At 40.7% G+C, this 72,089-nt stretch overlaps 2 protein-coding genes across 8 annotated transcripts in view; one reads left to right on the top strand and one right to left on the bottom strand.

Moving 5' to 3' along the window:
- The first annotated feature begins 16,401 nt into the window (after window positions 1-16,401).
- Window positions 16,402-48,685, top strand: LOC143281308 (uncharacterized). Of its 2 annotated transcripts, XM_076586491.1 has the most exons (11): window positions 16,402-16,523; window positions 22,330-23,620; window positions 25,251-25,395; window positions 25,853-25,965; window positions 31,718-31,865; window positions 35,178-35,467; window positions 36,030-36,140; window positions 36,569-36,695; window positions 38,890-39,165; window positions 43,710-43,790; window positions 44,393-48,685. In XM_076586491.1, exons 2-11 carry the CDS (start codon window positions 22,424-22,426, stop codon window positions 44,548-44,550), a joined length of 2,646 nt encoding a protein of 881 aa, XP_076442606.1. In that variant the 5' UTR covers window positions 16,402-16,523; window positions 22,330-22,423; the 3' UTR covers window positions 44,551-48,685. The 2 variants fall into 2 exon arrangements, with proteins under 2 accessions (XP_076442606.1, XP_076442607.1); XM_076586492.1 differs by lacking the exon at window positions 16,402-16,523 and having other exon boundaries at window positions 22,140-23,620.
- Window positions 48,686-69,549: 20,864 nt separating this feature from the next.
- The window catches only part of LOC143281307 (lysosomal-trafficking regulator-like), a 190,077-nt gene continuing 187,537 nt past the window's right edge, over window positions 69,550-72,089 (bottom strand). For 4 of the 6 annotated variants that reach the window (XM_076586488.1, XM_076586489.1, XM_076586487.1 and 1 more), the window contains exon 56: window positions 69,550-71,493. In XM_076586488.1, the coding sequence (XP_076442603.1) occupies window positions 71,355-71,493 (139 nt within the window). In that variant the 3' untranslated portion in view covers window positions 69,550-71,354. The remainder of the gene's footprint in view (window positions 71,494-72,089) is intronic. The other 2 variants (XR_013055116.1, XR_013055117.1) reach the window with 2 other exon arrangements.

The raw sequence follows: 72,089 nt of genomic DNA, 5'->3' as shown, positions 1-72,089 counted from the left end.
AAAATGAATGACGTGGACAGGGACCCCTCTCCCCCTTCCCCACCCCCTGACACGCCTGGCACTCAGTGTCACAGTCAGGGCAGCAGTGCAGGTGGACGCGGGGGCTTCCCCCGTTACGGCGGTGTGCACGAACGACGCGGGGCAACGAGAGGCAGCGGGGATTCCCCGGGTCATGACGCGGCGGGTCATCCTTCCAGTGACACACATGCAGCACGTGGCAGGCAGACGGGGATGCACGCCTACCTTGGGAACCAGTCAAGGAGATCTTCGACAGGTCCAGTTCGTGGCGGAGGGAGAGGGGGTGGCAGTGTCAGCGACAGGCACCTTCGTTCAAAGCGGCTCTAAAAAGCCATAGGACAGGCCCGGCCATCCAATTCAATGGACATTTTAAAATTATAATGTAGAAAATTTGTACGGCAAATTAAAGGATCTATCTTTCGTGAATTATGTAAATAAATTTGACTTTGTTTGTTTAACTGAAACTTTTCTTGATTCATCGTTTGAGTGTAGTATTTTCACAGATTATATAAAGTTTCATGCACCGGCTAAGAAAATATCTTTGCATGGTAGAAATTCAGGAGGTGTGCTGCTGTTAGTAAGAAAGAGTATCGAAAATAGTGTTAAAGAAATAAAGTTGTGTTGTAATAATACTGTTGCTATAAGGATAGACAAAAAGGTGTTTGACTTGAAAAAAGATGTTGTGTTAGCGGCCTGTCATGTTGTCCAAGAAGGAGGACCTATGTACAGAGATCAGGTTATCAAAAATGGTATTTTGATTTTGGAAGAATCCTTATTGCAAAAATTTGAAAAAGATGAAGTGTACATTATGATAACAGGAGATTTCAATGCTAGAACAGGACACCAGCAAGCTGAAACTGAAGTGATGACTAATTGCTTTGGTGATATAGAATATGATAACAATTATGGAGAAAGTTGTTCACGTTGTTCTAAAGATAATACTACTAACAATTTTGGTAAATCATTACTGGAGTTATGTTTTTTGTTGGATATGATTATTTTAAATGGCTTTTGTTGTGGCGGTAAAGAAGGTGGATATACTTTTGTATCATCAAACGGATGTAGTTTAATTCACTATTTTTTGGTTTCTTATGATTTACAATTGAACTTTGATTTGTGTGTCGGTGAGTGTGTTGATTCGTGGCATTTACCAGTTGAGGTTACATGGAACAAAAACTATAATTATTCAGGGAATAGAAACCTTAGACAGCAAGGTGAAGAAAAAATTATGTGGTCAGACGAAAATGCTTTTGTATATAAAAATGAGCTGGAGAGTCTGGAATTTCAAGGTAGTTTACAGAAAGGAGTTATTAGATGTGAATGTGAATGAAAGTTTAGACTTGTTTGTTAGCGCTTTATATGGAGCTGCTGCGTGTATGGTGAGAGGAGTAGGAAAAGGAAGAAAGAAGTGTAACGATTGGTTTGATGATGAGTGTGAATTAAAGAAACAAGAAGTTAAAAGGTTACTCAAGAGGTTCCAGAGATGTAAAACAGAAAAAGATAAACAAGAAAAAACAGAAGCGTGTGCTTTGTCTCGAAAAGAATGTGTTAAATTAAGAAAAAGAAAGGAACAAGAGTTTGTAGAAGCCAGATTAAGAAAACTTAGAGAATCGGTTTGTGCCTCTAAGACATTCTGGGCAATAATAAGATCAGTGAATAGAAAAGATTTTGTATATAATGAAATATCCATAGATCAATGAATCAGTACATAATGCAGAACAAGAAGAACACATGCAGTTAGAGGACGAAGATAATTTTGAACCATTGTTTAATGATCCAATATCTAATGAAGAGGTTATTGCCGGCATTAGAAATTTGAAAACAGGAAAGAATGCAGGGCCAGATAAAATTGTTGCAGAGATGTTAAAAAATGCAAATACAGACATAAGCTTTCTTGTTCAAGTATTCAACCAACTATTTGAAAGTGGTACTTTTCCTTCGGAATGGTCAAAATCCATACTTATCCCAATTCACAAAAAGAGAGATGTCAACAATCCCGACAATTGTCGTGGAGTAGCGCTTACCAGTATTTTAAGTAAAGGGTACACTTACATATTGAACAAGAGATTAACCAAATGATCTGAAAAAGAAGAGAGAAAAAAAAGAACAGCAAGCAGCATTTAGAAGTAACTACAGTACAACAGATCACATATTTACATTGTACATACTTGTCCAAAAATACTTATTTAATAACACAAAACTTTATGTTACTTTCATTGATTTCAGGAAGGCCTTCGATTCCGTGAATCGTAATGTATTGTGGCATGTTTTGTGTGAAAGTGGTGTGAATGGCAAATTATATAAGGATCTTAGAGGTGTTTATAAGTCAGTGCTTGCATGCGTACGTGAGAAAGGTATGTATTCAGAATATTTTGATTGCCCAAATGGGGTAAAACAAGGTTGTCTTTTGAGCCCACAAATGTTCTCCTTTTTTAATTAACGAATTAGCAACAGAATTGTCAAGAAAAGGAAGACATGGAATTCAATTAATTCCGGGAGCAATCGAGATATTTTTATTGTTATTTGCAGATGACGTTGTTCTTTTGTCTGGAACTGTTAGGGGTTTGCAAAACCAATTAAATGCATTGAAAGAAGAAGCAGACTATTTGGGTTTAACAGTTAACATGGATAAAACTAACATCATTGTATTTAGAATGGGTGGACATCTGTCAGTGCACGAAAAATGGCTTTATGGAAATGAGGATGTTAAAGTTATAGATTCATATAAAATTTTGGGAATGATATTCTCAACAAAATTATACCTGGAGACAGCTGGAGAGAATAGCCCAGGACAGAGGACTCTGGCGGACTGTTGTCGGCGGCCTATGCTCCAGGGGGAGTGATGGGCCTAAGTAAGTATATAATTGATATATTGAACTATATCATTGCCAGAATGGATGGTCGAGTTTGTTTGATTAGTTTCTTTGTGTGTGTGTGTTTGTGTGTGTGTGTGTGTTCCGCTTGTTTAATGTATTGTGAGAGAGTGATGTTAAGAGATTTTTTGTTTGTTTGTTGATGAAACGCTGTTAAGCAGAATGTTGCTTTGGACTTAAAGCCTGAACCGGACTATAAATGGCGGGCGATTTGAATCAAGCCAGTTTCTCACCAGAGTCTGACACTGTGACGTCGGTGAAGATTTATTCAAAATAAAAGCCTAATAAAGCTACGGTTTGGCTTCATTTATGGCAGAGAGCGAGATTTGCCTAGCAGCTTCCAATCTAGACCAGAATTGACTTTGGAAAGTACAAAATGTGTCAGCTACACGTAATACAAAATTTGAATGCAGAGAAAAGGGGCGGAGCTAGAGCCGTTTGTGTTTGCGCTAGACGTGTCTGTCAGATAAAAATAGCACCAGCACGTGGTACTGTCCGGTGAGAATTGGAAAGCATGCAGACAGCCCCTCAACGTTGGCAACCGTAAACGACCACATTGTTTGTAAAACATGCAAACGGAGAGAAATATGACGATCTACTAACCTTTCTTGGACTGGAATGATCACATAAACAGCCGGCGAGTGACCTCCACAAAAACTGTGATTGACGCTCGTAACCCCCGGCGCCAGTCTGAAGTGAGAGTGCTGGAGAGGAAGCAGTTTCGGTTTTGGGAGCAGGTGTGGCAGGAGTACACGGATATCTTTCTCCGCTAACAGTGAGTCGGTCTTTGTTTTGCTTTCACCTCCCGCATGTTTACATTTCTACCGGACACGTGCTCGCGCTTTTTATAGATAAACTCCGCCCCTTTCCTTTTTATGGATAGGCTCTAGTGCGCCATGCGCAACCGAAACCTTGCTCTCGGGAGTTAAGAATTAACCCTTGTCACCCCCTTGTCAATAGACCCTTGCAGGTAATGACAATAAAATGTCAAAGCGTCTCTCTCTCTCTCTCTCTGTGTCTCTTTCTCTGTCAACACACACACACACACACACACACACACACACACAGACTGCGTATTAGCGACAAGCTGTTAACTTCACAACGGACTGGCTTCCCTCTGTCTCGATCCTCTTCTAAGTCTTGTGACGCAACAACAGCTCACTGTTCTGTCCAGTGCAGGCTTGCAGCATAGCGAGCTTCACGTGCAAGCCAGCCATTTCCCTCCCTCGACCTCAGCGGGACTGACACCGGGTCGCGGGCTATTTTCATCTGCAATGCCGTGACAAAACACACTCACAAACATCTGCCATGTGAGGGTTTCACGTTTCAGGGTCCACGTTTCTGAACCCAAGAAAACGGAGTTGCGGACGTCGCAAGTAGGCTACCTGGTGTTAATCAAGCGGTGACGTTTTTCATGCGGCAAGTCAATCGACGGTTGAAAGTATCATCTGACTTCAACCGTCGATAGCGGTTTTGGCTTGGTCATGAGGATTAAGTTAAGCGTAAATGGAATCTGAGAGCCTTCCGGTCTGACGTAAAGCCGTGTTCGCTCTGTGTGAGTGTGTGTGTTGGGCAGGGATGTATACCTACATCGGCGTGGGACATCGGAGACAGAAGTGTTGAGAATGTTGTCTTAACCAGCGGCAACACGAATCGCCCATCACTTAGGAATTCCTTGACGACTCTTTCTGTTGCTGTGGGGATAATCGAGCGGTCTAGTTTGGTGATGTCTGCTTTTTTCTTTTTTTTTTTTGGTGATGATGTTTTGATTGCAAATCTCCTTGTTGAAAGATCTCCTTATAAAAGCACTGGATAACACTCAAGACTGCTAGCTGGTTGAAATTGAAACAAAAAAGTTTGAACAAATTTCATTTATTCATAAGACGTTGCTTGTTGTAGCTCCTTAAGATCTATCTGAAATAAATCAATCAAAGACGTCGATTAGCTTTCATGTGGGAGGCATCCGCATGTGAAATCCACTCTGCCATCGATACTTGTGTCGATGTTTTTATTACTTGCTGTCGATACTGCAGTTCTTCGTCTTTGATCGTAATATCGCAACACACACACACACACACACACACACACACACACCAAAATAATAACAAAATACAACAACGTGCTTTAATTATTTCAGAGAAAGGATATCTAAAATAGTAAAGGCACGGATTTTTGTTGTTTGTTTGTATTGGTGTGTGTGTGTGTGTGTGTCACATGAATGAAAAGACGTGGACTTTACTGTCTTTGGAAAAAGAAATATCTACACCAACTATCACAGAAAAAAAATATATATACGAAACAAAAAAGGCAGGGGAGGCAACAAACGATGCCCAGCGATTGTCTGTCTAGCATGTCTACTTGAGAGTGTGACAAGAAGTAGGTATAAATGGAGCCCGGTAGCAGTTCTTGGTCAATTGAAAGAAACTGATCGTGTATTTTGTTTCTCGCTTTGTGCCTGCTTCCAGGCCAGAATACTATGCCTTGTTGCTTGATGACCAAACTCTCGCGTATCTGTTGTCATGCGGGAAACTGACCATAATAGTAATACAGGTGCTGGAGCAACTTGATTGAGCGTGGGGGCTGTTTTCGCTTCTGTCTGCTGTTAATCAAGCTTACTATTGATTGACCCTAGTTGCGGCTTCTCTTTTGTCAGAGACTGGCTCGGTGTTAATCAACAGTATTATTGACTGGCTCTGGTCAGTCTCTTGTTTGTCCAAGTTTGTGAGTGTGGCTTGGGTTTTCAGCGAATGATTAGTTTATTAGCCTATATCCTCTATGACGTCAAGCATCCGATGTTAGATTGATTTGTTTCGCGGCTTTGGTCAGCTACGGCATCATGATTATGTTACTTGGGTTCCCATTGTGCTAGGCTTTAGGTTTCCTTGACCATCAAATTAGCCTTGAGCATGCATGCTGGCACACAGACACAGATACACAAGTAGATAGATGAACACGACTCTGAGAGAGAGAGAGAGAGTAGTTTTGCAAGCACGACCTGATAAAAATCGACACCGAATCACACCAGCGACAAAATTTTTAATGAATACTATTCTTCAAATAAAATAAAACACGATGTCACGTAACCCAAATGTCCGCGCTAGGAAAGCCGTTGGGTTGGTAAATGCGACCTGACCAAAGAACGGCTCTAGACAGCGTCAAATTTGTGAAAAGTAAAAGCAGGTCGATTGAGGACGGGGAAGGTTTGGGTTTCTTTTTCAGTCACCGAGAACATCTGACCATGTGATTTGTTCTCTCTGTTTTTCTTTCTTTTCTTTTTTTCTTCTTTTTTTTCTCTCCGTGTGTCACAAGCTGACGCTGAGCAGGAAACTTTTTTTTTTTTTTTTTTTTTTTTTTAATCGCCGCCTGGCATTTGTGACACCACCGCCACCGGGTGATAGACAACTTCTCCACTCACACACGGATTCGGTGAAAGAAGGCAGGAACCGGGTGTCTTAATTGTCCTCTGAGGTTTTCACGAACTGAATTCAGTAGGCTGATTTATCGGACTCACTTGACAACTCCGAGTTGTTTGTTGCTGTTTGAAATGCGGACGGTGTCACCTTGCCCCGAAAGCAGTGCCCAGGGAGATAACTCACACAACCTGTGAGAGAGCACAAGACAACCAGAGTTGCGGTTCAGCAGACGACGGTGTTGTGAAAAACTCTGCTGCTGACAACTTCAGTGACGAAAGGTGGTTTCCGTGTCAAATACCAAACCTTCAGACAAATATTCAGCAAATGCCGTGCCATCGTTCCAGAACTGACTGACGGGAAGAGTTTACTGTCTATCTCTGAAATCATTGCCAAAGAGAACATCATTGTCAAAGAGAACAAAGTCGTAAGTGCGATACGTAAGCTTTTATTATTGTTCTTGTCCGTGCCGACAGGAGAAAATGGCCCAGCAAGCGATGTCACAATAATAATGATAATCATAATAAAATTTTAAAAGTAATGATACTACTACTACTACGACTACTGCTACTACTATTAATAATAATAATGATAATCAGTAGGCCTGATAATATCCACAGTGTTTCCCCCCAAGACGGAATGAGCAGTGTTCACAAGGTGTGAACGTTCACTCGTCAGTCACACAGAGGAGTGGAGGAGAAGAAATGTTGATATTACCGATGATGATGATAGGAAAAACAAATAAAATTGCATGCAGGAAAAAATACAAAAAAATGGGTGGCGCTGTAATATAGCGACGCGCTCTCCCCCCTGGACAGCAGCCCGAATTTTACACAGAGAAATCTGTTGTGATAAAATGAAATACAAATACAAAATAATTTTTATCTCTAATTGCTTTTTTTTCTTTCTTTTTTTGTGAATTGGAAGTCAGCGCAATTTAATTCAACAAAAGTGTAGCCGTGGTTGCATGTGAGAGACTGATTTCAGGATCAGCCGTGTGGCTGAGCTTAGCTTCTCCTTTTCTTTCGTTTTCTTTTTTTTTTAAATGTCTTTATTTATTTTGTTTATAGAGGAACCATGACAAAAGTTGGGACGTCTGTCAGTAAAGAAGTTCAGAAATCATATTTCAAAGGAATGCAATAAATTGACGAGTAGTAGTATTTTGTTGCTTCAGCGTGATCTATTTTCGGATTGAACTGTAATCCGTTCGAGCTTGAAGTCGGCAATTTCACAGTCCATTATCACATAATATTCAACTGAGTTATAAGTCAGTATATCGAATCTTAAGTCTCTGACGTTATTTGGTGTATGAAGTGCAAGGTCTTCTGTACGCGTTTACTGTTGTTGTTTTGTTTCTTTTTTCCTTATCGCTTAATTGTCCTTAGTAGTGTAATGCTGGGCTGAAGTTGTACATTTAAATGTCAGTGCCAAAGGTCGAATTACTCCTGTCACTGGCCAAAGTGTGAAGTTGTCTTGAGTTGGCGACGTTAGCTGTTATATCGACACCATTCACCAAGTATGGAGACGGTAATTGTAGGTAGTGGTTTCGCTTGTCTTGTTTCATCATTTCAAATAAAAACGTTTTTTGTTATTTCTGTTTTATTCGATCATGGTTTTAACTGTCACAACATTATCGCAAGGAATTTATCCTGCTCCTCCATATTTGTCATTTTTATTTTCGCTTGTCGTTTTCTTCGATCACCCGTCCCCTTTTCCCTTTCTCGACCCCTCTCTTTCTACTTTCTCTCTATATTCTCCATCCTCACCTTACTACTGTATATTTCTTTGTCTTCCTTTACTTCATTTGTTCATCAGGGTGCCACACGTTTCACCTGCACGTGCGTTTCATCTTTGCTTTGTTCTCCATACTCCTTCACCCCCGCCCACCCCACCTCCCGCCCCACCTAAAAAAACTGAAATAATAACAAGTGAACTTGACCACCTGCCTTTATCCCTTCTTTCTGAATGCCTTCACGTTCTAATTTCCAATTTCAGTTCTATCAATAATAACTCCCTACTGTCTGGCACCTTTCCACCTATGTTTGAATCTTCCGTTGTCAAATCACTTCTGAAAAAGTCATCTCTTGATCGAGAAAATCTTATAAAGTAAAGACCCGTTTCCAACCCATCTTTTCTGTCCATAATAACCGAAAAGTTCTCTTGCAACTTTGAACACCTCAAAAAGAACAGTCTGTTCTGTTCTTGCAATCAGCTTATCGTGCTGGTCACAGCACTGAAACTGCTTCACTGAAAATTGTACATGACCTCTTCACAGCCCTGGACAAAACGATATTTCTCTTCGTTTTTTTTTCTTTCTGAATCTGTCAGCAGCCTTTGACACCATTGACCATGATACTTTGATAAACCGACTCTCCCATACTTTTGGTGTGTCTGGCACGGCTCTCTTGATTCAGCTCTTACCTCTCCAACTGGAACCAGACTGTTACCGTGAACCGTCTGAACTCAAGACCCTCTCCCTTAGAATTTGATGTTCCCCAGGGATCTGTCCTTGGACCAGTTCTTTTTCTGATTTATATACAGCCTGTTTCAGAAATTGTGTCCCTTCTTTATCTTTCACATCACAGTTTTTCGGATGATAACACAAACTTACAGTTCTGGTTCAGTTTCTCATCTTTCTGCGATTATCATCTCTACTCAACGATGTATAGCTGACATAAAATCATGAATAACAAACAACAAACTACAGCTGAATGATATAAAAACGGAAATGGTCTTTGTTGCTCCTAAACGTTTGCTAAATTCTGTTTCACTTCATAAAGCTGTTCAGTTGAATGGGTGCAATTTTTCAACTTAGAATATAAAAAAAAAATGTTCGCAACCTTGGTGTTTACTTCGACCAGACTCTGTCTTTTGAACGGCAGATTTCCTCCATCCGACAAATATGTTACCTTGAGCTACGCAGAATAGGTACTATTCGGCATTTTCTATCAAAGGATGCAACAAAAACCCTTGTATATTCTTTGGTTCTATCTAGGCTTGGCTACTGTGATTCTTTGCCAAACAACTTGTTATCCAGATTTTAAAGACTCCAAAACCATGCTGCACGGCTTATCTTCCGTTCTCCCACAACTGCCCATGTCACTCGTCTTCTCCATTCCCTCCACTGGTTACCTGTTGAGAAAAGAATAGATTACAAAGTCTCTCCTGCGCTTCAGATTTATTAATGGCATGGCTCCTTCTTACGTCTTTGAGCTTCTGCATTACCAGTCTCCATCTCGCCAGCTCCGATCATCAGGCAATGACCGTCTCTTAAAAAATTCCCTCCTTCAGGACCAGACCGTATGGAAAGCGCACCTTCTCTTTCCAGGCTTCTTCCTTATGGAACGCTCTCCCGTTTCCTGTCCGCCTATGCTGTTTCCTGCCCTTCTTTCAAAACCTCTAACTCATCTATTTCCAGCCATTCTAATAAGTGACTAATTTCTTGTCTATATATATATATATATATATATATAAAATTCATATTATTGTTACTATTTTTTAAGCGTGCACATGTTCATAAAAATTATATACCTTTGCGGCCAAGGTGTGTTTTCGTGTGTGTTTCTACATCTTGGGTGGAGTGAGTGTGGGTTGAGGATGGAGTGGGAGGATTTGTGCATGCAGGTGTATTGCGTGTGTTTTTGTATGCATGTGTCTGTGCATTGTAGACGCTCAGGGCCTTTCTGTCATTGGATTGGGTGTACCAAATGTCTTCTTCTTCTTATTATTATTAGTAGTAGTAGTAGTAGTATATTTTCCGTCATCATGCCAGCAGGGTCGTTTCACCTGCACACTCATTTTCATTTCGCCTACACACCCACGTTGGTTTCGTCAACAGGTGAAGTCATGCTCACATTTTCTAATAGAAACGTTTGTCAACTTCAACTTCTGAAACAGAATCAGGCCATGCATTTTGCACGGATACAATGTACCTTTATTCATCCGACTGAAAATCAATCATTGATTGTTCAAACGAACATACTACGATTATATACACATTAGTGATAAGACAACTAAAATTCAAACTTAATTCTGAACTCTGAAGATGTTGGCCGGTAAACACGAAGTGGTCCGTGGGCAGCCAGTCAGTCACAGATGATATATATATATATATATATATATATATATATATATATATATATATATATATATATATAATTAAACCAAAGTTATTGTTCACAAACTCTTACGTATATAGAAGTAGGGCTGGGGACTGGTGATCGGCAGTGTTAGCGTTACACGGATTAACCTGGTCCTGGTACCATGGAAATAGGGCGGAGCTGTCTCGGTTATCCGTCCCCCCCAAGCCCCCCACGTGCCCCCCCCCCCCCCCCCTCTCTCTCTCTCTCTCTCTCTCTCTCTTAAAATAAAACATATCAGTCCGCTACTTATTGGATTTATTTACAGAAACCCGGCTGAAAGAGTTAATTGGTTTGATGATTTTATTTAAATGATGGATACTGCCATGCTCGGAGATAAAGAAATTATTATGTTTGGTGACTTTAACATTAATCTATTAAAACCTCAGCTGCAATGGAATCAGATATATACAGCATACAGTTTGGAACAACTTATCGATAAACCAACACGAGTAACCCCTAGTTCCAGTACCCTCATTGATCACATTTATGTTTCATGTAAACAAAATATTGTAGAAATATGTTCTCCAGTCACTGGATGTAGCGATCACTCACCTGTTTGCATCACTTGGAAAAGAAAAGGTATTAAAATTCCAAAAGCAAGTCACAAAACCATTGAATATAGATGTTTCAACAACTTTAACACAAATACTTTTTTGCATGATTTACTTTCTTCTCCACTTTCTCATGTCTATCAATACACCGATCCTGAAAAAGCTTTAGATTTTTGGATAAGAACCTTTAGTAATATTTATAGTAAGCACGCACCAATTAGGACTAAACGAGTGAAACACCGTATGTTACCTCCATGGATTTCTAAAGAAATCAAAAATGAAATGCACCTTAGGAATCTTCTAAAACCAGTAAATCAAGAATATGTTTTAAAAAAAGGGGGGGGGGGAGGGGGGGGGAACAAAGTGAATTCAATACAACGAAAAGTTATGCACAAGTATTACCAACAGAAAGTAACTAACAAAAAAGACTCAAGATCTATTTGGGATACCATTAACAGGCTAACCAGCAAGCACTATATAAATCACAAAATAGTACTAACGATATAACCCCAATTACAATTAACAACCATTTTGTAAGTATAGCTGAAAAGTTAATTACTAATGATAGATGGAAATATAATGATTTAGAACTGGTAACTGATTACTGTCAATCCAAAAATATAAATTTTAAAGTTTTCATCCCTTAAAAAAAATTATATCAGTTCCCGAAGTTTTTGCCTCTCTAATGTCCATGAAACAGTCAAATACCAAAGATATACATGAACTGGATAGCAAAATCATGAAGATGTCAGCACCAGTAATAACAGAGTCTCTTACCTACATTTATAATCTCTGCATTGATAAAAACTATTTTCCTGTATGTTTCAAACAGGCTAAAGTTTTTCCACTCTTCAAATCAGGTGATCCTTCTGATCCTTCTAACTACAGGCCTATATCTATACTATCGGTTCTTTCAAAATCACTTGAAAAGCATATCCAAAAACATATACTGTGTCACTTAAACACATATCAATTGATTCACCCAGTACAGTCAGGTTTTAGGGAAAACCATTCTTGTCATACTGCTCTGACACAAATGATAGATAGATGGCTCTTAAATATAAATAATAGTAAATTTACAGGTGTTGTCTTCGTTGATTTTGCTAAAGCCTTTGACGTAATAAATCACTCTCTTCTCCTTAAGAAACTTGCTTGTTATGGCTTAGCTAAGAATACTTTACAATTTCTTTCTTCCTTCTTATCAGATCGACAGCAACTGGTCTGCATTAAGTCTTCCAAATCAACTTTTCAAGAAATAAGGTATGGTGTACCACAATGATCGATTCTTGGCCCCCTTCTTTTCTCCTTGTACATTAATGATTTACCTCTTTATATCAAATCTAATTGTGAATTGTTTGCCGATGACAACTCCATACACTCCGACCATACATGTATTAAAGTTCTGACATCCAATTTACTTGGAAAAACGAGTTTTTGATTACTGGTGCGTGTACTTTGTAATTTTAATTCGTTTATTTTAGTTGTAGTGTGTGTGTGTGTGTGTGTGTGTGTGTGTGTGTGTGTGTGTGTGTGTGTGTTTTCTGAACCTCTGTCTGAAATGTTTTTTGTATTTGACTTTCGACATTATTTTTTTAACTATCATATTTTGTTATCTTGTGTGTCGTTTTCTTTATCATTTCATTATCTTTTTCATTATTTTGATTTACAAAGTGTGCAAACCATCTCAACATGATATCAAACTTCTCCATACACATTTAGTGTGAATCTATGTTAGAAATCAAAAGAAAGGCAAATGAAAAATATAGACAGAGAGAAACAGAGACAGAGAATGAATGAGTTTATTCAGTTTAAGGCCAAAGCCCCATTTGAAGGATGTGAACAAATAAGTAAATTCAACGCTAAAAGCCAAAAGCAACCTCAATCGCAGTGTCTAAGCATCGGTCAGGCATATGCTTCCCTTTTTTTGTTTGTTTCTCAAACAGAAGTTGTCTTGTGCAAAATGATTTAATACGCACGCCTTGAAGCCTCCATGAAACTGAACTGAATTGAAACTGTATTCGTATTTGTATTTCTCTTTATTGTCACAACATATTTCTCCGTGTGAAATTCGGGCTGCTCTCTCCCTGGCGCTCGCTACACTGAGAGCGCCCTCACCCCCCTCCTTTTATCTTTTTTTTTTCTTGCGCGCGCGCGCGCGCGTGTGTGTGTATGTGTTTGTGTGTTCTACATTAATCAAAAAGCACTTCTGGCAAAAAAAAAAAACAACAACCAAAAAAAAAAAAAAAAAAAAAAAAAAAAAAAACGATTCTGTGACAAAAAATAAAAATAAAATAAAAATAAAAAGAAGAAAAAGAAAACAAAACAAAACGAAAAAACAAGAAAACCGAACAAAAGATGATGGCCGTGTTACATTCCTTAACAGAATCTACTATCTTATGCTTAAACAATTTCAAAACAGAACAGTCTTATTGCTTAACCTTCTAGAAATATTTTTTGTCACTGTCACAGCTTGGCATACATTGACAGGATACAAAGAATGTTACCCCAGATCTACTTTCTTAAGCTCCCCAAAGTCTATGTGCCCTTTGCCCTCTCACGCCCTCTCCCCCCCCCCCCCCCCCAACCTCCCCCCCCCCCTCCCAAAAAAAAAAGTAGGCTAGGTCTGCATTCTCCAGTTATGTTCCCATCTTTCCCTATGTCTACGAAGTTCCAGTAAGGTTCTGAAGTTACAGTAAAGTTCTTTTCTGCAGGAAGGCAAAAAAGTCTGGTCAGGAACAGCTGTAACATCCAAAGCATGGAAACGTAGGCTGCTGGATGGTGCCGAAGATTGGGAATGCACAGCTGACCTACCAGAAGGGAAGAAACAGCTGGAAATCATCAGCAAGAGTTGCATGAGAGATGACATAGTTCCCCATTCCAAGGTAACGAAACAAGCGATTCAGATTGAGTTCACTGTCCCTTACGAAAGCAGAATGGAGGGAGCCCACATCTACAAGACCGAGAAGTATGCTAGTCTAGTCAGCAGGCCGAGAGAGTCTGGCTTCCAAGCCAAAGTCCTCGCCATAGAGATTAGTGCAAGAGGGTTTGTAAGCGCATCTGCCTACAGCCTCATGAAACAGCTGTCAATTTCTGGCAGAGGACTGGGGCTCTCAAGGCAATGGCAGAAGCAGCAGAAAAGAGTTCCATCTGGATCTGGTCGAGGAGGATGGCTCAGTAGTCAAAATGTCTACCAGACAGGTGACTCAGTCCTGAAGTGGCGACCACCCTGGAGACGCGGGTTCGAACCTGCTGAGGACCAGGTTGGAAAAAAAGAGAGAGAAAAAGGCGGCAATACAAGGGCATCCATGACCTGGGTGCGGCCCGGCCCCCTTAGTGGCCACGTATTGTCCAGCTCTCCCTAGACTTTCTTATCAATGTTCACCCAAGCTTGTATTTGTTTAACTATAATGCAGCTTTTGGTAGTGGCCAGTAGTGGTCATTGGTCAAAATCAGTGAAAAAGTACAAATGATACACAAATTGCACTCATGTTGCAAAACGATTTTCGCGCAACGCATGCTACACACTTTTGAATTGTGGTCAACATTGGTTAGTGGAAAGTCAAATATGGTCCAGAAGTCTTATTGCGTAAACATCACAACTACATTCTGAAAACATTTCGGCAATAGTCACGTGTTTGGCAGTGGTCAGCAATAGTCAGTGATGGTCAGTCGTAGTTATCTATGGGCCAGACCCTGTCAAGAAATCACAATACTATTTACATAAGCGTCTAAATCAAACAATCTAAACAGTTAGTGGCCACTTGTTGTCAGCTTTAGAAAGCAATCAAAGATCGCAAAAATAGGTCGTGTGTGACTCAACTTCTGGAAGTGATGGGGGACTGTACTAAAGAGATAGATAAGGGAGAAAACATAAATGTGTTATACTTAGACTTCAGAAAAGCATTTGACTCGGTACCACATGAAAGACTACTAAAGAAATTGGAATCTTATGGAATAACAGGAAACACACTTGGTTGGATAAGGGACTTTCTAGCAAACAGAACTCAAAGGGTTAGGATTGGTAGTTCCTTCTCCGGTAAAGCTGATGTTATAAGTGGCATACCACAAGGTATGCGAACTTAAAGAGTACATGTCTTTTTTTTTTTTTTTTTTTTTTTTTGCAGATGACACAAAATTATGCAAATCTCCAAAATTCTATCAGGATTTACAAAAAGATATTGAAACATTAGTAAAATGGTCAGACACATGGAATCTATATTTTAATGCTAAAAAATGTAAAGTACTTCATACTGGAAAACCAAACCTAGAGAAAGAGTACATAATGAAAATCGGAGACAAAGAAGTAAAAGGACCAAATGTGACGAGGAAAAAGACTTAGGTGTAACATTTGAAAAAAATGTATCATTTCACAAACATGTAACAAAATAGTATAAACAAAGTTAACAGAATGATTGGAATAATAAAAAGAGCATTTACATTTATAGGTAAGGTTACTTTTTTACGGTTATATAAAACATCAGTTAGACCTGTCCTAGAATATGGAAACACTGTGTGGTACCCAACTCAAATAAAGCAGTCACAAGCCATAGAACGGCTTCAAAGAAGAGCAACAAAAAAGCTGATCAATAACATAAAAGATTATTCATATCAAGAAAGATTAAAGTACTTACAGCTACCATCACTTAAAGCAAGAAGAGAAAGAGTGGACTTGATACAGACGTACAAAATATTTAATGGATTTGACGATGTAAACAAAGCATGCTTTTTTTGTACTCCAAAGGTAGACACTATATATACAAGAAACAGTACAGACAAAATATTTAAACAATATTCTAGAACAAATTTAAGAAAGTTTACATTTAGTAACAGAGTAACAAATTATTGGAACAAACTAACAAACAATATTAAATCGCACCCATGTAATAGGTTTAAGAACCTTATAGATAAACATGAGTTATTGAAAAAAACAAAATACGACTTCGATGGATAAAATGACTGAGCTCGTCATGCAATAACCTGACCAACAACAAAAAGGAGTAAAATCTGAAGGCCGGGGCATAAAAAGCCAAAAATGGCTACGTTGTATAAAAACAACGACCCAAATCCTGATCCAGATCCTGAAGTCCCCCTGGGGACTTACGGAAGAGGGGACGATTTGGGACGTTACACCGGGGGAAAAAATCAGCAAGTGTATTATAAAACAAACGCCTTCCCTCGGTGTCGCACGCAAACGTACGCCTCTGTTCTGATGACAAATTAAGTATTTCAAGAACATATAGAAAAAGAGAATATATAGGGTGTTTGGAGCGGAGAGAGTGTTCGCTTCGGATCAACATTATTCATCCTTCGTGGATTTTTGAGAACATGCATTGTGATTATTCTAGCTCATGTTGAAAAGTGTGGGATAAATTTTGGTGTTTGTTGTCACACGACACAGTTGGAAGGGAGGTAAGGCATATCGCCAGTGCTGGGTCAAATCTTGTGTGCCATGACCAAGAGGGTTGAGGAAAATGGCAGCTGAAAGCATTTCCACACCTTGTTTTGTGTTACGCCTCGAAGCTGTAAGAGGTAGGAATTGAGCTCAATAGTTTATGCGTGTACGTACGTGCATATATGTTGACAGACCTAACCGCTCCGTTTTGAACAGAACGGGCCCATTGTTATGTTCTTGTTTTTTGCGAACATGTTCTTCCTTGATAAGTAGGGCAGTTACATTGCACTGCAGCATTGCTGAAATAAGGTGTTGAAGCGAACGTTGAAGTAGACGGAGCACAATGTTGGTATTGACAGTTTTGCTGTGTGAATATTGGCGTATGATAACATTAACAATTGTACCAGTTGATTCGATATATAGGTTAGTGTGTCAAATGCACAGACGGGCCGTGCACAAAACTATGGAAGCATCGCATTGATTTGACACTATGACAGCTTGTTCCTGTTTATTATGACTGGTGAGAGTTGAGTTGTCTGAAAATCCAAGGGTCATGGATTGGTGAAAGGTGGATAATTCTCCGACAGATCAATTATTTTGCAGGAGAGAGTAGTGCAGAGGAGAAGGGGTGGGGGTCATTTCCAATCCGGGTTTCAGAGTTGTAGACGATACTTGTGGAAGCGCGTAGCGGCATACACACATACACTGTCACAGTGTTTACGAGTATGAAGAGATACTATTTCGTGTTAATGGTTTGTATGATGAAGGGCTTCTTTGCCATGTCATGCCCCATTGTAAACACACCAAGGGACTGGTTTCTTTTGTATTACTCATTTGTCTCAACAGATAAATTTAGAACTGTGTGTGAAATTTAGGTTGCTCACCCCATTACACTACAGTGAGAACATCGCCCATTTTTTCTTTTCACTGTTTTCATACCTTTTCAGATCAGAATAGGTTCCGGTAAGTTGAGTATTAGTTTCAGTTTCTCAAGGAGGCGTCACCGCATTCTGACAAAAATATGCTACACCATGGCAGATGCCTTCAGTGTATGCATATATATATATTTGTGTACTTATTAGTGTGGAGTTATCCAGAATTTTGCCAGAGGACAAACAGTTTGTTGCCATTGTTTTTTTCCCATTTTGCCAAATGTGTTCTGCACATGGGACCTCGGTTTATCATCTCATCTGAATAAGTAGACTCTCAGTTTGATTGATTTTCCAATTAAACTTTGGAGAAAGGGTGAGACCAGAACTTGAATGCAGACCCTCATGGACACCTAGCTTCCTCCTTGAAGTAAGTTGAGTAACGGTTGTGAAGACAGTTAAGCCAACAAACCAAAACAAGAAATGAAGAATAGAACATTTTTTTGGTTGCACTATCACATAGGCTGCTGTAGCCGTGTGAATGAGAGAACAGAAGAGACAAAAATGGGGGTAAAATCTATGCAATTATCTGCATATGTGCACTGCTGTGAATATTGTAAAAGTGATTCTTCAGACTGTTGCTGTCTCATGTAAACAGTACACATTTGGAAACAAAGTTATGTAACTTGTAAGCCCACTTCTTATAAATGTGTGTGTGTGTGTGTTTCAGATTGATTGCTTAGCAGCCTCAATTTTTATTTTGAGGTTGTTGTTTTTTGTTTTTGTTTTATTGAGTTGCATAATTTTGTGATTATTCCCGATTTAGTGGAGCAAAAATGTTGGATAAAAATTCAGGAGTTTTTAATGCACAGTAGCCCATGTATGTACTAATGTAGTTTAAATGAAGAACCTTTTGCTTTGAGGCAGCATTTTGGTTGTCATTGTGGAGCTGTGGCCCAGTTGTAATGTGTCCATCTAGGAAGCAGTCGAATCTGAGGGCATGGGATCGAATCCCACACTCACAATTTTCCCCCCTCCACTAGAGGGTTGGTTGATTTTTTATATATTGTGTTTTCATATATTTCCTTTCGTTCATTCTTTTTTCCTTCTTTGTTTTTTCAAGCTTGTACCAACTTGTTTTTCATAATTTTACTTCACCCCTCTGTGAGACCATGATTGGTGGTGTGGATGCTGATCATTGGGATGGGACAATAAACTCATGTCCCATTTGCTGCATGCGCTTGCTGCATGTAAAAGAACCCATGGCAACTAAAGGTTTGTCCCTGACAAACTTCTGGATAAAAAACAACACCACTTTTATAGAAAAATACACTTGCTGCCATATAAAAAAAAGGTGGTGCTGCACTGTTACAATGAGCTATCTCCACGGAGAATAGCCCAGAATTCACACACAGAAATCTGTTGTGACAAAAAGGCTACAGTACAGTTCAGTACAATACAATACAATACAATACAATACAATACAATACAATAGTGAGTCTGTGTATTGTAATATTTGTATAGACCATGTTCAAAACTATGACAAAAGACTTAACAGATAAATAAGTAAAGGTTATGAAATTAAAAAGAAAAACGCATGATGGTTGAATGTGGTTTGGAGGGGATAAGGACACTGGTACTGTACAGTGGTACAACACCCTCTACCTGTGGTGAGCTGCTGATTTTTCCATATCACTTTGAAGACCATACACCACAACTTGTTGTTTTTCAACTTTTTTTTTTCTCAAGGCCTGACTAAGCGCATTGGGTTATGCTGCTGGTCAGGCATCTGCTTGGCAGATGTGGTGTAGCGTATATGGATTGGACTGAACGCAGTGATGCCTCCTTGAGCTACTGATACTGATACTGTAAGAAATGTCTTTGTTTATGACTGGTTTGCTTTGTTGACAAGTTGTTAGCCCTGAAATGGCCCTCAGTGATTGGCTGGGCTGTGAGCTAGCATGGTTTGATTTAAATGTGTCTTTGTTCATGTCAGCTATGTGTCTGCAGTTCTGTTACTAGTGTTTCTATAAGAGACATTTAATGATTTATATATATGTTAATGTATGTCTCATGTGTGAATTTACACACAATATGAGTGTCACAACTCATGACATTCTCGTGTGGAGTGTTTTGTGCATTACCTTCCCCATTTACCCTCTCCCATTCGAGCATTTGTTTAGTGTGTGTTAGCTCCCGGTTGTGCGTTTTTTTTACGTGCAATCGGGGAGTCTCGTTTGTGTGTTTGTGTCACTGCTGAGCAGAGTTTAAAGTCTCTCTGTTCTGTCAGTGGCACTTCTCTAGGCTTTTTGCCCACGGCCTTCTTGGAGGAAGGTCGTGCCTGTTTGGTTCGGGGCTTTTTGCCCAGTTGGTTGGCACCTTCATGTGAAGATCTTTTCCTCCTGGTGGCCATGCTTCTATGTTCTGTGTGCTCCAGCTCAGAGGGAGTGCCCTGCTGGACGTGTCTCGTCTTTGTTTTGTTTTTTTATTTCCAGCGTCAGGGTAGTGGTACCCGGTTGGCAGTTTGCAGCGTCCCACTTCCTGCACCATCTCTTCTTCAGCCTGTGTTGGCCAGGCGGCGTTGTTGCTCCTTCTGCTGCTGACTGCTGTCTTCAGTCCTGCTGCCCTCTTCTCATCACTGTCATCGTTTGTTCACTAGTTTCGTCGTCTTCTGTTTTCATCTGTCTTCAGTTTTCGCCGTTCAAGTCATCGTCTTTTCTTGTGTTGTGCAGTGCTTCAGTTTATCTATTCGTCAAACGTCCTTACGTCCTTAGTTCATTCTTAGCATTCTCTGGACTGACTGCCGCTGGACGGCCGTGTCTTAAAGTTCTGTGCTTTGTGGGTTTTTGTGTGTGTGTGTGTGTTATTTATCCATTCTGTCAGCGTAGTTATCATTTCTTGCTAAGATTGTAGTTTTATTAGTCAAGTTCTGTGTGTGACTGAATAAATGTATGTAAACCATGAATTATTTTAATCTGTGTTTGTGTTGTCTGGGTGTTAGTGCTGGGTTGGGTGGGGGTTTCTAGTCCGCTCTCTTATAGAGCGTGACAATGAGTGTAATCTGTGTCAGTGTGTATGTTTTTGTGTGTGTGTGTGTGTGTGTTGGTGGTGGTGGGGGGGGGGGGGGGGGGGGGGGGGCGAGGGGGGGTGAATGAATGTGCCCATATCGTAAACTTAACAAATTCATTTTCTTTGGAAATATTTTGTTTACTGGCACCGAAGTTGGCTAAGAAATGTGAAAAAATTGGTTCTTTCCATTCTTATTTAAGTTATAAATAATGACAATGTAATTCTGTGAAGGGAGCAAAAGTTATAAAGCTGTAAACAGTGTTAGGTTACTTGACTTACTGTTATACTTTTCTAATTCATGAAACTTAGCACTTTTATCTGACGTACTGACACGCTGATTACTAGCAATCATTTTATCACAATTAGTTCAAATAGCAAGTTCTGCTTCGTGTGGAAGTTTCATTGATGAAAACATCTGATGGGACTGTAGGAGCTGTAAAATTCTGCCAGGTAATGGGACTCAGCCTCAGTTTTTATATATATATATATATATATATATATATATATATATATATATATACTATGGGAAATGATTATATAAAAAATCAATCTAATCTCACTCATCTAAATTATTTGATTTGGCATATGAATTGAGGCATAGAATTAGAAAGGCTGTGCACTCAAATGTGAAGATCCTACAGTGTATGTATTTGCTCATGTGGTGGTTTTGTTACTGCTATTAAACAACATTGCAGCAATTTCCTGAGGCAAATACTCATTATGAGCATATCTGTGTCAGTGTATGTGCATTTAACTGATAATTTATGATAATGTATTGATTAAAGGAGGTGAAGGAGGCCTCTAGATTTTATTCAAAGGAGAAATATGTATAGGCCTCATCACTTGTTGCATTATGCCAATGAACAACCGTCTCAGTCAACAAATCTTCTTGACTTAAAACATGTTACAGTCCAGTCAGTCTTCAGTTGCACTACTTATACACATATTAATGATAATCTTCTTCAAGAAAACAGAGGTAAACTTCCACCATTAATTGGAGAGAAACAGTGTTTTTGAATATATGAGTCGTTTTCACCAGTTTCGGATAATGAGTAGCCTTTTTTTTGTTTTGTTTTGTTTTTTGTTTTGTTAGGAATGTCATCCTTGACTTGAGAGACAAGTGGTGACTGACCTCTAGGCTACACTTGAGTGTGAGACTGTGACAGAAAGAACTAGATTTGTCCAGAGCAATTATTGTGTATATTTGGACCCAAAGTCCATTTTGGTGATTTTGTTACAATTTATTGATGTTGAAAAAACACGAAAAGTTTAAAACTTTGATGGATATCTGTGACTGTAAAACAAAGGAACGCTGTTCTGTGTGGGCTGCTTAACTCTCTCCATACGAACGGCGAAAGAGACGACGTTAACAGCGTTTCACCCCAATTACCACCATCAAAATATTGCAAGCGGAAGGCTCTTACACTGAAGAGGTGAATGTTGACAAAGAATACCACAATTCTGACGACGGAAGCTAAAGGTTGGGTCATTCAGACACCCACTGGACATCCGAGGGGTCTGTGTAGAGGAGAAGAGAGGACTGGCCGTACTGAGTGAGTTAAGTTAGAAATGTTCAGTTTACAGCATTCTACTTTTGGATTGAAAAACACTTGTTTCTGATGACGGGCAAAGATTTGATTTGGATCATTATATTTATGTACTAATAAGTCCCTCTCCCGTCTTTCACCATCAGCATTTTCATTTTTGTTGTTGTTCAGTGGGAATCACACGTGAGCCATTATGATTAAGGTGTTGAGTTTTGTTTTTTTGATTTAAATATCTTTTTCAGCTTCAAGACCAGCACTCAAACCTCCATCTAATTCAAATCAGGAAGGACATGACAAAATTCCTGTGCACAAATTAAGGATCAATTCAGGAAATCTCATATATCATTTTTTAGGTGGGTGTTAAACACTGGACCTCTATTCATTTGTTTGCATTTATCACAATTAAAAAAAAAAAAATGTATAAAAAAATACAATGTATTTATATATTTTTCTTGCAGGTGTGCACAAATGAATATTAAAATGGGCGGAGCCAACTGAACATCGTCCCTTCATCAGCATTAAATTTGTCAGCAAAACTTCCAACTTTTCTTCATGGTTTCTCCAGCTGATAAATGCACTATCTGTCAGGGTCAGATTGATTACGGTCTGTTTTGGGGGGACTTAGAAACCCCTTCCAGGAGGGAGGACTTCAGGAAAAGTGTGAGCACGGATGTTGACAAACAGAACTATGCTTCTTTCAAACAGTGCCATTATCCTGACAGGTGTCATAACTGTCAGCCTTCCAGAAATCCCACCGTAGAGCTTTCACATGCACCGGCTCTCAAAGAAAATCATACTTGTAAGAAAACTGAAAGCGGAATCAGTGAAACTAATTCACGGACTGACTTGCATGATAACAGTGAAGTATTGAAGAAAGTTTCTGGAAAGAGCATATTTTTCTCAAAATATTTTCCAGGCAACACCTCTGAAGAATCTGCTGTCACTCACTTACACTGGAAAAAGGTTATGTCAGGAATGAGTGCAGACAAAGGGTCCACACCACTGGCAGATAGCAGTTCCATAGCATACAATAGTTCAGATGAGGCCGGATCAAATCTAGCGCATGATTCTTCTTATGGTACAAATGCACTCTATTCTTTTACACCACAGAACTCTACTGCCATTAGAGATCATGACAATGATGCAAACAGGTCTGTTGACCATCCACTGCTCAGAAATGATAATGCTGGCTTCGCGCAAGTCACTGAAAAGTGCCGCTTAGAACAGGAATCTTGTAACAGTAGCATAAATCATCCATGCTCGAACAAAAACATGTCCAATGGGTTTGAGAGAAAAGAGCTACTCACATGTGGCAAAGTGCACTGTAGCAAGGCTGACAGTTCAACACCAGAGAAACCTGTGGGCTTTGCTAGAAAGGGTACAGACTTTCGTCACCAGAAAAGAGGACTGCAAGAAGGTGCTGTCTCATCAGTGATGGTGAACAGATGCATACCAAGGGAAAGATCGCCCACACATCTTCAGCCAAACAGCCGAGATGTTGACAAGCATCCAACTATCAGTTCATCAGAGTGTTCCAATGGGGGAGAGAGGCAGAGAAAGACAAACAGGGTGCACAGTGCAACAGATCCGGGGGATGCATACACCTGTGGTGGAGACTGGAGAGTGGAGACCCCCAGCTCCACAGAGGTGCCAGGCAAGGCTGCTCACTTTGACAGTGGCCAATGCCAGGTGTGTGAGGATACAGCTGCTGGCTTCTACTGTGGTGCCTTCGTCTGTGAGGCTTGCAAGGTGAGAGGCATGCTGTTATATAATTCAGTTCAGTTCAGTGGTTCAGTTATTATCTCTTCATCATTGATGATATTAGGAATAGGATACATTCATTAAAAAGAAAAAAAAAGAAGAAAAAAAAAAGAATATGACAAGGGGGGGGGGCGGGGGGGGGGGGGGGGGGGGGGGATGAAAATATGTTCAGTTCTTCAGTCACTCATATTTACTGCATTCAGTCCTTTTGTTTTCTCCATTAATTCTCTGTCTTCCATGAGTATCACAGGCTGTATATATCCATGCATAACAGAATACACTATCCAGCTGTTCACAAAGTTCTGTCATGTCATGTATCTGATTGTCAGGTAGTGACCTGCAGTTTCAATATCACATTGATCATATTAACTATGGTTTACAGTTGAAATTTATCAGTATTTTTACCTTTCTCCCAGTAGCACCTTCTTAAAATTGGACATTATTATGATATATATGCTACTGTACTGTCCTTTTAGTGTTTTTTGACACCTTTTATTAAAACAACAAAAGTTTTTTTTGTTTTTAAGTAGTAGTATGAAATGGCTCAGTTATTTAGATTTCATAGTTCAGAGTAAGCCACTGTAATCCTCTTATGTAGGTTTGTTTATGTTGTACTTATAGCGATAAGTTTTCAATAGTAACAAATACAGCTTTTTACCTGGTCACCTTAACTTCTTAAGGATTTTATGTATTTCAGTACCTTTAGGCCAAGTTAGGGTGGCTTAGAACAATAATCTCATCTGCAAGCAAAATGGATGCCAAAAACATCAACTGATGCATGGATGCAGCATATTGCCTGGCAAACAAAAACCTGTACCAAGTCAAACAAAGAATCTGTGATGGTTTAATGGTGTTAGATGTATGTGTTTGTATACAATGTATATAGAGAGATTGATCTATAGATAGATAGTCAATATGACTATAGACAGATTGTTTGGTTTGGAAAAAAAAAAGCAAAAGGAGTTAAGGCTCCTCTTGGCTTAACATTAGTATCAAATTAAGTACTTTAAGAAATAATTCATGTCATTTACAAGAAATTCACCAAGAGAGCTGGTCGCCGAAAGATCAACATTTCTTTAAGACTCCATAATGCACCCATTAACATAACACTCTCTGTCTTTCACATGTATTTAAACAAACACAAACACACAGTTACCTGTGTACTGCAAGTTTATATGCTGCGATACATGTACACACATGTACATGCTGTGCATGAATGAGTACTTCCCATGATATAGTAAGCATTCATGCACGTGTGTACCCATGCATTCATTTCTGTACTGACTACTCTGTGTGTGTGTGTGTGTGTGTGTGTGTGTGTGTGTAGAACTTATAAATTGTGCATTTATAGATAAAACTGCCCGGGTAATATCTATAGGTATATTATTTATGATAAATATATAATATGCACATTATGTGGGGTGTGTTTTGTGTAGCTGGTCTCTGACTGGAGTGTTTATAATTTATTTTGTAATTTGTCATTGTACAGCACTTTAACTTAGTTTAAGATATAGATCTAAAAGTATAAGATTGATGAAATACATACAGGTATTATGCTGTAGGTTTGTACTATCGTTACTTTTCAAATATTTTATTCTTATGTTTTTTCTCCTTCCAGAAATTTTTTATTCGGGCATCCAAGCAAGAAAAGCAGAAGTTTGTATGTCTCCGGGACAGTTTATGTAAGATAACGAAGGAGAGTCGAGTGCAGTGCCAGTTCTGCCGCTACCAGAAGTGTCTTAAGCTGAACATGAATTATCCAGGTAGGTGACAGAGATTATATATGAAATATATATATATATATATATATATATATATATATACTTTGCCAAGATGCTATATAATACTTGAATACTGTTATAGTGTCCAACTGTGCTTAACTGATTGTAGAATGTTTCATTTGAGAAGAAGAAGAAGAAAAAAAAAGACCTTTACAAAGCTACAAGGATGAAAAATAAAAGGGTGGAACAGCACACTTAATTCATGTTTTGATCAGACACAAACTTGCTTAAAAGAACAGACTCACTGATAATAGTGATATGAAGACAAGTCCGCCTTTACTCCAGATTCAGGTGGTTTGGTCATTGCTGCATGCTCCATTCAGCTTATTGACCTAACAGTGTGAAGTCAGGAGCCTGGAATCAGAGATAACACCACACCAGCACCACCAGTTTAATCATTTTTAACTTTCCCTCACAGTGTCACATTGCATGATTGCAGGGGAAGGGAAGAGATCGGTGAGCGGCATTCATGTGTCTGGGATACCTTGTCGTGTGTGTGGCTCGCCATCCTCAGGTTTTCATTTTGGTGCTCTTACCTGTGAAGGATGCAAGGTTGGTATCTGGCTAGAACTCTGTGTCTGTTCTACCTCTGTGTGTGTGTGTGTGTGTGTGTGTGTCAGTCGTCTTTAATTTTATATCTTCTCCATTTAAAGTTATAAAAGATCAGATGGATATTAAAAAATAATAACAACAAAAACAAAAAAGTGGTTGGGGAAGGGAGCAGGCAGTGGGTTTGGCTTCTCTCTGTCTGTTTTATTTCTGTATACATGTATGTGCAATACTGATAGTTACCTTCAATTTTACGTCTTTCCACACGAGTGATATTAGATCAGATGGATTTAATTTAAAAAAAAAAAAGAAAAAAAAAAGAGTTTAGGTGGTTTGGGAAGGGAGTGGGGAATGGGTTTCGCTTAGAACTCTCTGTCTCTTTTACCTGTGTGTGTGCGTAATAGTTGTCATCAGTTTAAAGTCTTTCCACTGAAAGTGATATCAGATCAGATGGGTTAACAAAAAACAAAAAAACAGTCAAGGTGGTTGTGGGAGGGAGTGGGATTGGTGGAATCAGGGACGGGCGCAATAACCAAGTGGTTAAAGCGTTGGACTTCCAATCTGAGGGTCCCGGGTTCGAATCACAGTGACGGTGCCTGGTGGGTAAAGGGTGGAGATTTTTACGATCTCCCAGGTCAACATATGTGCAGACCTGCTAGTGCCTGAACCCCCTTCGTGTGTAAACACATGCAGAAGATCAAATACGCACGTTAAAGATCCTGTAATCCATGTCAGCGTTCGGTGGGTTATGGAAACAAAAACATACCCAGCATGCACACCCCCGAAAACGGAGCATGGCTGCCTACATTGCGGGGTAAAAACGGTTATGCACGTAAAAGCCCACTTGTGTACATACGAGTTTACGTGGGAGTTGGAGCCCACGAAAGCAGAAGAAGAAGAAGGTGGAATTAGGCTGTAGGATGGGGGTGGGAGCAAGAGGGTAAAGCAGGAATAGGGAGAGGGGGAAAGGTCAAGGTGTGACTGTGTGTGCTTGTCTGTGTCTGTGCATGTCTGTGCTAATATGTGCATGGGTGTGTGAGTGTTTGCATATAATATGAATATGCATGCATGCATGTGTGTGTGAGTGAGTGTGAATGTGAGCTTTAGTGTGCAAATTTATGTCTTTGGAGAAGGATTTTTCAGAATTAAAAGAAAAAGTATAGAATGAGCAAAATGATGAAAATCATGTTAATTGTATTGTATTATTACTCTTTTTTGCTCAACAGATTTATCTGTGTGAAATTTTGGGCTGCTCACTCAGGGAGAGCATGTTGCTATGCTGAGAGCACGATCCATGTTTGTTTGTTTTTTTCTTCTTTTTTTTTTCCTGCCTGCAGTTTTTTAGTTTTCTTATTGCAGTGGATTTTCTACAGAATTTTGCTAGGAACAACCCTTTTGTTGCCATGAGTTTTTACTTGTGCTAAATGCATGCTGCACACAGGACCTTGGTTTATCGTCTCATCTGAATTACTAGTGTCCTGACCACCACTCAAGGTCTAGTGGAGGGGGAGAAAATACTGGCGACTGTGCCGGGATTCGAGCTAGTGTGCTCAGATTCTCTCGCTTCCTAAGTGGACGCGTTACCTCTAGGCCATCACTCCACCTAATGGTCTGTTTATGGTCTGTGTGTGTGTGTGTGTGTGTGTGTGTGTGTGTGTGTGTGTGAATGTATACATGTTTGTGTGTGTGTGTGTTGTGTGTGTGTGCTTGTGTGTTTGTATAGTATGCATGTATTGTGTGTATGTTTAGAAAGATCTATCACTAGAGACACATATATAGACATGGATTGATAAGATGGATAAACAGATCTATAGAGATATATTTTTTTAGATAGATTGGTAAGTGTTGAATGTTAGATTAGAATTTAGATAAGATAGATTTGTTAGAGTAGATGAATGTTGTATTGCTTATGCCTTCAATTTTAAGTTTAAAAAATTCAGTCATGAGGAGAAATGACATTGTTGCTGTATTGGTTCCAGTGAATACTAGTGCTGTCAACTGCAGTTTATAAATCTGATGTTCTCTGTGGTGCACCTTGTTGATTCAAGGCTGTAACTTCAATGTATGCAGTGTAGACCTGCTCATCCCATTTATAGCAGGGAGATTTCTGTTCAAATTGGGAGTCTGTGTCACTTGTCTTTATTATGACCCCATTTTGCTCGAAAAATTGCTGTCGGTCTTCTCCACCACTTGAAAATGGAGTGAAGAGAGAGAAAAATATAGAGTTCATTGTATGGAGGGAAATGTTTTTACGAATTTTCTCAGATGTGTGGGGGGAAAGAGGCAGCTTTGAATAGCTTCAGTGTTGTTCAGCTTCTTCCTGGTGGTCCATATGGAAGGAACACTGTTCAGAAGCCATAGTGAGCTAAAGCCAAGGTGGGGGGGTCTAGAAAGAGCTGAGCATCTTGTGGAATAATTGGAACAGTGTGGCACTGGCAGAGCCAGGGTAACTTTCCCTTGCATTTTGTTTGTTTTGTTTTATTTTAACTTGTTTTATGTGGGTCAATGTACTACCAGTTTAGAGGAGGAGGGGAGGGGAGGGGAGGAGCCAAATGAGGGGAGAGGATAGAGGAGATGAGGGGAGAGGTTGAAGTTGAGGGGATAGAGATGAGGGGAGAGGATGATGGGGATGAGGGGAGGGGAGAGGATGATGATGGGGATGAGGGGAGGGGAGAGGATGATGGGGATGAGGGGAGGGGAGAAGGGAGATGATGGGAGAGGATAGAGATGTGTGGAGAGGATGTAGATGGGGGATATGATAGAGGAGATGAGGGGAGGAAATGAGAATGGAGATGAAGGGAGGGGATAGAGGAGATTAAGGGAGAAAAATGAGAGGAGAGGATGGGATAGAAGAGATGAGGTAAGAGGAACGAACGAACAAACGAACAAAATTTTATTTTACGAGGGTAAAGGAGTAAGCACAAAGTACTTGTTTACATCCAGCCCTCTGGGCATAAATAATAATTGGAAAAAAAGAAGAAAAAAAAAAAAAGTCAATTCACAACACCAACGTCAAAATTACATAAGCATGTGCAAACATAAACAAAGAACTTAGGTACAATACAATATCGCGATAGATGAATAACAACGAGGACAATAGGGTAGGGGCGTGGTGGAGAGCGGAAGGAAGAATGGACAAGGGGAAGAGTAAAGAAGGTAGGGGAGGCTGTCAACAGACAGATATAGTGACAGTGGAAAGACATAGAGACTGACAGGGGAGGAGAGAGGCGTTTATATATTGACAATCTATACATGTTTTTTGTTTATAATTGATATGTGTCACATAATCACATGTTTTTCCAATAAATGTGCACGATATATGTTTTTAAAGGGATGCTTTTTACAGTGTTTACATTGAGGCAGGATAATAATTCATTCCATAAACAGCCCCCTGAATAAGACAGACTAGATTTAAAAAGATCAATCCTTGGAAGTGGTACCATAACTTTATGAAGATGACGATGAGTGTTGGTTACAAATTTATTCTTCAGTGAGGGGGGAGCAAATCCAGACATGATTTTGAACATAAAATGATAAATAGACCTTTGTTAAATAGAAGTTTTGTTTTCAGTGGGAGGATATCGAGAGCTTTATAATCAGATACAGTCAGTGATGAAGCTTTTAAAAGAATCAATTTTACAGCTCTTCTATGCAGACTCAACAGAGGTTTTATAATACTGTCACTCGCCGAATCCCAGAGGTAGAGGAGGGAATAGAGGAGAGGGAAGAGGATAGAGGAGGGGATGATAGAGGAGATGAGGGTGTATGGAGATTAGGGGATGGGATAGAGGAGATGAGGGGAGAAAATGAAGATGAGAGGAGGGGATAGGTTGGAGATGAGTGGAGGGGAAGGGATAGGGGAGACAGAAGATTAGGGGAGGATAGAGGAGGGAAGGGGAGGGGATAGAGGAGGGGAGTGGAGGGGATAGAGAAGATGAGGGGGTATGGATATGATGGGAAGCAACAGAGGAGATGAAGGGAGGAGATAAGAGATGAGGGGTGTGGGTGGATAGATGAGGGGAGAGGATGGAGGTGAAGGGAGGGGATAGAAGAGATGAGTGGGTTGATATAGTGGAGGGGATAGAGGAGATGAGGGGGTGATAGAGGGGAGGGGATAGAGATGAGGGGTGATTATATAGTGGAGGGGATAGAGGAGATGAGGGGGTGATAGAGGGGAGGGGATAGAGATGAGGGGTGATGATATAGTGGAGGGAATAGAGGAGATGAGGGGGTGATAGAGGGGAGGGGATAGAGATGAGGTGTGATGATATAGTGGAGGGAATAGAGGAGATGAGGGGGTGATAGAGGGGAGGGGATAGAGATGAGGGGTGATGATATAGTGGAGGGGATAGAGGAGATGAGGGGGTGATAGAGGGGAGGGGATAGAGATGAGGGGTGATGATATAGTGGAGGGATAGAGGAGATGAGGGGGTGATAGAGGGGAGGGGATAGAGATGAGGGGTGATGATATAGTGGAGGGATAGAGGAGATGAGGGGGTGATAGAGGGGAGGGGATAGAGATGAGGGTGTGATGATATAGTGGAGGGATAGAGGAGATGAGGGGGTGATAGAGGGGAGGGGATAGAGATGAGGGGTGATGATATAGTGGAGGGATAGAGGAGATGAGGGGGTGATAGAGGGGAGGGGGTGATAGAGGACAAAGGAGATGAAGGGGGTGATAGAGGAGGGGATAGAAGAGATGAGGGGGTGATATAGTGGAGGGATAGAGGAGATGAGGGGGTGATAGAGGAAGGGATAGAGGAGATGAGGGGGTGATAGAGGGGAGGGGATGAGGGGTGATAGAGGAAGGGATAGAGGAGATGAGGGGATGATAGAGGAAGGGATAGAGGAGATGAGGGGGGTGATAGAGGAAGGGATAGAGGAGATGAGGGGGTGATAGAAGAGGGGAGAGGATAGAGGATATATATATATATATATATATATATATATATATATATGAGATAGAAGTTAGACGATCGAGGATGTATGGGTAAGGTGGGGAAATCCACCTCCACCCCCCTCATTCTTGAGCTGTTGGTTTTTCTCCCACATTCACCTCTCTCTCTCTCTCTCTCTCTCTCTCTCTCTCTCTCTCTCTCTCTATATATATATATATATATATATATATATATATATATCAGGTGTCCCAAAAAACATGAACCGCTTTTTGACAAGTATTTTCTCAGTGATAGAGAAACAAAATTAACTGAAAAATTTCAAACAGTAACCTTAGGGTATCATCAACAAGTCTGCAAAATACCTAAACGTTTGGATGCCAATTATGTGAGTATTGTCAAATTCAAAACAGCATGTCAAAAAATCCAGTATCAGAGGAAAACTCACTCATTTCAGTTTATGCTAAATGTGGCCTCCATCTGTCTCCACGACTAAACGAAGCTGTTTCTTCAAAGCAGAAATGCTTTACGTATTAATTTCTTCCACCGATATCTGCAAACTGACCAAGTGATCATTGCAAAGAACAGTCAAAACCAAAAATACATAAATTTCTCTAATTAGTAATTATAAAAGAAAACGAGAGAGAGAGACCCAGTAATTTTTTTTTCTGTTCCATAAGTATGAATAGCATTTTAAAGTCTGATTATTTATTCATAAATATTTATTTCATGAATTACTTAGTTATTATGTGAATGTGTTTTTTTTTGTGGTTTTTTTGGGGGGGTGGGGGGGGGGGGTATTTTTTAGTTGAAAGAAGGTTGAATCACAATCACAAAGAAGAAAATGTTTGACTGTCTAGGGTTTCTTCCGTCGAATGGTGAAGGAGCGAGAGCCTGGCATGTACAAGTGCTCCACAGGAGGCCACTGTGAGATCAGCATGAACACGCGCAACATGTGCAAAGCCTGCCGCTACCAAAAGTGCATCAACAATGGCATGTCTATGGAAGGTGAGAGAGCTGGAGCAAAAAATTGCAGGAGCAACAACTTGAGCTTGATTTGTTGAAATTGAATTTCTCCCCTGTTTCTTTTGTTCTCAACCCCTCCCCATGCCTCTTCCCCTTCCTCTTCTGTTTCTGTCTTTCCTCCTCGTGTGTGTGCCTTGCTTCTTCAGTTCTTGTTCAGGCGTTCTCCAGTTTCAAGAGTGTGTGTTACAGTCTTTTTTCCTGCACTTTCTTTTCCTTGTTCCTTCTTTCTCTGCACCTCTGTTTGCCTGCCACTGTATATTATGTCTTTCACTTGGCAGGGCTGGTTGTAAAAACAAATGTCAGTAATCCAAAACCATGAATTTTTTTTTTCTCTCTCTTTCACTCTCTCTCTCTTACTCTCCTTTCATTCTAACTCTGCCCCCCCCCCCCCCCCCCCCCCCCCCCCCCCGCCCCACTTTCCCAGTATTAAAAAAAGTCTGCCAAGTTCTTTTTAACAAAAGCTGTTCAAGAGTTTGAAAAGAAAAAAAACACCTCTAAAATGAATGCTTGTTACTAGTTTGAACACATAACTTTTTTTTTTTTTTAATCATATCCATATTAAGTTTCAAGCCTTTCAGAAGAATGAAAGCAAGAGATCCAAGCCTGGTTAGGCTTTTGGAGCGTGTGTGTGCATGCGTGTGTGTCTGTATGTGTGTGTGTGTGTGTCTGTGTCTGTGTCTGTGTGTATGTCTGTCTGTGGGTGTCTGTGTTTGTGCAGGTGGCGAATGTATGCGGGTGTAAGTGAATGTGTGTGTGTGTGCGCGTGTGTGTGCGTCCGCCTGTGCTGATGCCTTTGTTTCATAAGCAAATGAACCAATCAGTTGGCTGACTTTTCAGCCCTGATACATGTGGCTCTGTGTGGTTGGATTGTCTGTCACTGTCATCTAAACTGAACTGAATTGCCTGACCTTTAAGAAAAGGGGCTATTGTGCATACAGTGCATAACCTTAACCCGGAGAGCGCGATGAGCCACGATCGTGGCTTTCCCGGTAAAGTGCGATGGGCCACGATCGTGGCTCTGTTTACATAAGGTCCGACATCGTACGGCTATGCTCGGCAGCCTTCGTAAAACTGCCTCGTTCTGGTGTTACTGCCTCCCTGCTTGTGTTTGCACAAACTTTGACCGAGTTTATAAGTCCAGATCTTCGTATTTTTTGTAAACAATGAGTGACACTGAAGTTGAAAAAGCTCAGGAAATGAGTGACCTTGTCACTAGTGATGATTCATTTGCTGACAGGGATTCTGGTGAAAACGGCTTTGTTATTTTGACACTTGGGCATGCTGGCTTGCTTGTTGTTCATTCAGTTTTGTGTCTCCAGCCACAAAAACTGGGGGGTGGGTGATGGGGGTGGGGAGGGGTGGTAAAGTGGGTTAGGCATGGGTCTATTGTGATTTCTTGACCAAATCAAGCTAGAAAACTGGAAATTATTTTGATTTAAAGCATTCTTGCTGCTTTTGAAAGCAACATGAGCTAAAAGAAAACATTTATTTCTGTTTTTGCCTGTGATTGCATAAAGTATTGTAGATGTGCGCGTGCGTGGCGTCGGTGGGTGTGTCTCAAACAAATAATACAGTGCTTATAATTTCATTGTTTCAGTTATATTCATTTTATGATTCTGCAGCCAGAACATTTTCTGCACAGTTTAATGCCAATTTTGAGATTTTGACTCTATAAAAGATGTGAAAATACCTATAAACATTGTGGTTGACGTTTTTGGAAAACAAGTTTGTAAAATTTGTTGTTTATATCCTGTGGAATATCTCCAACTACTTACAAGGTACAGCCTTTTTCTTACTTTTATCTGATTCTTCATTCACTCTACTTTCCAAAAATGTATAGGTTTACCTATTTATTCTTACTGATAAGCATACAAATGCCCCAAATCAGAGCACAGGTAGCGGAGGCAAACTATCCCTTTGTTTTAAGCATGATTTCTGTAAGTATGTTTTATTATATCCAGCACTTTGAGGGTTAAATAACCCTAAATGTTAGCTATTTCAAAGAAGGAGAAATGTCCCACAACACCAATTCACTGTACAGTGCAAGCACAGAAAGGTAAGATGCACTGTTGTTGTCAACAGTGTGCCAAGTCAAACTGGTGCAAACTACGCTATTGGTTTGCTCTGTTGGCCTAATTTTGTGGTTAATGCAGTACTAAGACACCTCCAAGGAATGGCTGTTCAGTACTGAAGGCTGAAGGCAGGGAATTGCACGGATTGGCTGAGCAGACAATGAGCCTGGCGGAAGGCGTCTAGATGATGCTTTAACCACAGAATTTGGCCAGCAGAACAAATCATTAGGTCTAGATTGACATGATAATGCACAGATCTGCCTATGATATAACAGAATCTGAGTGCACAGGTTGATATTCCACACTTGCCAGTATCTTCACCCCCTCCTCAAGACATTGAGTGGTGGTCTGCATGTTAGTCATTCAGATGAGACAGTATACCAAAGTCCCATATGTAGCACGCACTTAGCACTGGTGAAAGAACCCACAGCAACAAAAGGGTTGTTTCTCGCAAAGTTCTGCAGAAAAATCTGCTTTAACTCAGTTGAGTCACAGACAGGACCATGCGCCCAGAAATCGCATGATTCTTCACGATTTTTGAAGATCACAAAAAATCAACCCAGATACTCAGACAGACAAATTAGTGATCAAAAGAAAGTGCAAAACAGAAGGTTTTTAAATTTTCTTTACTCTTCAAGGTGGATGCAGATATAGATATTGCACAGTCTACACAAAAAGGTATCTGAACAGCCCTTGGAAAAATAGGTTTCATGATGTCAGCTATCGCACTATTTTAGTCACTATTCTATCGCCAATTACATGCTAGGCTCCTTGGTATCCATTTGAAACACTAAAAAGCAAGACTAGAAAAGCTGCTTCTACCATATCTTCTTTGTCAGAGCCTTGGTCTAACACTAATTCTTCAGTTTTTTGCAGTCTAAAACCTTAAAGTGTTACTGTCTCAGTAAAAATCTCGAGATTCTTCTGCTTAAACATAAGCAAAGCAGCTTTAACACTAAGGTTGTGTTCCGCATAATTGTATGCAGAACAACGCAAATGAGTTGATAGGAAAACAAACTTGCAGGCAGAAAAGGAGGAGGGTTGGGGGAGGTGGGGGGGGGTGGAGGGGGAGGTATGGCGCTGCACTGTAGCGACATGCTCTCCCTGTGGAGAGCAGCCGGAATTTCACACAGATACATCTGTTGTGTTAAAATGTTATACAATTTAGTACAATACAACAGGAAGTATAACACACAAACTCCCCTTGCTCTACTCTGACTAGGCAGCAGGATCGGGCGCCAGCCCAACGCAGTGAAGCACGCCATTTCCCTGGAGGTGAAAAAGCAGCGGCTAGAGCTGTCTCTGGAGCAGACAGCTGTCTCCTTGGTGAGCTCTGACAATCAGAGACAGATGGTGAAGGAGGAGACGGACACTGTGGACACTGCTGGAGCCATGCCCTGCCCTTCCACGGCTGGACCTGCGCCGCTTGGTGGGCTGTCGGCTGCTACAACTGTGGAGGAGAAGGATGAATCAGAAGCCACGCTGTCTCTCTCTGATGTTGTGTTCACAGAGGTGGGTGGAATGTGTGCAGTGGAAGATGTGTAAGGTGATCTGCTCTTGTCAGCATGTCAGGTAACAGTGCTAATGGTAGGTGAATGGGATATGAAAATCAATGTATTCGTTAACCTGACTGGAAACATTTTTAGTTTTTTTAAAAGAATTGTTGTGCCTTTTTCATTAGTACATTGTCAACGTTTCAGAGTAACTTATTTTTTTCCATGTTTTCGGGGGTTTTTTTTTTAGACAAATTTGTTGTTCATAGAAAGTATTTCTAGAGAAAATGAAATTGTTAAAAATTATAATTGACACACACATAGATATACACACTCAAGAAGACACAGAGACACATGCACAGACATACACAGACACACATAGACACACACAGACACAAACACACACACACACACACACACACACACACACCACATGGTTATTACTTGGACTCATGTTATGTGTTTATACCCAACATTAGACAAAAAACAAAACCAAAAGATGAATGATGGCATTGCTGTGTTTTGATATTACACCAATACTCACTGATGTACATTTAACATGAAATGTGTTGTTTGACCAGGTGCACCCGGGGGTAGTGGTGAAACAGGAGCCAGAGAACGAGCAGATCGATGAAAAAATAACTGAAAGTTTATATGCTGCTGACAAAGAACTGAGCAACATGTGTGCTGTGGTGGGTAACAAACTTGAATGATGGATGAGTGAAGGGGTAGTCAGTTTGTTATCAGTTTGATCCACATGGGGATCTCGTTTAAATACAGTGGACAGGAAATGTACCGAAGAGGGTGTGATGTTTGCAGTGATTTGGGGGGTGGGGGTGTTGGGGGAGGGGGGGGGGGAGGGGAGAATGAATATCACATCTTTTCCAAATGTGCCAGTGGTAGATTGGAAGAGGACTTTCGCATATCATTGCCCGGAGTTGATGAATTCTGAACATATTATTTGTAAGAAAAAATTGAAATGATTGGATGCATAATCATCAGTTTGAACCACAAGAGACATTGCCTCATAAATGCTATTGCTTTGCTTAGTTGTTCATAACAAAAACATATTCTATGGATCTGTTTTTAACCTTCTTTCTTTTTTCTTTTCTTTTTTCAGAGTCGAGCGAAAATGGATGCTCTTGACAAGTCTGAATTTGAGTCCTATCCTATTATGTGGAAGAAGCAGATGAAGCACTTCAATTTTCACGCACAGTGTTGTATCAGATTCTCCAAAAGAATCCCAGGTATTGTACCTTATTTCTCTTCCCTCACCTTGCTGATTCTGTATATTATTTTTTTACTTTTCTAACTTTGATAAACTCTTTCTGACTTCATTGTTTTTGGACTTGTAAAGGTCCTTAGCCTCAAGGTGACTTTTTAAAGGATGTGATTTTGCAAATAGGAAAACATTGTGGCATTTATTTTTCACTTTTTTCTTTCTTCCTTTCCTCTGTTTTTTCTTGTTCTGTGATTTACCTTTCACTCCATCTTCTCTTTCATTTGGATACAGCACTTATTTCTAGTGTATTACTTTTCCTACAAGTCCATCAAGTTAAATGATCACAATTGCATTTCAGCCAATAAATCCGAAGGAAAGTTTTTTATTTTTTTTTTATAAAATAAGATAAAAAGTACACAATTTACGAATGGCGGTGGACTCACCTCAACAGCCTGTGGAAAACACTGAGACAGGGGCCAGGGACCATATATTTGCCATAACAAGGGACGCTTGGACACTGGTCAGCAGATGTGTGACCACAGTGGTGCAACACGAGATGTTGCCAGAATACGGGAATGAACCCGTTACCAGAGGTTCTGAGGCAGAGAACCTCTCCTCTCTCAGTGCCAGGATGGGAGTGATCCATTGCTGTTTGTGGGTGTGCCAAGAAAACTCCAGCCAGCTTCACTCACACATCAAGTATGCCCACCGTCCAGTCAAAACCTTTCCTGCGCACTCATTGCACATGCAATGCACAGAGAAAGAGAAATATTGTACCGACAACTGGTTGACCCTTTCTCTCCTGCCAGCACCGGGTTTCACCAGGTAGCTGCTTGTTGGATGCAACATTATATATGAGTTTGTTGTGACAGGTTGCACCAAGGTGTTGTCAGAATTTAGTTTTCAGACTAGATAGCCCCTGGTACATACAGCCAGTAGGATCTAGGGGTCAGATTTGAGTACATAAGTCACCTTGTAGGCTGGAAATTATGGTAAATGGTAAATTTCTGTAACAATTTCTGATGGTGTTTACAATTCAAGAGATTGAAGTACTGATTTTGAATCCATGCAGAAAAGCATATGTGGTGCAATGTATTACCGATATGTGTGTGCATGTGCATATGTATGTAAGCATGTGTGTGTGCTCGCGTGCATGCATGTAATGTTAGTTGTCATGCTTTCCTTTATCTCTTACCTGATTAGTGTGTGTGTATGTGTGTGTGTTGTCTGCATGTATGAGCTGGGGTGTAAGGAACTTAGGAAGCAGATAAACATTTGAAGAATCACTTACAGAAATGTCTTATCTTCAACATGACATGCTAATCCCATAGCCAGTATTAGGCTGTAGGGCACCACTGATGACTTTCTGACAAGATCCCTCCATTTGATCCAGACCTTGGCTGTCCCCAGCGTGCTGATGAGAAGCATGTTTGTCCACTCCTTGATGTCATCCTCCCATCTTTTCCTCTGTCTATCACGTCTCCTTTCTCCATACACAGTTCTGTTTGTGATGGTCTTTGCAAGTCCACAAAGTCTTATCACAAGGTTGTACCGCCTCATCTTCCTGCTTTTGTCAATAGATAGGAGGTGGCCATGCGGTCCAATGGCTGTTCTGATATGGTTCTGAACATATTTGTTGGTGATGCGGTCTTTGAAGGAATAGTAATCTGAAAAAAAAATGTCAGAAACAAAGAATCTTGTGTCACCAGAAAATGAATGGTCAGATGATGGAAAGACGGTTTACCATGAATGAACTGTTTCTTCTCATTTTGCGATAGTAGTTACTAAACAAAGTTTGTCAGCTTTGAAGAATGTTGTATCACCAGAAAATGAATGGTCTGATGATAGAAAGACAGTTTATCAGGAATGAACTGTTTCTTCTCATTTTGCGAGAGCTGTTAAAAGAAGAATGTCGTCAGAAATGAAGAACTTTGTATTATCAGAAAATTTACAAAACGGTGGAAAGACAGTTCATGAGAATCTATTTCTTCTCACTTTTCGGTAGCAGTTACAAAAAAGAACATTGTCTGAAATGAAGAATCTTGTATCACCAGAAAATGAACGGTCTGCCAGTAGAAAGACGGTTCATCAGGAATGAACCGTTTCTCATTTTGTGATAGCAGTTACAAAAGAACATTGTCAACAACGAAGAATCATGTATCACCTGAAAATGAATTGCCTGAATGGTCATGGGTTTTTTTTCTGCCCGTGTTACACAGGCTTTAAGGACATCCTCCTGGACGACAAGGTGGCTCTGGTGCAGAATGCGATTTACTCCATTGTGGTTCTGAACCATGCCCGCCACTATGAGCTGGACACAGGTTTCTACAACTTCTTCAACTTCAGCAAGCGGGAGGAGGAGGTGGTGCTGCAGATGTGCCCGGGCTACACCACGCTGCAGATGCACTTCCGCCACATGGGGGTCATCGCCCAGACCATGCAGATGACCAGGATGGAGTTCATCCTCCTCTCCTGCCTGCTGCTCTGCGACCCAGGTCTTTCTCCATCCTGGCCCACTCTGCCTTCTTTCTCTCTCTCTCTCTCTCTCTGTCTGTTTCTGTGTGTCTCTCTTTTATTATAATAATAATAATAATAATGGTATTTATATAGCGCTGGATCTTGTGCAGAGACAAATGAAAGCGCTTTCGCACCAGTCATTCACACGCATGCATAACTCTAATACTGTAGAAACTAAAGACAAGGAAGGGCAGGCAAGGGAGGCTATTTTGGGAAGAGGTGGGTTTTAAGGCCAGACTTGAAAGAGCTGAGTGTGGAGACTTGACGAAGCGAAAAAGGAAGTTAATTCCAATCGCAAGGTCCAGAAACAGAGAAAGAACGGCGGCCAACAGTCGAGTGTTTGAATCTGGGTATGCGTAAACAGAGTGGATCCGAGGCTTGTAGTGAGCGAGATGGAGTGTAGAGGTGAAGGCAGCCGCAGAGATAGGAAGGGGCAGTTTTGTGAATGCATCTATAACATAGAGTGCTGATCTTGTACTTTATTCGGTGTGAGACAGGGAGCCAGTGGAGATGTTGCAAAAGAGGAGTGATGTGCTCAGATCTTTTCTTTCTGAGGACGAGTCAGGCAGCAGAGTTTTGTATGCGCTGAAGGGACTGAATGGATGAAGCAGGCATACCAGACAATAGAGAGTTACAGTAGTCAAGGCGAGAGAGAATGAGAGAAACGACAAGTCTAGATGTTGCGTCAGTGGACAGATATTTCCGGACGGCACTGATGCGTCGCAGTTGACAGTAGCAGGACTGACATGTCTGACTGATAAATTTTTGCATGGACAGTGTATTGGTTATTGGTTTCTTACATGTTGTTCATTGTTCATTTTGTTTTCTTTATCATTAAAATCGTTCTGTTCATTTCTCCCCACTTTATTTTCTTAGTTTTGTTTGTCGGGTTTTTTTTTTGGTTTTTTTAACTACATGTAAAAAATAAAAACCAACCCAGTACATTTGCTTTTCTCAGTACCTTGGTTAAAAATGAATAAATAAAAAAAATGTCTTGTTTCTTTTCGTTTTGTTTCCTTTTGTTTTGTGTGTTAGGCTGGGAAAGGTGGTTTTGGAGAAAGGTGGGGAGGGCAGCTGGAGAGGTATGGAGGGAGGGAGGAACAAGGTGGGGGTGGTGGGTTACTAGAGTAAGGCAGATGGACAGGCATGTTAGGGGCGATGGGTTACTAGAGTAAAAATGGAGTACCAACATCTTAGGGGTGATGGGTTACTAGAGTAAAACAGGAGTACAGACATGTTAGGGGCAGCAAAAAAAAAAAAAAAATGTTAGGGGCGATGGGTTACTAGAGTATCTCATGGGGACAGGCATGTTGGGGCGATGGGTTACTAAAGTAAGACAGATGGACAGGCATGTTTGGGGTGATTGGTTACTAGAATAAGGCAGGTGGACAAGCATATATAAGTGTTTTTTTGTTTTTGTTTTTTCAGTCAGAAACTGCAATTGCGATTGTTTTGCAGGAGAAGTATGCTTAAGCCCTTTTAGCATAATCGATTTTACAAAAAAATTAATAAGTCATGTGACCGACTGACTGCCACATCAATGGGTCATTTCAAAATTGTATGCGCCATTGACCAATGACCAACACAGAACCTATACCCTGCTTATATACTGCCTATCCTTGGTCAGAGACCAAGCTCTAAGTGGTTTACTAACACAGATTCATTTGCACAACAGGCTGCCTAGCTAGGTAGAGCTGAATGAGAGTTCCCTTTGGGCACTCACTTGTTTCCTGTGTCATCTTGTCAAATTTCAGTCATGCATGCATACACACTCACACAAACATGTAACTTCCAAAGTGAATGATCCGTTTTTTCCACCATACCATGTAGGCAACCATACTCTGTTTTCGGGGGCGTGCATGCTGGGTATGTTGTTTCAATAACCCACCGAACACTGACATTGATTACAGGATCTTTAATGTGCATGTTTAATCTTCTGCTGATGATTCTGTTGAAAAAGACACTTTGAAGATTTTTCCTGTTGAAAAGAGGGACTCTTAGGAAGGTGATTCTGTTGAAAAGAGGCATTCTAAAGAAGAAGGCACTCTGAAGATGGTTTTGTTGAAGAAAGGATTTCTGAAGAGTTGGAAAAGCCACCCTAAAAAACGCACTCTGAAGATGGTTCTGTTGAAAAGGCAGTCTGATGGTTCTACTGAAAACAAGAGATGCAAAGCCTTCAAGACACTCTTATGATACACTTAAAAAAAATTTTAAAAATCTAATCGTTAAAATGTGTTCTGTATTTGTTATTATAAAGCTTCACGTTAAAAAAAAAGAAAAAAAGTCCTAACCAGATTCGAACTCCGCATGTTCGGGTGAGAAGAAACTGCCTTATCCATTACACTATCGTGGCTCCTTAACTGACGTTCTAAAATTTAACATTTGAACATACTTTTTTAAAGGGCAATAAATCAATTGCGGTATTCGCAGTGAGAACGCTGTTTAAATCATATTATTCTGGTGTATCTTGGGCATTCAAAAAATCTTTAAGGGCAATAGAAAATTCTTTTTAATGGCTATCGCCGCAATCACACTGCAACATTTAGCCGTTTTCACTAGATCTAGATAGATGTACAAGTTTAGTTACACCCACCGGGAATGTAGTACGACACGGTCGATTCAATTTCTCTGTTATGTTCATTCTAGTTTTATAGTTTTAAAGTTGATATGAAAATTGAGTATTTTGTTAAACTAATAACATGTAGAGCCAAGTACAAGTACTTCTAAACGTCGTAAGAAGTGAAAAGGACTTCATTTTGAGAAAAGTCAAGACTGGAAATTTTTTCATTTCATCGTGATCAGTTCAAGAGTATTAACTCGCATGGTTTACAGTTTTTAACTGTGAATTCCGACTGATTCTGTGGATATTTTTATGGCAGTTTGGGGCATAATCCAGTAAGTGATGAGGCATTCACAAATCTATTTTGAATAAATATTTAACGGTCTCCTTCTCCAACTTTCCATCACATGTTATCATGTACTGTCCATTGAATATAGGATTGAACGGGCAGGTCAACAACTTGAAACAAAATGGCGTCATTCGCGTTCGCGAAGAATATGAGCACGCACTTTGAATGTGTATAAATATGTGTACGCAATTGATTTTTGCCCATGACCTTCAGGGCTCAGCCAACAGATCTGTAAAGTCCACTCGTTGTATTGATTTTAGTATTTTCCGAAAAAGACCACTTGGGCGAATGAACATAGTGAAAGCCCTGTACACTGAGAGTAAAACACACAAGCTTTTTATGTATTGAGTATAATTTCAGAATGTAATATTTAAGATGAGAAAGATCAGTTTAAAGCAAATTAAGCCCCCTAGCATTAATTAACAGAGTAATTTCCCTTTTTTACTATCTGCACCAAAACGTTTGCAAAATAAATGAAACTTCCATGCTTAGCAAAAGAAGTTCCTGTTTGAACAAAAAATGATAATAATGACTGCTCTTGTTGTTGTGTCAGAATATCAGATCAAAGTGCCAAGTTTAGAGAATACAAAAAATACAAATATAACAGTAAATGCAGTTTGCATATAATTAGGCTTCATTTTTTATTTTTTTGTGCCCATCCCAGAGGTGCAATGTTGTTTTAAACAAGATGGCTGGAAAGAACTGAATTTTTCCTATTTTTATGCCTAATTTGGTGTCAACTGACAAAGTATTTGCAGAGAAAATGTCAATGTTAAAGTTTACCACAGACACACACACACACACGACCGAACACAGGGTTAAAACATAGACTCACTTTGTTTACACAAGTGAGTCAAAAAGGCACTCTGAAGATGGTTATTTTGGAAAAGGCACTCTGAAAGAGATTATTCTGTGGAAAAAGGCGCTTTGAAGATAATTCTGTTAAGAAGAGCACTCTGAAGATAATTCAGTTGAAAAAGTCACTCTGGAGATGTTTCTGAAAGATTTGCTTGTTCCATACCATCTTGTTCTTATTCTGGAAAATTGTTGGCAGGTTTGACTGGTGTATTTGATTCCACAGCACCTGCTGAGATATCATTTTAGCACAGTAAGATTGTTTATGAAGACGTGTGGAAACTGGTACCAGGTTTAATTCACAACCCTTTTTAAGATTGTTTATGACGACGTGTGGAAACTGGTACCAGGTTTAATTCACAACCCTTTTTAAGATTGTTTATGAAGATGTGTGTAAACTGGTACTAGGTTTAATTCACAACACTTTTTTTTTTTTCTGACATGCCATGTTGTAAAATGAAAGGATGAGAGTAATGGTCGTTTTATCACAGTAAAATTGTGTAATCTAAGATCTTGTATGGTTTAATTGACACCCCTTATTGCTGATGTGCCATGATATAAGACAAAAGGATGCGTGTGATGGCCATTTTAGCACAGTAAAATGCATATATAAGTCTGGAAACTGGTGTGGTTAAATTCACAAACCTTTTGGGGTTTTTTGCTGATGCCCAAAATTGTAAGATGAAAGGATGAGGGTGATGGTGTGTCGTTGATGTGCCTGTCATCAGTGTGAAGTGTGTATGTGTCGTGCTGTGCAGAGTGTCCAGGTCTGGTGGCCCCAGGTCAGGTTGTTGAGCTGCAAACCCTGTTCATGAACTACTTCCACAACTATGAAATGAGTGAGTAATGCACATGTGGTACTGCAGCCTGTCTGTGAATGTATCCCTCTGTCCTATTTGTTCCTTTCTTTATATTCTTGCCTGTCTTTATTTGCTATCTCTCTCTCTTTGTCTTTTCTTTGTCTGTCTGTCTCTCTCAAGAATCGAGTGAAGAGGAAGTCTATTTTGTGCTGAGTTGTCCAGGACTGAGAAATATTGGAGAGCAATACAACATAGAACTGCTTACAAAATGCAGATAGGTGTATGGTTAAGAAGGGTATATTGAGGGATTTAGGTAATGAACAAAATGCTTTGACAATGTTGCATTAAAAGAACTCAACAGAGGTCCAGTCTTCGAACATTTTGAAGAACAGGAAGGGATTTCTTTCTTCTTTGTTCCAAAGGGACTCGGTTGACTGTCTGATTTTAGAGACTCACACAAGGAGACTTGAATTGGTGAGCAAATGTCTGATTGCGGAGACCCATGCTGTTGATTTGGTGAGCTAATGTCTTTTTGCAGGGACCCACCCAAGTTGACCCTATTGATTTGATGAGCAAATGTCTGATTGCAGAAACTCCACCCAAGAAGACTATTGATGTGGAGAGCAATTGTCTGATTGCAGAAACCCATCCCAATGGGCCAGTGCGACTTGGGGAAATGTTGCTGCGCATCAGTGAGCTGAAGCTGGCATCGGAGCAGCACATACAGACCATCAGTGGCTTCCTGTCTACCCACCCGGAGCTGGAGCTGCCCCAGATGTTCCGGGAGATGTTCTTCTGACCTGACCTTCCTCCTGCCTGGTCAGCACTGTCTCTCCTTGGTTCTTCAGACTGGACCTCCTGCTGGGCTTGTTGGCACCCCCTTTCCTCAGTCACCCTCACACGGTGCAGTAACCTGCTGTTCCAAGGGTTTGTTATTTTTGTTACTGCCTCAGGCTGGAACCTGTTTCAACCTTTGCTCAGTGTTGTAAGTGGTTGTGAGTGTTGTGCTCTCCACCTCAACCATCTGTGATTGGAACATGGCAGATGTTGGAGCTGAGTGTTAACAAACCTGAAAAGAATGTGTCCCTGTGTTGGTGAACTAACTGTAACATGTTGTTGAAGTGCTCAGTGAAATGTAGGTGTGTTGTAGAAACGGAAGTGGATCCATTCTGCAGTTCCTGTGACTGGGTTGTCATCCGATGGTGGTGAAGCCCTGAGTGCGTTTTTCCTCTTTTAGTGTGTGTCGTTTTTGGTAGACATTTCAGTTCCTGGGATGGTGTTTTTTTTCTGGGTTTTTTTTTCCAGATGTTTTGTGATTCCTTTGGATTGGATTGGATTTCTTTTGAAGTATTCCGGACCCACTACAGAAAGCTGGAAGTTTGCTGCACAGAGAGAGACTCATCCAAAGATCGATCTTGTTGTGGAATTGTGCGCCTTGTGAGTCAGCCCATGTCAGAGGATGGTGAGGAACTCTGGAACAGTCCAGAGCCCAGTGTCTGACAGCTGGGCAGAAACCTTGTGCCGGTACGCAAGGCCAGGTGGGTGTCCATTGGGTCTCTGCAAGAATGGTTGTCTGCCTGATTCCTGGAACCTCACTGAGTTTTCTTCAGCAGCTGTGGATTTCTTGTGGCCATATTTGTCATGTTTTTCTTCAGATTTTGTGTCCAGTGGTTTGCAGTGTGTGTGTGTGTGTGTGTGTGTGTGTGTGTGTGTGTGTGTGTGTGTGTGTGTGATTGAGGCGAGAGACAGGAACTTTGTGTTCGTATGTCCGTATGTCTTATTTCTGGTGCATGGTGCATCTTTTGCAGTATGTATGTTTCAGACAGTTGTTCAACTTGAAAATTGTAAATCGTTTTGAGTCCAAGTCTGAAACACAAGTGCATAGTCATCATAATCCTTCTCCATAAACTGTATGTCATCAAACTAACCAGAGATTAACCAACAGATCATAAAACATGGCTGCGGGACTGTTATATTCCATCATAACGTAGATGTGAAATCTGCTCCGATGGCCATAGGCTATGAGACCTTTAACCTTTGAACCTTAAAACGTTATGTTCCAGTATTACGTTCCATTATGACGCTATGTTCCAAGATACAAAGACTATGTAAATTTCGTCTTTGAGACACACCCCACCTATCGCCCTGTGTAAAAATTGAAATGATTAATTGGAACTTCAGCATGTTTGATGCAAAAAGTCCCATTCATTCACTGATACCTGATATAAAAACAAAATCACAGACCAGATGACAGGGAGAGTCTGTCTCCAGTTGTGTGTCATTGTATGGGTGGATTATGTTTCCCAGATGAGATGGCGAGACCATTGGAAGGTGTTGTCAAAGACTATACATCATTTTTTTTTTTTTAAACATCAGAGGATAAGGCACCTTAACAGCTGAGAAGAATATTGTCTTGCTGGCAAAACATAATCTTTGCAACAGAAACAATTACCTATGGAAGGAAAAAAAGATCACAGGCGTTATCAAAATTGCCAAAGAAACCATCACCTGTAGCAGACTGTTAGACTGTTATCAGTCAGTATCTGATTGAGATGATCCATCCCTGCACAGAAACTTTACATGTGGACTTCCAGTTTTTTTTTCAGTGCAGTATTTCAGACTCAGTTCTATGTCCTGTAAGTGAACCCAATGAGCTGAAGAAGGCACTGGAGTGAAGTGTGTGCAGAAAAGTTCTTCAGATACTTCAGCAGTCTCACCCTGCCCCTCAGTGAAAAAAGCCGTCAGAAAGCAGATTAGGCTTGGGCAAGGATGTGACAGAAGATGGTCATGGCCAGTAGGGGATTCCCTGAGCCCTCCTCAATTGACGGCAGCATTAACAGCGTGAAGCATGCTGTAAATAAGCATTAAACGTGCTGTAAATGGGAAGTCTCGTCATTCATACAGATGGTTATTTGTGCCACCCCCCTCAAAGGCCAGTTCAAGACAAGTGAAACACTGCTGAAAAAAAAGCAAAAAAGAAAAAAAGGGAAATGGAGCATAACTCTTAGTATCAATTTACAAACTTTGCATAATCTAAAAAAAGCCCACAAATCACAACACCTAGTGCCTGTATTGATTTGTTACATGTTTATGCCTTGATAGAAGTCTGCCCAGAATTGTGTCCCGGTGCTTTCAGCATGGAAGGATGGCCAGTGTGTGACATGATTCACTGGACAGTGGGCTGGCTTTTGACAGGCTGAGAAAGACACAGCAACCGCTTTTCTGGAAATGAGTGGTAATAACCGTCCACAGGTTCTGCATGTGTGTGTGTGTCTGTGATATTGATGGCTGTTGCTCTGTTTGGTATATATACACATGAACTAAAGTGGGTTTTTTTTTCATTGTTTAAAACTGTTAAGAATTTCATCCCTTTAAGCCTTTCAATGCAAAGATGTTCTCTTGGAAGTGAGTTCCCGAGTGCCAAGGGTTTTTTGGGGGGGATTCTTTGACCTGAAACAAATCAAGGCAAAAAGTTCTATCTCTTCATTATGATCAGGAAAAAACCCATAATAATATGTATGTTTTCTTTTGTACATTATATCTTTCGTCTTCAGAAGAAATGAAATTTGAACAAAAGTCTTGCAGTTTTGAAATTTGACTTTGACCAAAAGCCAAACCAAATAAGAGTCTTTGAAAGTTCCAGTGTACCTCACCAGGGTTCATACAGGTTTTAACTCGTTCTACTCTGGGGTACCAGTTGACTCGTGCCATTAATACTTTCCCTGTGGACGAGGTTTAGCTGATAAAATTAAAAGTTCTCCATTGATTTTTGCTGTTTTAGTAGACTACTCTACCTTTTACTGCAGCGGTCTCCTGTAGTGCTGGTCATGGGAGTTGAAGCAGGCATGTATCTGTGGGGTAGAATGATTCAAAGGTTTTTGTAGAATTTATAGTTTAAAAAAAAAAAAAGATGTGTCTGTAGGGCCTAAAAAATATTTTAAAATGACCCAGATTTGTAAAATTGTTGCTGTTGTTGCTGTTGTGACTGATATAGCACAGCAGCAAAATGCTCAACAGATGCTCAACAATGATAATTATGTTGTGGCTGGTCATCAAGTTGGTCTTTTCGGCGCTGGTATCCTTGCCATATCTTGTCACTGTTTTATCCGGTCTTTCAGCAAGCTTGACAAGTTCTTGCTCACTGCCTGCCAGGCTATCAGTGTCATCTGCAAAGCAAAGGTTCGTGATGGTTCTGTCAGTGCTGACTGTGCTGACAGGATCTTCAAGAGTGTCAGTCATGATACGTTCCAGGAATATATATGTTGAACAATGTGGGAGACAGAAGACGACCCTAATGAACTCAAACTGAAGTATGGAACTGCTCCCTCTGTGAGTGCTGCACTGGTTGCTTCGGCATATAGTTGCTGGATGGTTTTGATAAGCTGAAGCATGCATTGATTTCTTTTATTGTGGCCTAGGGGGCTTCCTGCCAGACTGTTGTCAAACACCTTGAAGTCTATAAAGGCATCTTATAATTTCCTCTGGTGTTGGAGGTGCTTTCTACTAATGGTGCACAGGTTAACGATCTGTTTGCTGCTACTCCTGTCTAGCAGAATCCAGCCTTTTTTTCAGCAATGATGGCATCTGCTTGTAGCTGTTAGTGTTATCTATTCTGAATGATTTTGAGCATTACTTTACAAAGAATAGGTTGATTGAACTGATGGTGTGATCGCTTTGGCTGTGTTGGGGATATTCCTTTCTTGGGAAAGGTGATGATTGGTGACTGGGTCTGTGGCATGGGCCATTCACCTGTGTGCCAGATTTTGTTGCAGGTAGCAGTTATGATATCAGTTACTGCCTCTTCACCATGTTTAAATTGTTCTGCAGGTATGTTATCATTGCCCGCAGCCTTACCTCATATCAGGGATTAATCGCTGTTAAACACCATGTATACACAGGTATCTCTTTTAGATGATTGGTTTAAATTGAAACAGTCCAGGAGTTTCTTCTCTGATCTAAGAGGGTTGAGGGTTTGCAGGGCTGGGGTGGGGGTTCTAGTGAAAAACAAATTTCATCAACCAAACATTCAGATCCTTATGAAGTCGTCTTGTTGTCTACCACCTGGCCTCCCGCTGCCCCCCACACTCCCCATTCCCAAGAATGTTTAGTTTGTGACACTAACAGAGGTTGAGAAATGGGCAGAATTGTTTTGAATTGTTTGCTTTATTTTTGTTTTAGTTCTTTGTTTTTTGTTGTTGTTTTTTAAATTCAGTACAGTCAAATCAGATGAAGTATCTGACAAATGTGTTGGCAAATATTTCTTTGCAGGAAGAATTAGAACAGTTCCCATCTCTGCCTGTGGAAATAGGAGAGGGGAAAGAAAGTTAGTTGAAAAAATAGTATCATAGTCTTCTCAGGGTTTTTTTTCATCATTTGTTATGTGTGTGTGGATCTATTTCCATTGCAGGTTCTACTTGGCCATGTCCTGTCTATAACTATGTAGAATACATGTCAGGTCAGTTGTATTAATAATCATGAATGAATGCTCAAGGCTGTTCCCAGTGCATATTCTTTATCTGAGATCATTACCAGTGTGAAGTCATGCATGCATGTAGTCATTGTCATCAACACTCATGAGTTATGCATAGATTCATGCCATTCTAAATCATAATAAGGTGATTAACAAAGAAAGATTAGAAAAAAGAAATTGTGAAAGTAGGGAGGGGAAGGGGTGGTGTTAACCAGTCACTGTCCCTGGCTCCATAGTCCTGTTTGGTCATGAGGGCACTGCACTGCTGAACACATCACCAACATTTTTCATTGATGGTCTGAATCATATTTTTGCTCACCATCAGAAATGTGTGTTTGTCGAACCGAAAGTTGTGTGCTGTTTTCATGATGGAGGAGCATGGATTGTGGTGTTTTTTGCTACAACCTGTCCAGTTTTGTTCATGTCTTTAATGAACACAGTCTCGCCTGTTTTGAGCAGAGGTACCTCTCGTGCAGCATGGTGTTTGTTGAAGAGTGTTTGTTTTGATTTCATGTCATTCTCTTTATTAGATGAGGGAGTGGTCAGAGGAGAAAGGTAGGATGGAAAGTTTGCAGGAGTTCACAGAGGGATAAACCGTTTGCAGTGGGGTAGCTCTGTAGAGGAATAGGTCTGCATAGGGGTCTTTAGATTTTTTGAGCATCTGTTTCACCGTTTGGACTGCCTGCTCTACTTCACTGTTGCACTGGAGGTACTGTGGTGAGCTTGTGGTGTGGGTGAAGCCGTAATCTGCTGCAATTGCCCTGAACTCTGAGCTGGTGAACTGTGGCCACTTGTCAGAAATAATAATGTCTGGTATGCCATGGGCTGCAAAAACACTCTTGCTCCTGGCGATGATGTGAGCGCTGGATGTGTTTTTTCTAGTGGGGGAGTCTCGACCCATTGGGAATAGTAGTCAGTGATGATGATGTACATTTTGCCATCATGTTCAAAATCAAAGAGATCCATCCTGTTGTGGCATCTGCTGACCATTTCTGGGAAGAGATGGAAGGCCACCAAACTGTTGATGAGGCCAAGGCATGAGTTTTAGTGATGCCTTAGTGTAGATCATGGAGATGGTTGAGAATGTTCCATTCTCAGGTCTTGGGAATGATGATGCAATTGTCAAAGAGTAGCAGGTCATCAACAGCTGTGAAGTGCTGTCTGTTGGTCCAGTATTGTTGGTGGAGCGGAGAGTGAGGTACATAGAGGATGTTGATGCACTGTTGGACATGTGCTGTTGCATTGTGAATAAGGTTGACGTCATTTTTGTTGGGCAGTGAAACTGGCGTACATGACAGCACATCTGCTGTGGTCTGATTTTTTCATGTTACTTGGATGACTTTGATGTCATTTCACATGAGGCGGAGGTGAAAATGCTGGATACAAGGTGGCATCTTAACCTTCGCTGGCTGTCGCTTTTGACTACACATGGAAGCTCATGTGGGTCATTCATGACCCATACTGCTGTCGCTTTTGACTACACACAGAAGCTTATGTGGGTCGTCCACGACCCATACCTTTTAAAGAGACAAAAACCTGTATATTCCTCCAAAGCTTGTGTGGGTAGTGCACGACCCATACTTTGTAAAAAGACAAAAACCTGTATATTCCTCCAAAGCTTATAACAAAATATAGAAAAGGAAAACATATCGTAACAACTGATTACACACACATGCGCTCACATATGCACACACAGACACACAAACACATACACTCAGAAGAAAGACATGCTCATGCATTCACACACATGCTCATACACACACACTCACACACACACACAAACTGATCACACACACAAATTGATCACACACACAAATGCATAACACCACGTGCACATACATACAAACCCTACTTATGCATACAGAGAGAGAGTGAGACAGAGAGAGAAAGAGACTGAGACAGGGAGAGAGAAACAGAGAGAGAGACAGCTAGACACAGAGAGAGAGAGATGACTCATAGCATCCTATTCACGCACAAAGATATTCAGTCACACAGGTACATGCTGTTAGAGAAAGGGATAAAAGGGGGATATAGCTGAAGACAGGCGAAAGGGATGGGGCGGGGAGGAGGTAGTGGGAGAGTAGTGGGGTGGTGAGGCTATTGAAAGTAAAACTTTTTTTATTTTCCTTCACTAATTGCAGATTAAACCTTCTGAAATCACTAATAAAAAGGTATGGGGCGTACATGACCCACATGAGCTTTCGAGGGGTGACCACGTTTTTTTCTCCTTAAAAAGCATGGGTCATACACGACCCACACAAGTGTCCGTGTGTAGTTAAAATGCCGTTAAAATTACTCATTAACTAATTAATTAATTTTTTTCATTTTTTGGCAAAGTTGGCCTTTTAGGTGTAGGAAGCATTTCTGAAATTTTGTAGAAAAATATTGAGAATTGGTTGAGGTATTTGCATTTTTGTACCCTTCTGGGTCGTGTACGACCCACGATAGCCAGCGAATGTTAAGCAGTTCTGTTGTGTTTAGCAAGGAGACCAATGGCATGTGGTCTGTTTCCAGGGTGAACTTCAGTTTTAGTGAGCACAGAGGTGAGGAGGCATTTTGTTTGTTGGAAAGCTGCCTCCTGTTGGTCGCCCCATGTTGGCAAGGCAAGGTATGAATTTCGCTAGCTGGTTTACCATGCCAAGGAAGCACTGGAGCTCAGTGATGTTGGTGGGAGGTGGGAAACTAGTGTTGGCTTCCACCTTGGCTGGATCCACATGGACGCCAGTTGCATCGATGATGTGGCCTAGGAACCGGATTGATGATGGGAGAATTCACACTTGTCATTAGGGTGAGATCCGCTTCCTGGAGTCATTGCTGGACTGTTCTCATGCACAGGTCATTACCCCATGGTATGCTGGGGGTCTTCAAGTGTATATGGCATCCTCGCCGTCTGGAAATTCTGTGCGAGATATTTCCTCTTTTCTGTTGCTCTCTTTATTTCTGCCTTTTTTCTTCCTTCACTGTTGTCTTCTTTTTCTGCCTTCCAAGTCCATTCCCCTTTCTTTTTTCAAACAAACCTTGACACTTTTTTTCTCTTTTCCACTGTCTGTGATGTACTATTTGTGCTGTTTTGCTCTTGCAACTAGGTAATGAAATTGTAAAGACTGGGATTGGCACTAGTCCATTCTGCAGTATTCCTCGTATATGCCTATATGGCATTTTCGTGTATTTTTTGTTTGGCTTGGAAATATTTCATTATCCTCTTTTATGAGTTTTTGTAATCTGGGGATGATAAATTAAGCTGAAGGGCTGATGTCCTCAGCACAGCCTAGTCTTATTTGCCCAAAGGAGATAAATGGTTAGGATAATGTGTCATGAACTATGTTTTGTGGGTTTGTCTTGGTGATTTTTGTTTTTTTTTAATATTATTATCTGTTTAGATGTGACAGTTTTGTGTTGACATGTTTGACCGTTGGTATGGTTTGGCATTCCTGATATGGCCATGTGCTGTCAACTGGACTGTAACTGTACAAGCAACAATAAACAGTGCATATGTCATGTGTTTGCTGGTCTTCTGCATGGGTCATCCATGTGGCAGATGACACCCTCAATATTCTCCAGGATCTGAGAAATGAGTACTCGCTTCACTGGCTGAGCTGATGCCAAAGGGGAGGCGATTGAAGCTACATCGCCGAAAGGGCGTGGCGAAAGTGGTGCAGAGCCTTTGGTCAGGGTGTAAAGGTACCTGCCAAAATCCACTTTTGGCATCAAGCTTCATGAATACTTTGGACTTGGACAGTTTAGCTAATCTCTGATTTACTGTACGGCTTTGTTCAGTTGTGTTGTCCACACAGATGCAAACTGCTCTGTTTGTTTTGGGGACGATGAGGATTCCCAAGCTTCAGTTGGTGGGTTCTGTGACAGGGAAGATGATTCCTTCTTCAGTCATTGTGTCGATCTCGCGCTTGACTTTTGGAACAAGTGGATTAGGAATTTTGCATGGGGCATACAGGCATGCTGGACAGGCTTCAGGCTTGAGGGAAATGGAGTAAGGGGTTTGCAGTAGCCCAAGACCTGTGAAAAGCTGAGGGAATTCTTGCTTGAAACCTGGCGTCTGTGTCACTTTGTGGATACATGCAACTAAGCCAAACTTGGTGCAGACTGATCTGCTGAGGAGGGAGCATGTCTGTCCTTTGATGACATAGCGTTTCTGTTGTTGTCTTCTCTTTGTGCTGCAGCTGTGCTTGGAAGGTGTCAAGTATGTTCAGCTTGGTGTTTCCTGGTCCATTCAGAGTTTTGGTGGGCTTGGTTAAGGCATGTGAGGCTGCCCATTTTTCCCCAACCACTGTCACTGAGGCCACTGTGTCCAGCGTGAAGGTGTGGAGGAGAGCCATGGACAAGGACTTCAGCTGACCAGCAGTCTTCATCTTGTAGAAGATGGTAGACATAACCCAGGAAATGGCTGTCATAGTCATTGTCCCCGAAAACTTCCTCGTCTTCTAACAGCTCATGGACTGCCCTTGGGCAACGAGCATGTTGTGGGGCTTGACTGCTGCAGCATACTGTTTGGAAGTGTCCATGTTTGTGACACTTGCTGCATGTTGAGTTTTTGGTTGGGCATATCTCTTCACCGTGTGGCTCTTTGCCGCAATAACCACAAACGCTGCCAGCAGCACTGCTGGCCTTGTGCTGGTACTGACTCATGGAGTTCAGGTATTGGTTGTAACTGACAGGGCTGACTCTAATGAGCTGCTGGCTTTCTTTCCTGACCTCTGCCTGTCTGTTGAGTTAGACAGCTTGGGCCAGTGTCGGGTCTGCTTTGGACTGCGACTCATTAGATTGTGTGTCATCAATGGTATCAACCACAATTCTCTTATTAACTCCTCTTTCAGGTTACCAAAATTGCATTCGTCAGCCAGTTTGTGGAGGTCTTGTATGAATGCGTCAGCAGTTTTCCTGACTGCCTGTTAGTGTTTGTTGAATTTTGCTCTTTATACAATTTTTTTTTTCTTACATTGAAATAATGATTTCATTTGAATTGAATTGCCTGCAGCAGGTCTTCAAATTCTACTGTGGCCTCATTCACTTGTAATGCGGCTAGAACGTCGTCAGCACTTTCGTCCATAATACATCGAAAGGTGCTCACCAGCTTGCGACATGGACTGTTTATCAAACCAGAGGCCATCCAGCATCTTTTCAAACACTGGTGCCATTTGAGCCAGTTGGCTAGCATGCCGTCAAACAGTTGGGAGTGGGTAGATTTAAGGGTTGATGACCACTGTTGTCACTTGTCTGCTGGTTTTCTGCCTTATTGTTTTGGGGTTGTAGAGATTGCTGCCACCATATAATATCATGCAGAGGGACAAATGCAGCCCAGACAAAGAGCTTCTGTGCAATTTAGCCAAGCAGGGATGCGTCAGAGTTGTTTCCCTTAGCTTGCTGTCTGTGTATACAAAGCACTACGAATGCATGCATCATACTATGGTCTATGCATTTGTATTTCTCTGAATTAAATTTAGTGGTTTCTTTTCATTAATATCGTAAAATACATTATCGATGTCAGTCCACATGCTAATGAAATATGTTAAAGGCTACATTCACACCAAACCGGTTGCCATCAGCCTGACAGCAACACACTTCAGTCAGACGGTCAGCTACGTCGCTCTCCACTTGGATGATGCATTTTGTCATTCTGTGTGTTCTGTCCAGAATTGTTGTTTTTCTAGTAACTGCAGACAAGAAATAGAATGAAAGACTATCTTTTATTTTTCAACCACACATTCTGGCAGTAATGAGGAAAAGACAGAACCACATCTTGTGGATCTGGATGTGAAATGAAATTTATTAGATCAGAAACTAAACGAAATTGAACGTTCATGATCCAGAAATCTGGATTAACCCAGAAAACGTATAATTTGTAACTGGTAGGGGCGGAAAGAATGTGTATTTCTGTGTGTTTAATCGAAATTTGGTTTTGACAAAGTATTTCCAAAGAAAATGAATTTATCAGTATTTGGACTCAGAGAGGTGAAGAAGAAACCAAGGTTTAAACTGGACACCTCAAGTGCATAGCAGTCTTTAGTTTAAGGGTAAAAGTTAAACCCGGTCTGTTTGTTGTTGTTGTTGTTTTTAATACTTCCTCCACTACTTTATGGAAGACAAAAACTTCTGGGTTTGGCTTTATTATACACACTATTATTTACACTGTATCATACATATTTTATATATGTTGTGCACTGTGCCTGTGGATTCAGGCGTTTCAGTATTGCTGAAAGGTTTTTCATGTTACGATACCTGGGTTACCTTCATTGTGTTGACTGATGTGAATTGATTGTAATGTTTTGTCTTTACCCCCACATGACTGTACCATATTCTTGCCTCAAAAAACAAACTGTGACTGTATAATTTCTGAATATGATAATATACTTATGATCTCATTGACTCTGTAAAGTTGACAGATTTGTTGACCATCAGAGTAACACATCATGGACATGTACATAAGGGAATTGCTCATGGAGTAAATGGAGACTGACTTGTTAGTTAGAGGATTGGGTAAATATTTGTCAGAAGAAAAGAAGCATTTTCCTGTTTTTCCATCCATACCTGACTCAACAATTTCTGATGAGTCAGCGGGGGTTTTTTATGTGTTTTTTTGTTGTTTTTTTCAGATGTTAATGTACAGGTTTCATAGTTGAAGGAGAGAAGTAGTTTATTTGCTCAGCAAATATATGTTTATTTTTGTCTGATATTGTCAGTGCACAACGGACAGCATCCTTTTTTTCTTTTCTTTTTAACAGATTTTATTTATTTTATTTCATGTTCTTTTTATTTTATTGCAGCTATTCATGTTGTGTATTTTGTAAGCAGCCGTACATCATTTTAAGGAGCACTTCAGACGATGAAGAGTTTTCTTCGGACGGGTTAGTTAGAGGTGCCAGTGATGATGATGTTTGTAAAGTTTGGTCCGTATCATTGTGGCTGTGGGTCTGTCTGGTGTGGAGAGGAGTCATTCAGAACCTACCTGCCTGCCTACTGCTGTGTTGTGAATGTGATCTGCTGTGCTGGAGAGGGAGAGAGATTCGGCTGTCTTGTTATACCCAAAACAATACTGATGGGTTCTGGGGGGAAAAAAAAGAAAAAAAAAAAGAGGAATAGTTCAGTAGGAATTCTGTGATTAAATCCTTTTTTTTTTTTTAATTTGAATTTGAAAAAAACAATAACTTGTGTTACATGTTAGGAAGATGGTTTGATGGTAGAATACAGAGGATAACGAAATATTGAAATTTCCGGAATCAATGCAGAGGGGTTTTTTTTCTCTGGCACCTGTACATTTCACAACATACTACTTCTTGGAGGTTGGCAGCTGTTGGAGCTATAACCAAGGTCATAACAGTATGAAACATGAAAATCAATATATGTGTGTGAGTGTGTGCATGCATGCATGTTTGTGTAAAATTGGGCCATTTTCTGTGAGTCTAACTTCAAACACCCAGCTGCTCATTGTGTTGTTATTCAGGCTTGATGGCTGCTGGTATCCATTGTCACATTGTGGTGTTATTCAGGCTTGATGGCTGCTGGTATCCATTGTCACATTGTGTTGTTATTCAGGCTTGATGGCTGCTGGTATCCATTGTCACATTGTGTTGTTATTCAGGCTTGATGGCTGCTGGTATCCATTGTCACATTGTGTTGTTATTCAGGCTTGATGGCTGCTGGTATCCATTGTCACATTGTGTTGTTATTCAGGCTTGATGGCTGCCTGTATCCATTGTCACATTGTGGTGTTATTCAGGCTTGATGGCTGCTGGTATCCATTGTCACATTGTGGTGTTATTCAGGCTTGATGGCTGCCGGTATCCATTGTCACATTGTGTTGTTATTCAGGCTTGATGGCTGCCTGTATCCATTGTCACATTGTGGTGTTATTCAGGCTTGATGGCTGCTGGTATCCATTGTCACATTGTGTTGTTATTCAGGCTTGATGGCTTGATGGCTGCTGGTATCCATTGTCACATTGTGGTGTTATTCAGGCTTGATGGCTGCCGGTATCCATTGTCACATTGTGTTGTTATTCAGGCTTGATGGCTGCCGGTATCCATTGTCACATTGTGTTGTTAATCAGGCTGGACAGCTGCTGTTGACAGGCCAAGTGGTTAGAGTTTTGGACTTTCAGTTTGAGGGTCCTGGGTTTGAATCACAGTCACAGTGTCTGGTTGGTAAAGGGTGGAGATTTTTCTAACCTCCCAGCTGAACAGATGTGCAGACCTGCTAGTGCCTGAATCACCTTCATGTGTACTAAAGATGTGACGTCAGAGTTTGGTGGGTTATGGAAATAAGAACATACCCAACATGCATACCCTAGAAACGGAGTATGGTTGCCTGCATGGTGGGGTACAAAGTGTTCATGCACATAATAGCCCGCTCGTGCATGCAAGTGAAGGTGGGAGTTGTAGCCCACAGATGAAGAAAAAGGAGGAGGCTGCCTGTATCCATTGTCACCTTGTTGTTGTTCAGGTTTGAAGGTGTGGAGTGACTGTTGAGTTTGATGTGTGCCTAAGAGAAAATTATCAGCTTCACATTTCTGCCTTGCTCTCAGTTGTGCCTCTACATGACGGGAGATCCCAGGGTTCACATGCTCAGCTTGTGTACATAAACTACCCGGTACTGTCATTATTGTACATGTTTTTATTTTAAACATGTTCGTCTGCTTGTATGATTGGATAATCAGCTGACATAATTATATGTATTTTGTTGTGGATGTGATAACGTGTGATATGGAATCTGTTTGCCATGGCTGTCTCCTGTTTGTTCAGGCTTCATGCAGGTCTTAAGTCTTCAATTCAGTCCAAAGCCTGGAGTCTGCAGAGACCCAGAGCAGAAGGAATCTGAACGTTTTTCTGTGCGGCACCCCAGTAACTCATCACAGAGGTGAGGGAGAAAAAGAAGAATTTAAACCAAAAAATGAAATGCCTTTTTTGTTTTTTGTTTTTGAATGTTCCACCAGAATTTAAGTATAAAAGTAAAATAATTGATACAGAAAAGATCTTTTGCAACCAAAATCATGGTCCCGTTAAAGTTGTGGTCAACAAATTAAACTGGTACTAGAAAATACCATGTCTTTCATTCAGATTCCTGATGCATTTGTTTACAGTGTGTGTGTGTGTGTGTGTGTTTTCTTTTACAGGAGTTCTAAATTTAAAAGTTTTTAATCTATATGATTAAAATCGTGTATGAACCATGTATAAATGTACCTGTGGCTCTTTTGTTTTGGCTAGTTGTTTGATGTTAGGTTTTGTGATCTTTCTGAAGTATGATGGTTTCTTTTTGATTTTTTTCCCCTCAGTCACCATTTTAGAAGTGGGGAGTCTTGCTTTCTGGCTTGATGCATTCTTTGCTTGTGAGAGAGTGGCAAGGCAAACCAGGTCTGGCGCTGTTACACTAAGGGCAGGTATATATGCAAGAAAATGTACAATGACAAATGTTCACTTTTAAAAGAAGTGAATTCAATCAATTTCTTGAAGAAATATTCTTTTGTCACACAACAATAAACCAAAGTACCTAGTGTATACAAACGACAACTAGTGCTTAAATAGAAACAAAATACAGTAGCAATATCCATCAGTGAAAGAAACATTGGTTTGTAACGTTTCCATTTGATATTGATTTTTTTTGTTTTTTGGATGCTGTTAATCATAGCACTGTATATATTCAGTTCTATTACACAACTGTTGCTGAAAAAAGTTGTCACATTTGGTTCACAAAATAATTTGATTTTGTGTTCATAGTTATATAATTCTGCAAGCAGCATATTAAAATTTAAAATTGTGTCTGTTTCAAAGCATATAATCGAGTAACAAAGTGTGTCATCCCATTATTTTAAACTTTTTCACATTTTTCAGAAAATAAGTTTGAACAGGTTTTAAAAAACATGGAACATGGTTGGGGGGGTGTTGTATGGTAGCAGTAGTTGTTGCTTTGCTGTATCAGTTGTCATTTTTAGCATTGTGCGCTTTGTTGTCATTTTGGCAGTCCTGATGTGGCCATGCTGGCGATCATTTTTGTTACCTGCCGGTGCATATTCCACACTCTTTTCATGTCTGCTCATTGTCTGATTGATTCTGCTCAGCCTGAATCCCTGTGCACAGACACATCAGGCTGTTTCAGTCACAGCCCCTCCCAGCACCCGCCGTTCACAGGAGTCCCTCGGAATCGGACTTAGGCCTCCATGAGGCCACACACCAGGGGAGACCCTGCACTGCTGCGTGGGTTGGGCGGGTGCTCAGCAACATCAGTGAAGCAAGAACTTGCTCCCATGGCCTAGAGTGTCAGGCGTTGAGTGATGCCATTATCTGTGTACTTACATAACTTATAAGTCATAACTGGCATGAGAGGGCCTCTCGCTTGAGACCTTCTTTTCAGTGATCCTTGATCTTAGGAATGTGCCATAGTACCATCTTTTATAAACTAGAGAAACATTTATATCATTTGACTGCATACAAAACAGCATTTTTAATGTGTTAATGTATAGTGTACAATTGTTTTATTTGTGTATTGCTCGTTATCTGGCTTATACTCAGCTTGAAAGGACGTGGTTAAGATTTGTTGTCTGGAAAAGAAAGGAGTAGTGATGGATGTAGTTTGACTGTAATCTGAAGAAGTGTTAACCTGTCTCCTGCAAAATGGCATTGTTTTTGGTTTGCTCAACATCACTGTCCTCAGAAGGTCTTAATCATTTGGATGGGTTTTTATGAGCATGGTTTGATTGTATTTGGTGACATTCTGTTTTGTCGTTTTTAATTCTAAATTGAATAGAGTTCTTTCATCAGAGTGATTGTGTGTGAAATATTCTGGGCTTCAACATTCCTCAGTTGCCCAGTTGAATAGGATTAGTGGACAGTATGAAGTCTGGCTTTCCTTTGCACAGACAAAAATTATTTCACACACACACACACACACACACAAAAGCTAGTAGGTAAATAATTGACCAGTGGTGTAAATCCAAATGTGCTTGCGCACGCGCGCACACACACACACACACACGTATGCATGCTTGAAAATGAGCTCCATTGTTTACACATGTAGCTGTGTTGGAAAATACTGTCTTGCTGACAAGCTTAACTGTTGGAGGAACAGAAATTCTATGAGAGTTGAGACAATGAAAACAACACAGCCCTGCGACTTTTTCTTGTGTGTAGCAGATGGCTGAATTGGATTACAGATATGTCCAGTCAACTGCAGATATTTAAAAAAAAAAAAATTTTAATTTTTGAATAGAATGTCTGAAAATGATACACCTCTGTAATTTATTTCCTGGAAACAAATAGCTGATGAGATTACAGGTTTGTCCAGTTAATATCATTTCTTTTTTTAATACTTTTTATAGAATGATTGAAAACAACACTGCATTTTTTTTTTTTTTTTTTTTTTTTTTTTGTTCTTTAAGGAAATAGCTGAATTGGATCACAGGTTTATCCAGTAAAAAGCAAACATTTTAAAACATTTTTCTGTGCTCCATAACTATGTGGAAAACTGCTTTTGGAAAGCTACAAATATATTTGTGTATTGATCATAGGATTACACACTTGTCAAGTTAATAGTCTATTCTTTCTTTGGGTCATTCTTTTTTTTAGTATTTGTTTTAGATTTTTTTAATGCACACCAGACAAGTAAACTGCAGGTGCAAGCTATAGGCTGTAGGTGTGCTGTATTGGCTAAATTTTGAGGCTACAGGTACCTCTTTTTCATGGCACCATAACTGACAGGATGTGGATGTTGGTGGTCCAGCAACATTGTCATGCCCTCATGGGATGGCAGGCATCATTCAGCATAAATGGCATCCCCACTTTCTGGAATTTTGTGCAAGAAATTTCCTCTTTTTTGTTGCTCTCTTTATTTCTGCCTTTTTTTTCTTCCTTCACTGCTGTCTTCTTTTTCTGCCTTGCTAGCAAGTCCATCCCCCTTTTTCAGAGCAAGCCTTGTCTCTTGGGTTGTTTTTACCCCCTCTTTTCCACAGTCTGTGATGTACTGCCTGTGCTGTTTTGCATTGGCATATAAGTGGAATTTTAAACATTGGGATGGGCACTGGCTGTCCATTCTGCATTATTTGCCTAGTATATGGTATGGCCTTTTTTTTTTTATTTATATAGAAAATCCTTTAATGATTTTTTGTAATCTGGGGATGATGAATTAAGCAGATGGGCTGACATCCTCAACATGGCCTGGTCTTGTTTGCCATAAGGAGTTAAATGGTTAAGACAATGTGTACGTTACCGTTTCTTTTTTCAAGCAAACCTGTTTTCTCTTTTCCACAGTCTATAATGTACTATCTTTCCCTGTGCTGTTTTGCTCTGGTGATAAGTTAGTGAGATTTAAACACTGGGATGGGCACTAGCTGCCCATTCTGCAGTGTTATTTGCCTATATGGCCTTTTTTTTATGGTTTTCCTCTTGCTTTGAAGTATTGTTTTTATTCCTTTTTTTACAATTTTTTGTAATCTGGGGATGATAAATTAAGCGGAGGGGCTGGCACCCTCAGCATGGCCTAGTCTTATTTGCCATAAGGTTAGGTTGCCATAATGGTTAGGATACTTTGTCATGAACTGTTTTATGGGTTTGTCTTAGTGTTTTGTTAGTAGATGTGACAGTTTTGTGTCGACGCGGTTGAGCGTTTGTAAGGTTTGACAGTCCTGATATGGCCGTGTGCGTTCGGCTGGACTGTTAGCAACAAGAATAAGTGACAATGTGAAGCATGATATCATATTTTTGATATGTTATCTGTATTTTATTTTTTGTGGTTATGAGTCTGTCGAAGGAGGAAAAGGAGTGTAGGTTGACAAAAGCTGGGTTTGGTTTTGTTTGTCAAGAGACAGTTTGTTCACCCTTTCATGTATGCTTTTTTTTTTTTTTTTTTGGTTCATCAGACCATTCCATAAGTTGTAGACTTAAGTTTTCCATCCAACTTTGTAAAAGTTAAGAATACTAGGAACAATTTATTTTCATTGCATAATGTATGTTGGGTTTTTTTTTCCACACAAAAACTAATGTGAACAGAGCAGTGATCCCATATTGTGACAGTATTCCTGTCTGGCTACACTCAGTTTCTTCCATTTGATTTGTTATTGAAAATTTTGTAGTGCACATGAACACTTGATTTTTTCGCTGTAACTGTTTTCAGAAGAAATAAGTGCACATGCACATTTATTTTTCACCTGAAATGTTTCAAGGACCAAGTTTTGTTTCACACTATTTCTGAGAATATATTAAAGCAAATACTATTTTGAGCACATAATTTGCCAAAGAAAAACATTGGCTATTATTTATCAAGGTTTATTCTCAAAGTAATTTCACAGTGGTCTTAGCTGATTTTAATAAATGTAAGTTGCAATGCAAACTTTGACAAGCAGTTGATGTGACCAAGCTTACATATACTTTTCAGTGCATTGCTTCTCATGTTTATGTCCACAACAGATTGACAGACTGGCCACATTGATTCTTGTTTATTACATGGAACATGTTTTTTGTGTCTTGCTGTTCTTCTGACATCAGATGCTCAGGTGCATATTTAGATCTGACATCCCCAGCATGAACTCTGATGTTGATATTGGATTGCTGCGAACCATTTTCCAGTTCCCATCTCCTCAGTGCATTGGTAAGAACTTGTATGCAAGTGGATCTTTTTCTTCTTATTTTTTCTTTATATTTGAAAACACTGCGGTCTTTTGACTGTTTCATAGTATTGGTAGATTTCATGGTAAATTGTTTTGTCAGGGCTGAGTGAACATTGGTACAGAAGCTGACCGTGCTGGTGGAAATAGACATGCAGGTAAATAATGGATGACAGCAGGATGGGAATGGCAGCAAGTCTCCAAATCCTCCTCCTGCACCAACACATGGGTCTGGTTCTGCAATTTGAAATTCTGTCACCAGCAGAACCCAAGATGGCATGTTGTCACCAGCTTGAAGCCTTCACAGGACACCTGTTTGGCTCCCAGGTGTGAAAGAGGAAGCATTTCTTGAGAAAAAATACCATTAGTTGGCTCGTGTGACTTCAGTGTGTGTCAAGTTGTCCTCGCGCTACATCACTGCTTGGTCTGTAGCTGTCAAACCAAGTGGCAAGACTGCGCTGACTGTTGGTGCTGCAGGCATGGGGCTTGTTGGCTTAAGGGAACCATCCCAACGTTGACTGTCCTAAAGCTCTCTTGCCCGAGAGAGAGGATGTAACTTGGGCAAGACACTCTCCACTATAGTCAAATTCTAGCCCAGGAAGTTGCCTTCTCTGCTGTATTTACAGTCATAACTGACAGTCATGCCTTCACCACATCAGCTATGTCATGTGAGAGAAAGTGGACTAGTTAGGTATACCTAACTTGTGTAAAATCCAAGTGTGAGGCACACCAAGGCATTGTTTTTCCCCCTTTAAACTCTGGAGTTTTGCTTTCGTTTCTCTCTTTAGTTTCTTTCACTAGGTAGCAGGCAAGTGATTTTTCATCATTCGATTTGTTGATTATGTTCCCCACCCTTCCTCCCTCCTCCCCAAGGCACCGTTTCCTTCAGGTATGTTGCTGTTAATTGAAAAGTCATGTCCCTGGGTAATTCAGCACGAAAAACTGTGCCCAGCGTTTGAATTTGGGATTTTTTGTGCATTGAAATGTAGGAGGTTTTGCACTTTTGCACATAGTTCAACTAACGTTAACAACAACAATGGATGCAAAAAGTCCATTCTAGTGAAGGCAGTTACAACTGCTCTTGCTCATTGAAAAGCTGAGCCCCAGATCTCATGTGCTAGTACAGATGCTGTCTGTTTTGTAATCGGTATGTGCTGGAAACATGAACTAATTTTTGCGTGTGTATACTATAGTTTTTCAAGAATCCACAGGAGCTGGGGTTTGGGGGAGGGACTTTCCTGCAAATCTTTGTCTTAGCAAATTGAAATGTTTTTTACTACAGTACTAATTCTCAATCATTTTCCCACTCGTACACACCACACTGACTTCGATTAGAAAATAGACCAATCTATATTCATCGTTGGTTTCATTGACTAATTTACCATTATTTATTAAGTTATATATTAACGTTTTGGGGTAGCAGGCTTGGTTTTTTTTTTGTTTGGTTTTTTTCCATAGTTTCATTTTGAAGCAGTCACCATGTTTTCTTACTAACATAACAGAAGATAGATTGACTGCTCGTGTGTGTGTGTGCGCGCGTGTACGAAACATTGCCGATACTATTCTTGGTGTTATAAACATTATACTGTTGAAATAATAAAACTGCAATTCTGTTATTACCATAATATTGCATTACAGCTTTATTGTGTGAAAAGAGTCAACTATATACTGTTCACTGGTTACACACTAAACAATTTTCCATTTACAAAAAGGAATCCTCTGCAATGATGTGCAGAAAGATCAAATACAACTCGTGGACATGCTCTAACAAATAATTTTAAAAAGTGCCAAGGAACAAGATACTTCTTAGAAAAAACTTTTTTTTTTTGAATAAAAATTTTTTTTAACATACCCTACCCCATCCCACAACTTCGACATAATTTGATTAATTCAGGTGACATGGACTACAGGATCTTTAACGTGCGTATTCGATCTTCTGCTTGTGTATACACATGGAGGTTCAGGTACTAGCAAGTCTGCACATATGTTTGACCTCAGAGATCGGAAAAATCTCCACCCTTTACCTACCAGGTGCCGTCCCTGAGATTCAAACCCGGGACCCTCAGATTGAAAGTCCAACGCTTTAACCACTAGGCTATTGCACCCGTCAACCTCCCAGTTAAACATAATATGCAGATTGGCAAGGGCTAGAACCCTGTCCGTGTGTATAGATGCAGAAGATCAAATATACACATTTGAACTCCTGTGATCCATATCACCATTCGGTGGATTATGGAAACATGAAAACATGTGCCTGCACCAACCACAACTGCACTGAATCAAACAGAACAGAAGTGACATGCATGCCAATTTAGACAACACAACAATTTTATCAAAATTCCCCCAGCAGCCACCTGACAGGAGTTGGGTCAAAATCTCACACAGGAAGAACATGGCAGTGTTGTGACATTGACTCAATGCCCTCTGAAAAAATATGATCTGGCTTTGGGGGTGGGCAAGTTACATATTCTACAGCTACAAAGCTCTACCACAAGCATGCAGACAAAGCAACTGGTAACATTCAGAATAGCTTACTGCTGCCTTGATATTGACTAAAAGCGCATAAGAAAGCTCACTTCCCCTCAAAATCAAATTGAGCAATGGACGATTCAACAGACATCTCAACTCGTCAACAATACACTGACAGAATACAGTCTACAAAACTACTATCAATTATCAGAGGACAAACTACAAGATCCATCCAATGCTGACAGAGAACAAAAATGTCATTTTCAGAGTAAAAGCGACTGTTGTAAAAACCTCTAAAATGTTTCTGCCACAAACAACAGAACACTTCAAGACAAGCAAAGAATTGTGGTTCAAAAGTATTTACAGTCCATTCACCACTAACTTTAAGACTGGTCACTAGATTATTACAAGCTGCACTTCACAAGCTAACTTATACTATAGACTGGTCACTAGAGTATCACAAGCTGCACATTTACCACAAATGAATTACAGGCTGGAGGATCATCACACTTCATACACAAGTCTGGATAAACATTACTTTCAAGGAAGGGGGTGTTGGGGAGGTGCAGGAGAAAACAACGCACATATCAGCACACCTTATTCACAGTACACTTGCAGACCCCTTACAGTCAGAACTGAATTACAGAGAAGGAAAAGAAGGGAGACAAAAGATATGAATCCTGATGCCATATTTCACAACCATCAACGCACATCTTGAGTGATCCCACAGAAATATCTTAACTCTGTTCAGCACCATCTGACTGACATCAAACAAATGATTAATATCAGGCAATACTTTTTCAAATAACAGACTGTATACATTTAACTGGATACATTTATGAAAACTAAAACAAAACAAAACGAACAAAAAAAGAACCGCATCAGGTCGAACAAGACCAGTCCTGAAAAAAATACTCTTGACACATGCATGGTGACAACAAAACCATTGCACTTCACAAAACAGTTGCAACAGTATCCAATAGGTGTAGCTTCAAGTCCGCTTGACACTGGTAACAAATCACAAGTCAGCTTTGATTACACCATCTTTGTAAAAATGGAAAAGTCAATTTGCAAATAAATAACTATGAATATGTTGACCTTTAACGCTAACAACCTGAGCATTTGTACATCAAGAACAGATACATGTTGACCATTACAGCTGATTACAACCTAAGCATAATATGTCAAATAAGTTGCAATGTATATGCTTGCATAACAAAATTCATGTGATGCGTATAACTGCATAGCAAAGTAATATCACAACAAACTATGCAAAGTTACAGTTGTATGACAACAAACTATCAAGTAACTAAAAAAGGTAGCAAATATACTGACTAAAAAAAATATTAAAAATCCTCTGCACCCCTCCCACCCACCAAACAACTTCACCTGCACAGAAACAGGTGAAAATCACACACAACAGTGGTATCAAGTCAATGCTTACATGACATACAAACTGAATGACTCCTTAGATTTGATAATGGTACTGAAAAATTCCAGTTTCACCCCATGCAGTATTATCTTTCATTCCTCATTCTGAAATACACTGAAATGAATGACTCATAAAATTTTACATAAGGTACAGAAAATTCCTGTTTCACCATATTTGGTACTATCATTCTTCAGTCTGAAATATGCACATGTGCCCACTACCTATGCAAATGTTTGATCACAGACAATTTTTGTGGAAGAAATGCCTCAGGTATTGAGTATACATTCACCAAACAGATCAGGAGCATTGGTATCAGGCCTTGTACTGACAAGTGACAATGTTGAACACTGGCGCAGCACAGCAACATGGTCAATTTAATCTCCGCTGATATGCTAAGTGTCATTCAAACCTCTACTCCCAACCCTTTCCCTGATTTTTGTTTTATTTCTATCATGACAGAATTTGCTGCTGTTCCATATGAACAAGTCCTGAACCTAGAGTAAAGGAAGGAACTGATTAATTAAAAAAAATAAAATAATAAAAACCCTCTTTCTTGTAGCCAACTGTTGTACTACAGGTCAGTGAATCACTCAGGATGCTACTAATGCTATATTAACCAATTCCTGTTGTACTTGTCACTTAGTCATTCCAGATGCCACTTACGCTGAATAAACAAAGTGCCACTTACATTGAATAAACAAAGTGCCACTTACATTGAATAAACAAAGTGCCACTTACGCTGAATAAACAAAGTGCCACTTAGATTGAATAAACAAAGTGCCACTTACGCTCAATAAACAAAGTGCCACTTACGCTGAAACAAAGTCCTTCAACCACATCTCTTTCACCTAGCAGAGAAGATTTGCATGTATATATCTATGCATGAAGCAAACTCAAGGAAACAATCACATGATAATAATAATACTGATAATAATTATAATATTCAAACATGTCAATGTTACTGATCCAAACAACAGCCCTCGACATCATACTGGTGTACAATGATGTCACAGAACAACCACAACCAACAAGTCTTGCCAACAACACGCACTTCAAATTGGGAGAGGAAGCAAATGTAACGTCCAAATGTCACCTCCATCAGTTGGTTCCCTTCATTTTGTCCTCTCTTCCACTTGCCTGAACAAGCACAAGATGTCTTGCTCACTGCTGACTGTCAGACCTTGAAAACAGACCCGTTTCTACCCTCCTCTCCTGTATGTGGCACAATGATACACAGAAACATTCATGTCGTATCAGTGGTCACCAAGATCACTCTTCCAGTTCACTTTTTTTTAATGTATCTACAAGTATAACAACGAGCAAAGAACAAACCAAAGCTCCATCAAAGGCCCAGTATCCTGATGACCCCAGTGCAACAGTGTCAGCGATGACCCCACAGCAACAGTGTCAGCGATGACCCCACAGCGATGACCCCACAGCAACAATGTCTACGCCTATAAACACTGAATCAATCACAGACAGCGAAGGCCACTACGGCACTTGAGACGTGCCTGGCAACTACACAAGTGATGTGCCCAACCATCTCAAACACACACACATGCTCTATACTAAACCTGCATTAACAAGACCAGACCCCACCACCCCCACGCCCCCAGCCCCCTTAGAAAAAGCTACAAATCACAAAACAAACAAAACACACATGCAACAAACAACATCACAGCTCTATACCCAAGGTGGAACTCTGAACAAAAACGCCGACCTGCACTGCAGCAGTCCAAAGGCCCAGTGAGCAAATCAACAGGCTACAAAGACACAGAGAGCCTCCAACACACGAAGCTGATGAAGGGAGTGTCACTGGGATGAGAGCTCACAGGGGATGTAGAATGTTACGTAAATAACGGCGTCCAGCAACACTGGGAACACAGAGACATGCATGCCGGTCGATGTTAGGAACAGCGAAGGAATGATGCAGAATAACAATACCCAGTACGGAACACACACAGGCAAGTGGCCAGGGAGAACTGGTACAGAATGATGACGACGTCTGCAGACAATACGCACCCAGGTGTGTGGCCAGGTAGGAGCAGTAGTTCAAAATGATAACGTCTGCAGACAATACGCACCCAGGTGTGTGTCCAAGTAGAAGTAGTAGTACAGAATGATAACATCTGCAGACAATACGCACTCAGGTGTGTGTCCAGGTAGAAGCAGTAGTACAGAATGATGACATCTGCAGACAATACGCACTCAGGTGTGTGTCCAGGTAGAAGCAGTAGTACAGAATGATGACATCTGCAGACAATACGCACCCAGGTGTGTGGCCAGGTAGAAGCAGTAGTACAGAATGATAACATCTGCAGACAATACGCACCCAGGTGTGTGGCCAGGTAGAAGCAGTAGTACAGAATGATAACATCTGCAGACAATACGCACCCAGGTGTGTGGCCAGGTAGGAGTAGTACAGAATGATAACATCTGCAGACAATACGCACCCAGGTGTGTGGCCAGGTAGAAGCAGTAGTACAGAATGATAACATCTGCAGACAATACGCACCCAGGTGTGTGGCCAGGTAGAAGCAGTAGTACAGAATGATAACATCTGCAGACAATACGCACCCAGGTGTGTGGCCAGGTAGGAGTAGTACAGAATGATAACATCTGCAGACAATACGCACCCAGGTGTGTGTCCAAGTAGGAGCAGTAGTTCAGAATGATGACGTCTACAGACAATACACACACAGGTGTGTGTTCAGGTAGGAGCTCTGGTACAGAATGATGATGACGTCTATGACTTCTACAGACAATACACACACAGGTGTGTGTCCAGGTAGGAGCAGTGGTACAGAATGATGATTACGTCTACAGACAATGCACACACAGGTGTGTGTCCAGGTAGGAGCAGTGGTACAGAATGATGATTACGTCTACAGACAATGCACACACAGGTGTGTGTCCATGTAGGAGCAGAGGTACAGACTGTTGTCTACAGATAATGTACACACAGGTGTTTGTCCAGGCAGGAGCAGTGGTACAGAATGCTGACGACGTCTACAGACAATGCACACACAGGTGTGTGTCCAGGTAGGAGCGGTGGTACAGAATGCTGACGACGTCTACAGACAATGCACACACAGGTGTGTGCCCAGGTAGGAGCGGTGGTACAGAATGCTGACGACGTCTACAGACAATGCACACACAGGTGTGTGCCTAGGTAGGAGCGGTGGTACAGAATGCTGACGACGTCTACAGACAATGCACACACAGGTGTGTGCCCAGGTAGGAGCGGTGGTACAGAATGCTGACGACGTCTACAGACAATGCACACACAGGTGTGTGCCCAGGTAGGAGCGGTGGTACAGAATGCTGACGATGTCTACAGACAATGCACACACAGGTGTGTGTCCAGGTAGGAGCGGTGGTACAGAATGCTGACGACGTCTACAGACAATGCACACACAGGTGTGTGCCCAGGTAGGAGCGGTGGTACAGAATGCTGACGACGTCTACAGACAATGCACACACAGGTGTGTGTCCAGGTAGGAGCAGTGGTACAGAATGCTGACGACGTCTACAGACAATGCACACACAGGTGTGTGCCCAGGTAGGAGCGGTGGTACAGAATGCTGACGACGTCTACAGACAATGCACACACAGGTGTGTGTCCAGGTAGGAGCAGTGGTACAGACTGTTGCCTACAGATAATGCACACACAGGTGTGTGTCCCGGTAGGAGCAGTGGTACAGTATGATGATGATGTCCACAATGTACACACACAGAAGTATCCAGGTGACTACAGGAAAGAGAAGGGGTGGAGTGAAGGCAGCACAGAAAGGTGACCCCCACCACACCTCCACCACAGACAGAGAGAAGTGTATCGGTGAAAGGGGAAGAGGAAGCAGAAATGGTGGTTAAAAACGACAGCGCCCAATTGATCACATTCACACACACACACACACACACAGGAGCGCCCAGCTGACAGGTGGGGCAGAAGTCATGTCGCAAAGTGATGTCATCCTGCAGACCTCATATATATACACACACGTGTGTCCAGTTCACTGGTGTAGACTGGAATGGTGGTGTCACTGGGGGTGAGACAGGTGGGGAGGGGAGCTGAGAGGCGTGGAATGATGACCTCCAGTTGACTATGCACACACACACACTGAGCAGTGTCTGAGACATTGAGGAGGTGAGCTTAGGTGAGAGGAGGTTGAAGGCAGGAGCAGTTCTTCAATGGTTTTACACACAAATGTCAACCAGTCATCTTCATGTGTCCTGACTGGTTCACACACATGTCAGCCTAACACCTTCATGTGTCCTGACTGGTTCACACACACGTCAGCCTAACACCTTCATGTGTCCCTGACTGGTTCACACACACATCAGCCAAACACCTTCATGTGTCCTGACTGGTTCACACACACGTCAGCCTAACACCATGCCTGGCTCAAACAAACTGATTCCAACAGGCAGATGCACGCTGAGAAAGTTCCAGGTCACCGGTGTGAGTGGGAATGACGCTGAAGAATGACATCCAGCAGACCCTGTGTACACCCATACACACTGAATAACATACACTGAACACACACATACTGGACACGCACACGCTGGACACACACACACACACACACACAGAGGACACACACACACACACAGAACGCAGTGTGCAGGTCAGTAGGACTGATGTCGCAGCACGGGCATGAAGAGGGCAGCATTGGCAGGGGAGGAGGGCTGGTCGGTGTGCCACATGGCGATGGTGCCGTCCGACAGCGACACAAACAGGGCTTGCGAGTTCACTGTGTAGGCCACACTGAAACAACACCGCATCTTCTGTGTGGGAATCAGAATCAGAATCCATCTTAATGGTCAATTAAACCCGAAGAAAGTTTGTAAGACACACATGAGCAAGTCACTCATACCACACACAAAAATTTAAAAAATGTAAGTGACCAATAAATAAAATGTTTTACCTTTTGGCAGCAGAAACAAATTTTACAAACATTCTTTAAGTTTGTCTTTGGTTATCAGCTGACTGGGTTTAACAGTATTTGCTGGATATTTTTTACTGAATTTGGTGTATGAATTCTTCTCTGTTTTTTGTTGTTTTTTTTTTTGTATCATTCAATCATCTAAGAATGCTATCTGTCCTTACTTTTGGCATTGTAGACATACTCTCATTTCTTTTTTAGATGTTAAAATATCAACCTTTTCTGTAGCATGATCATGACAGGATATTCTAAATTTGCACAGCTACTGTTTTTGATTAAATGTAAGATATCCTTCAGGTAAATAAGGTTTGATTCTGTATTTATCAATACTTTTATTAAGAAACAGGAATTTTGATTTATTTTAAGATTTCTTTCTCTTCCAATATAAAACATATTGGTATTCTAGTTCATTTATGAC

This window comes from Babylonia areolata, chromosome 4 (genome assembly GCF_041734735.1).
Source record: "Babylonia areolata isolate BAREFJ2019XMU chromosome 4, ASM4173473v1, whole genome shotgun sequence".
NCBI classification, from domain to species: Eukaryota; Metazoa; Mollusca; class Gastropoda; order Neogastropoda; family Buccinidae; genus Babylonia; species Babylonia areolata.
This window is presented reverse-complemented; position numbering and strand designations above follow the sequence as displayed.

Excerpts from the sequence above, each read along its gene's own strand:
- LOC143281308 (XM_076586491.1), top strand. The coding sequence starts at position 22,424 with ATGGTTTCTCCAGCTGATAAATGCACTATCTGTCAGGGTCAGATTGAT. Across the intron at positions 25,966-31,717 it reads TTACCTGTGAAGGATGCAAG|GGTTTCTTCCGTCGAATGGT; the intron begins GTTGGTATCTGG and ends TTGACTGTCTAG. Across the intron at positions 36,141-36,568 it reads TGAGCAACATGTGTGCTGTG|AGTCGAGCGAAAATGGATGC; the intron begins GTGGGTAACAAA and ends TTCTTTTTTCAG.